Here is a 71,166-nt window from a genome sequence, read left to right as displayed (position 1 = left end):
CCCCACCCCACCCCAAGCCACTTCATATTTAGACTACCAATTAATCTACAGCAATATGCAGGACAGAACTATTTTGACTAGTTTCTATTTCGGTTGTGAGACTTACAGTGAAATCCTAAGCGGAGTTACATCTTTCTAAACCCATTGAAGTCAATACATATGGAAAGGGGCAACTCTGTTTAGGTGTAACTCTACACTATTATACTGCAGTCCAGTGCAGAGTTACACCCTTCTAAACCCATAGGCTTTGAAAAGTTGACTGTGCGTAGGATTGCACTGTTGCAGTATTCCTTAAAAAGAAAAATCATCCTGAAGCCAGGGGTGTGTGTCTGTTTTTTGTTTTCTTTTACATAGTATTTTTGCATTTAGAAGCATTTTGAATCATAGAGTTGGAAGGTACCACTAGGGTCATCTAGTCCAACCCACACAACTACCTCCCCCCCACACCTCCAGTGACCCCTACCCCATGCCCAGAAGATGGCCAAGGTGCCCTCCCTCTCATCATTTGCTTAAGGTCACAGAATCAGCATTGCTGACAGATGGTCATCTAACCTTTTCTTTAAAAACCTCCAGGGAAGGAGAGCTTACCAACTCCCAAGGAAGCCTGTTCCACTGAGGAACCGTCCTAACTGTTGGAAAATTCTTCCTAATACATCTAATGTATGTCAAATCCTCATTACTACTTGGCAGAATGATCCAGACAACCCATCCATCCTAGTCTGCGTGGGCTCTTAAGAGTCCATGTGTACAAACCTCCATATGTCTTTTTCTGCATCCTGGTGGTTCGCTGCTGAAGAACAGACTCTTGTCATCCTAACAAATGCTTTGTTTAGTGGTTTTTAATCTTTGTTGTGTTGTTGTAGGCAATTGTTCTGGCTGGTTAATGCTTTGCAGATGTCCACACTTCCTTGCGTTCTAGCCACCACATGGAAGGTATGTGAAACATGAGCCATACGGGAGGCCATCACCACAACTAGGAGGGGAGATGTTTGAAATTTCCATTACAGCTGCTCACACTGCTGACAGCACAAGCCGTTTTTCGCTGTAAATGTTCGGTGTTAACAAAACAACAAACAAGAAAACACTAATCACCAGTGGGAGCTCTCAGAGGATGCAAGTGAAGTTGTCTCCTACGTTGCCAGTAAGACTGACAATGAAACTTGCTAAAGTTGAATGGAAAGTGTCTTGCCTCTTCAACATTGCTGGCTACAGTGGAAACTAACATACCATATACTTCCCCTATGATGCACTGGTGGGTCTTCCTTCTTATTAACAGCTACCCTCGGTAGTATCTGCCAAAGTGTGTGCTCTTGGTCAGTGCTGGATTTACCTAGAGGCTTGGCAGGCTGAAGCCTACAGCCTCAAAATCTAGGGGGCCTCTGGCCAAGGGGTATTTTTTTTCCCAATCACTACAGTATTTAACAATAACATCTTATGTCCTTTAGAGGAGGAACTGTGAATTGCAAGATTTTAAACACCTGTCATCTTCCTCGACGTCACTGAATTTTGTTTAAAACACTCTTCCATCTTCCTCTAGCCATGAGGGTGGGCGATTGGGAGGGGCCTCACAAGTGAAATAGCCTAGGGCCTCTCTTCATCTAAAGCTGGCACTGCTCTTGGTAGCAGGACAGCCCTGCCCTAAGTCATAATCCCTCTAATCATGGCTAACAACACTGAATATCGCTAGGGCACATATGAAACCTTTACAGCATCCAGTAAGCAGTGTCTCCTATCTGCTATACCTGAAGCCCTTTTAGCCATGTGCAAACTCTCAGCCTAAAAGGCAAATGTGAATGACGATTGATATTCCATAAAATACATATTGTAATGATTTCTCAATAAAATATCAAATACTAACTTGTTTTTTTAGAATTCTCCAGTTAACTTTCACTAGCTGTTATGCAAAAAGACAGGAATTTTATGGAGGAAGATAAGACATGTTCCATGAAGCATCCATGCGCATGCTGTCAGGCAGATCTGTATATATGACAATTTGTCATAGCAATCTGATGTATCCTCTCATAGGGCTAAATTCTCCATTCTGATTCAGTGCTTATTCTGAGCACACAGGTTTATTGATGTTGGTGAATGTTCCACACATGGAACAAATATTAAATATGCAGCAGAGATCTGTGATGCAGACGAGAGGAAAGAATGTTGATTGACATCTTTTATTGGAGCCAGGCACTTGAGATGTGGCAAGTCGTAGGGAACCCTGTGAGTCTCAAAGTGGGATGTGGGGACTTTAAGTATTTGTTATGGGCAGGGTGAAACTTATTAAAAAACGGAGAGGTGAGGGTAGCATATGGGGGCAGAGGGGCAGATGGAGAATGACGCCTCCTCCTCCAGTTATGTCTGCTGCCTGCTATGGAACAAAGCTATCTTTGGTCTGCCCTTGTATGGACCAAACCTCTTGCCTCCCCTCCTCCAGTTCTCATGTTTCACCAAGGCAAGGGCAAGCCTGTCACTAATAAGTTGTGGAAAGTAACCAAGAGAGCATTTCCTTTTACCTACAGTATGGCTGCCACCACCCTTTTACACGCGTGTATAACAATACTTCTCTCTCTCTCTCTTTTTAAATAGTGAGCCTAGTTCTGAGAAGTAGTTTCATTCTCTTCCAAAGTTAATGCCAAAGACTCGATACAAAACGTATCAGTTGAAAAACAGCAGGTCTTACCTATTGGTGGACACAAGCTTGGCACGATTCTTTGCACCTTTGCTTTGTTTTCCGTCCTCATTCTTTCCAGGTTTTTTTTTTTTCTTCTGACATGTATAAAACATTTAAATGGGGCTGGCAAAAGAGCCAAGGCAAGATGGGGTGGGGGAAGAGAAGGATCACTTTGAGGTAAGCAAGAAAAATATTGAGCTCCTGGTCACATGACATGGTGACTGTCACTTGCTATGTATGGAAGTAATCAGGTGATTACTCTGGTAGGTGTGCAAACAAGATTCTACCTTTGTTGTAGGACTGCTTATGAAATACTCCTCATCTGAATTTCTTCCCAGATTCGGGCCACTTGGATTACCTCATCTTGTTTTCAAAAAACAGCCACAATGGCCATTATTTTTCCCATTTTTGATATTTGGACGTTGACTACTGAACATGCCCAGATTATATATATTTTTTTACCTGTCACCAGTGCATAGGCAAATGTGGGCACATTAATTAAAACAATAGAAACAAAGGAATCTTAATAAGATTAAAACCATGTTCTCCTGTGCATTGGCAATCTGTGTGTGTGGGGAGGTGCAAACTGAACACCAGAACCACTGACTACACCTTAACCTCTACACCACTCAGTCTCTGGACATTACATATTAAAAACTGGTTATATGGCAGCACTGATGAAGTATAACTGATTTTACAAAATCCATCCCACTTTACTAAGCCTAAACCTAGTTGTGTGAATACACCCCAATTTAGCAACTCTGTTTGCTTGTGGCTTCTGAACAATATTCCCAAATATAGTTAAGTATTTATATAACACTTGGGTGTTCAAGATGTTTCATATACATTACATCAGCAGTCCATACACAACCTTCAGCATTATTATCCTCATATAGCCAATGGTTTTCAATATGAGTTCAAGATGATTCATGTTTTTTGATAGAAACAAGGTGTAATGCTATCAACTATGAACAGACTAAAATTGAAACTGGATTTTGGAGTTCTTTGACATTGTCTGCTGTCTATTGATTAGGTAATTCCATCAAAACAGTAATTTCAAAAAGTAGCCCATGGTGGTAAAATTACAGGGCAAAGATAAATGTAGCCTTTTCAAACATAAGAGATTCCCTACTGAATATACAGTAATTTAATTACAAAAATACAGCTGATATCACTAGGCATGAAATCACCACTGGCCAGAAAACAGACTGATTAAATGTAGCAAGAAAATTAATTACTGATGCACTTGAGTGGTAGCCAACTTTAAATTCTAACCTTCAGTCCTTGGGGTGGAAGATGCTTGGTTTAGTATGGATCAGCTGCATAACTGTACCAGTGTGTTCCCCATGTATCTGTGGACACCTTTGACATTGTAATCCCATGTTCATGTCTACCCACATTTCTCAATATTAGCAAAATAGTTTATATGAACTGCTGTAGTAGTTAGGAGCATGAGCTGGAAAAAACTCCCATCCTTGCATAGCTGCAGGCAAGCCATTTTCTCTCGGACTCTGTCCCGCATCTAGAACATGGGCATAACAATACCTTACAAGGTCATCGCTGTGACAAAGTATGCGAAGTGCTAGAGTGCACCCTTTGTAGATTTTATGTACTTACAGTGGGACAGCTGTTGATGCTGGACAAAGTCTACTCACCATTATCCTTCCACAGCAATGCCTAAGGGCTTTTGATCTGATGAGCCACTGTGCGAGCACATAAGCCCATAAGACTTAGCAGTTGGGGACCAGGACTACTGACACAAGGCTACAACAACTGTTGGCTTTGGACTGGCGTTGGGGCCAGACTCTGGGGCCAACATTGAAGAGTGGCCATCTGTACTTCTGTGCTGGGTGGGGGGCACAACTCTCCTACTGTGATTTTAGGAGTGTTTGGGTGCAGAGAGGTTAGGTGGAACCCAATAGCACCTGTAACTTAGAGTCCTTAGAGTTGCAGAAGACAGACTGTTTTGTACGTTGGTGGTAGAAAGTACCATAAAGTCACAGCCCACATATGGTAACCTCATGGGGTTTTCAAGGCAAGAGATGTTCAGAGGTCATTTGCCATTGCCTACCTCTGAGTAGCAACTCTGGACTTTTTTGGTGGTCTCTCATCCAAATACTACCCTGCTTAGTTTCTGAGATCTGACAAGATTGGGCCATCTGGATCAGAGCTCAGCCATCTTAAGCAATAAATATACTAATTATTGTTACCATTTTATATCATAACAAGCTTGGCCTCTGAGGCTCAGTCATGACAAAAGACATGGTAATATTTCTTAATAATTGTAGATATCAGCTCTCAGTGGGCCTTAAAGGCTATGCTCAAGTAGTTCATCAAGTCTTGGAAGATGAATCCTCTTCTCAGCTGAAAAGAGTGGGGAAGTGTGTGCTTGTGTGAAAAGGAAGCACTGAATAGAGATGTTGAAAGAGACAGAGAGAAAAGGAGAAATTCTGCTGTGAGCTGGCTAAAGCCCGTTGGTGGTATAGGATCAGTCTGTCTGTCCATCTGTTCTGTGTTGGTGGATCTGCTGCCCTGTAGGAGGGCCTCTGAGCCTGCATCTGAGCTCTACCTATATATTTATCAATAAATCAAATACTATAAAAATACAACAAGCCTCCAGCCCTTTTTCCTCCAAAACAAACCAATCCAGGTAAGCGCCCACCACTAGCACTTCTCACCATGTGGGACAAGAGCCGGCATAGTGTAGTGGTTAAGAGCAGCAGGCTCTAATCTGGAGAACATGGTTTGATTCCCCAGTCCTCCACATGAGCGGCAGACTCTAATCTGGTGAACCAGGTTGGTTTCCCCACTCCTCCACATGAAGCCTGCTGGGTGACCTTGGGCCAGTCACAGTTCTCTACCTCACAAGGTGTCTGTTGTGGGGAGGGGAAGGGAAGGTGATTGTATGCTGCTTTGAGACTCCTTTCAATAGAGAAAGGTGAGGTATAAAAACCAACTCTTCTTCTACTCTTCTTCTTCATGTGAAACAATATGTTGATCTTTTTTTTTTTTAACATGAACAAGTTGGGAGGAAAATCAACATTACCTAAAAGGTATGTAAACAGAACTTGGCTGCAGTTAACAGTTATAGGGCATGACATATTTACAGAAGAGAAATATTTAGAAAGGCACAAATCACGTTCCCTCCAAAGGACAACAGAGCAGTAGCAGAACACTTTCACCCCGCCACATGAGTTGCAGCCAAGTTTGTGAATGTTGGCAAATACCAAAACACAGCCCAGAGCAAACAACCAATTGTTAAACATGACAGTCATGCTTGGGTGTGACCCCTGTGTTCAGCTGTTGAATGGAATATATGGTTTTATGGTTGACAAGGCAATGTCCAGATTTATATTTAAAACAGGAAGGCTCTAAATAAGAACACAACAGAAATACCATCAGCACAGACTACACCGTTTCTCTTCTGGACCATTATTATTATTTTTTTCAGGCAGATCCAGCTATCATTTAATTGGATCCTGATGTTCAAGCCCGAATTCCATTTTAGAAGCTTGAAACTAAAACATACTGAATAATTTGTTCTGCTGAGCCATCCATCCCAAATGTCACAGGGAAAAAAAATTAATCTCAGTCTAAAAGTAGCCTTCGGCGGGGGGGGGGGGGGGAGAGAAATGTTGTGTGTTTGCCAAAAAAACAAAGGACTGGTGGTTCATGCATGCGTTGTGGGCAACCTGCTTTTTTGATGACTTGCCCCTGAACATATACACTGATTCCATTTCAAAGGATCATGTGAAGCACACATGTTACCATAGATGGCTCAATTATACATACCATTATTATCTGCATGCATGAAGCCATCACAAATCGTTGCTGTGTCGGGTCTTTAAAAATATAACCTTTTAACTTTAACTACATTATTATAGCTCATCAGAAACTGTTTTTGGTATCCCCCCCCCTCCAGGTACGTCTCCCAAGGAGAGCAGGTGTGGTGTAGCCCTTAAAGTATAAGATGAAGATCCAGGTGATCCAGGATGGAATCCCCACTCTGCCATGCCTAACCAGAATCATAGAATCATAGAGTTGGCAGGGACCACTAGGGTCATCTAGTCCAACCCCCTGCACAATGCAGGACATTCACAACTATCTCCCCCCCGAACCCCCAGTAACCCCTACTACATGCCCAGAAGATGGCCAAGATGCCTTCCCTCTCATCATATGCCTAAGGTTTTTTTTTTATTGTTTCTTTTTATACAAATTTCAAATATATATTTCTTATTCTACATACATTGTTTGTATAACGTACTTTTCTCATTCCCTTCCATCCCTCCCATCCCCCTCCCTAACCCCACTCCTTCTCCTTATATTTTTTAGTCTCTTAACCCCAGCCACGGGCACAAAGTCTGGATCTTCCACCGAATGTCTTTTCTTCCTTCCATTGATATCCACTCTAAATAGGTCTTCCATCTACTCGTGATTTCCCTGCTCTTGTCTTCCCATGAAGTCTTCTGGCGCATCATCTCGACGATATCCGACTGTATAAATTCAAACAAATAGTTGTGCCAGATTTCTATAGTCCATTTACTTTTATCCTTCCAACCCAGAGCTATTACTGCTTTGCTTGCTAATAACATAGCCTTGAATATGGCCTGATCCCTCTTGTTTACCCCCGAGTTCCCTGTTGTGCTCATTAACATTAGGTTAAAATCTATGGTTAAAGATACTTTACATTTTCTCCTTATAATTTCTAGTATTTGTGTCCAAAAGACCCTAACCTCTGGGCATTCCCACCACATGTGGGAGAACCAACCCTTAGATTGTCTACAGTGCCAACACATGGGGCTTAGTCCTGGAAACATATTCGCTAATTGCGCTGGTGTTTTATACCATTTTGTAAAAAAATTGTTCCAATTCATTGAATTTTATCACTTTTATTTCCTCTAGTCCTTTCATAATTTTACCTGCTGTGTTTTCTGATATCTGACCTTCCTTACTCCAAGTTTTTTGTAAATATGTTATTGTCTTATCTTTATTTGAAATCATCTCCCTGTAGATTTTTCCTGACAATCCTTGTTTTGATTTTTGCATTTCTTTATATATTTCTTCCATTGGTTCCTCTGACCATATTTCCCCTTTTTCGTTAATCATTTTAACCCTTCTATAAAGGCCTGTTGTTTTTAGCCAATGTTACTTGCCTATCTCTTCTACTATCTCCTGTAAAGGTTTTAGGGTTCCTCCTCTGTACATAACTCCCAGTCTATAATATCCTTTTGACTTTAGGGTTTCCCACCATTTACTTTCTCTCATTTCAGTATGCATAGTCTCTAGCGGAGCCCATCTTGAAGTACTTCCTAGCCATAAAGGTTGCCATTTATTCCATACCTCTAGTGCTGTACGTCTGAGACCTATAGTTAATTTTAAATCTTTACTTAAGACTTTTGAGAAATGCCAAATCTTCCTATGTCACTGTTAATCTTATTTTCAAATCTAACCCATTTCTGGTCACTTTCTTCTCCTATCTCTAATAATGACTTTAATTGAAATGCGGCGTAGTAGCTATTCAAATCCGGAGTACCCCAACCCAATTCTGATCTAAGGCTATATACCAACCTTTTTTGAGTTCTACATTTTTTGCTATCGCATATCCCTCATCTGCCTAAGGTTATAGAATCAGCACTGCTGACAGATGGCCATCTAACCTCTTCTTAAAAACCTCCAGGAAAGGAACGCTCACCACCTCCCGAGGAAGCCTGTTCCACTGAGGAACCACTGTAACAGTTAGAAAAATCTTCCTAATGTCTAGACAGAAACTCTTTTGATTTAATTTCAACCCATTGTTTCTGGTACAACCTTCTGGGGTACATATTGCTGCAAGAAGTTGCAGCCAGTAGCTTCCTCACTGCTATTGTTGTACATGATAGGTTTCATGTCTTCTTAGAAATGCAAGAGATTGTCATGTAGAAAATGCTTAATGGGTTGGATCCAGCCTTTGTTTTTGTTAATACTACATTTGTAAGCTGCTTTTGGTCACCAGTGGAGAGAAAAGGGGTGTATAAATGAAGTAAATAAAATAAAATCATATTACTGAAAAGCAGCAGTAGAACCAAATTCTAACTCCCCCTTTTCTATTTTATTTCTCCTGTTAGTCTCCATTTCTGCACCAGTTTCTCTTTCCTTGTTTCAAATATTCCAGTTAAAAAAACAAATTCATTTCCCAACACCAACTTGGCATCTGTTGCATACAAATGGCATAGAATGTGCAGCTGTTATAATGATGCACATATGTATGTATAGCTAACTTACTTTTCTCCCTAGTAGCGATTCAAAGCAGCTGACCATGTCGTTTCCCCCCTCCTTCATTCTATCTTCACAACAACAGCCCTCTGAGGTAGATGGTGGTGAGAAAGGGAATGACAGGCCCAAGGTCACCCAACAAGCTTCCATGGCACAGCAGGGATTCAAACCTAGTCCCCCAGATCCTAGTCTGACTCGCTCACCACTGCATCAAATAAATGTATAATGCAACCATTACATATAAAAATGGTGTTAAAAGAAAGAAAACAAATAACCCGGCAAGCAACATGAGGTGACCCAAAACCAGTGACAAGGACAGCAAAAATCCAAAAGAAAATGAAGTGGTTATATCACTTTGTCTCTGTTGAAAAGGAACTGCAGGAATACATTTAGGTCAGATGATTTGAACACATGAAGCTGCCTTATACTGAATCAGGCCCTTGTTCCATCAGAGTCAGCACTGTCTACTCAGACCAGCAGCGGCTGTCCAGGCTCTCAGGCAGAGGTCTTTCACATCACCTACTTGCCTAGTTCCTTTAACTGGAGATGCTGGGGATTGAACCTGGGACCTTCTGCATGCCAAGCAGATGCTCTACCACTGAGCTACAGACCTTCCCCAATTACTGGACTAGTTACAAGAAATGACCCCCCCCCCCTTACAGCAATTGCACCATATATCTACTGCTGCTGCCACCAGCCCAACCAAAAGTCACCTCTCAGCAACTTTTACCCTTAATGTATTCACCTGAACACACTTCTAAGTCCTGTCAGAACCCGATAGTGTGTTTTGTAAAAACTGGAGAAGAAGAGGGGGAGCTCACTTCAGGGGAAAGTTCCCTTACTTAAAAAAAAAAAAAAACTTTGGGAGGAAGATTGGGACTGCCACAGATTGGGACACACACACTTTGAGACGGCATGTGACTACTTACAAAAAAAGAAAAGGAGACAGGGAAACATTAACATCTTCATCTCCAGCAATCTAAACAAATCTCTTTCCAAGCTGTGGCATCCTACTGAAAAAGAATTGATATTCTAACCCACACCTCCTCCAAAAGGGTTTTGCGAACAGTATGTGATGAATTAGCACAATCCTTTTCTTTTATTCTAGCAAGGATATGCAGACATGCTTTGAGTCTCGAAAAAACATTTGTCAAATACTTAAAATTGATTCAACTATATAATACCGCTAATAAATACAACAGATCAATGATGTAAAACTCTAAGCTTAAGGGAAGATCTGTCTTCAAATCTGAATGCTATTTGAGACTTACGTTACCTTAAAACTCAATGATAGACTAAAATGGAGATTTGCATTGGACAGAAGCAGCATTTCCACACATTACTGCACAAAGCGACAACGGTTTAGCCCTGATGATAGAAGCATTAGAAGGAAACAAAGTGGGATGAAATGTTTGAGATATCAATCCATTGCAAGAATGTGCAGGATGAGGTTAGAGTTACCAGAGGTCTCCAGCTGCAAACCAGCTGACCCGTTTGGCGCAACGGCCCTGCTGTTGAACAAACTCTGTTCCTTGAAACAGGACACGTGCCGGATTCTTCCTCTGAAAAACATGGAGCATAAACAACAGCATTGCTTAAGAGTTCATCTCCACTGGATTTCATGGAAAAACAAGAGACCACTACCCAAAATGTCAAGACAAGGTGAGGCTTCCAACACCTTGCTACTGCTGTTTGGCTTTGATCATAATTCCATGTGGCTTTAGCTCTTATCATGTTTTACACCTGTATAGAAACAGACATAGCTGCTACTAAAGCTACCTCTCCCAAGCAAGATTAATCCCACTTCGGGTACTTGCATTTGGGACAAAAAGGATTGCAATGTACATAAGACTAAAGACATTGTTCTGCCAGGGTCTGCCCAAAGTGGGAACCCCCAATATGGTAGAGTAATATTATGATACCATAATATATGGAGGATAGAAAGTGACCTCATCCTCCTGCTCACTGCTGGGCTACAGGGTTCCCTGTAGTACAAAGCTGCTGTACCTGGTATAACAAAGAGAACAAATAGTGATGCTCCCTGTTACCTATTTTAGGAACAAAAGTAAAGAGAGTTTCCTTGTATGTGTATGCATGGATGGATCATAGAATCAGAGTTGGAAGGGACCACCAGAGTCATCTAGCCCAACCCACTGCACAATGCAGGAAATTCACAACTACCTCCCACCCACACTCCCAGTGACCCCTACTCCATGCCCAGAAGATGGCCAAGATGCCCTCCTTCTCATCATCTGATTAAGGTCATAGAATCAGCATTGCTGACAGATGGCCATCTAATCTCTTCTTAAAAACCTCCAGGGAAGGAGAGCTTACCAGTTACCACCTCTCACCCAAAGGATGTGTGCCTTTGGGTGAGAAAGCAGCTTCATGCATTGAGTTGGATCCAACCGACTTTTCTGTCGGTGAAAAGGGAAGGATGTGGTTCCCTTCAACCACTCCAAATGCTAGGCTGGGGATAATCGGATCTTTTTTTTCTTTTTTAAAAAAGATTTTATTCGTTTTTAAGAGGGGTACAGAAAAAAGAAAAAAGGGAAGAGGCAAATGGGGAAGATTTTGCAGTTCATCTTGTATCCATGCCCGGCAAGGTCCGTCTACATAACAATAAAAACAGCAGAGAGGAAAAAACCCCAGTTATCATTGGTCGTTTAGAGATATTGGAGAGTGAAGGGTGGAAGGTGAAAAAAAAGGGGGTAAGGCATGGGGAATAGGGAAGTGGTGCGTGTGTTGTGGTCTCTCAACCCACATCTCGTTTTACGCCTGGCGGTACTTCATGTAAATCTACGCAGTTCATTACTAAGTTTTTGTTCTGAAATGTTGTCTGTCTATAAGAGAGCGTTTGGTCTGTCTCATAGTAAAAATCACAAATTCTTCCTGCTGTGACTAGGGTGGAGCCCCGGATGCGTCGTCCTTGTGGTTTGACGGTGGCCTAGACCAGTTCTCATCTGTATTCCTTGTAGAATGGTCTCCACTTTTGTTGGTGCTCTTCTAGTTGCGTTCCGTGAATTAGGTCGGTCAGTCTTGCCATCGTTGCGTATTACATCATTTTTGTGATCCATTCAGATATTTCTGGAGTGTCCTTGTTTTTCCAGTATCTTGCATATAGAACTCTCGCAGCAGTCACCACATATTGGAACACTTCTTTTTGCATGGTCTGTATCTGGGTCGGTACTGTTCCTAAGAGCATGAACTTCGGGTTTAGTTCGAAATCCACCTGAAGCATTTCCAGGATCTCTGTGTGTATTCTCTTCCAATGTTTCTGAGCCTTCTTGCAGGTCCACCATCGGTGGTAAAAGGTTCCTTCCAGCAATTCACTTGGTTGGATATGAACATTGTAAGTCTGTGGGTGCCAGATACCATTGGTAGAACATTTTATACCAGTTTTCTCAGACGTCTTGGGACTTTGAAAATTCGATGTCGGAGTTCCGCATCCTCTCCCATTCTTGCATTGGGATCATTTCTCCAAAGTTTTGCATCCATTTTATCATACATGTTTTGACTTGTTCTTCAGCGGTCTCCATGGCCAGCAGCATCTTGTAGATTTTGGAGAGCAGGTGATCTTGGGATTTGGGATCTTAATGGACAAGAGCCATGTGGGACAGAGGAGGCAGTGAGGAGGGGAACGTAATGAGATTAAACAGCCAAAAAAAAGCTGGTTGGATCTAACCCATTAAGAATTTTCTGTGTGGACAGCATTGTCATTTACAAGACAATCCGTCATGTGTGAAAAATCCTGCTCACATTTGACTTACTGCATGCATGCTGACTGGCTATAGCTCTCTCAGCAATATTTATTTATTCATTTGCTTCATTTATACCCCACTTTTCTCCCCAAAGCAGCTTGCATCATTCTCCTCACCTCCATTTCATCCTCACAACAACCCTGCGAGTAGATCAATCCAAGGGTGTGTGGCTGGCTCAAGCTCACCTAGCAATCTTCCATGACAGAGTGGGAATTCCAACCTGGGTCTCCCAGATCCTAGCCTCACACTCTAACCACTACACCACACTGGCTGTCATGATGGTGGTGGAAAGTGCCAATAAGTCGCAGCCAATTTATGGTGACCCTGTAGGGTTTTCAAGGCAAGAGAAGTTCAGAGGTGGTTTGCTATTACCTGTCTCTGTGTAGCAACCCTGGACTTCCTTGGTAGTCTCCCATCCCAGTACTAACCAGGGACAACCCTATTTCGCTTCCAAAATCTGATGAAATCAGGCTGTCTTGGGCACATATAAACATACTGGAAGATCACATATGATCAGTTTTATTTCCTTCTGAAAGGTGCAGCGTATTTTGCCAATATGACCCATCTATTATTTTCTAGCTGGCTTATTCCAGTACTGGCTTTGTTCTCCTCACAGAATTTCTGGTGTGGCACACAGAGATCTCTCCATCTCTATGTACAAAACAAATAGGGACAGAGGCAAAGCTGTTTTAAGTTTGTGGTGAAGGATTCTCCTTTGGTAGAGAAGAACTAGATCTGATGTTCATTTACAGAATCAAATGGGGGTTATCGCACTTTGTATTCCCAGCGATGTATTAAGAGTTGGGAAATGTTATAAAAAAACATCGCTTTAAAAGGGTTTTTGAATACCATGGCTTATAAATGGTTGGAAGACGTCTTCACAGCTAAAGGGGCCAAACAAAGTGCAAACAGTATTTTTTATAATGTTTTCAAACTCTTAATACATCGCTGGGAATACAAGTGCGGTAACAGCCAAATGTCTTGTTCTCCCTTTTTGGATCTGTCAAATATGGGCAAGTTAGCCAACATTCCATTACACAGAACTTCTACCAAAACTCCTTACAATGGTGTATGGCTATGCCAGATTTTGCAAAGTTCTCTTTTATTGGTTCTCCGGCCAAAGAAAGACAGAAGATGAAGAGTTGGTTTTTATATGCCGACTTTCTCAGTGTTCCAAAGAGCCACAGTGGGGCATGTCAAAGAGCGATATGTGGCTCCCAAACCACTGAATATCACTGCACTGGAGACTGGAAAAAAACATGTGACATCTGTAGATTAGAAGGCAAACAATAGGAAACAACAGGTACGCAATTCTTGCAGGGGAGAATGGAGAATTTTACCTGAAAATCCAGGTAACAAACTGAGGAGGAGGAGGGGAAGGAGAAGAATTGATTTTGATATCCCACTTTTTTCCTACAATGAAGGAGTCTCAAAGCTGCTTACAATCACCTTCCTTTTCTCTACCCACAACAGACACCTTCTGAGGTAGGTGGGGCTGAGAGAGTTCGGAGAAAACTGTGACTGGCCCAGTGTCACCCAGCAGGCTTTATGTGGAGGAGCAGGGAAACAAACCTGGTTCACCAGATTAGAGTCCACCACTCATGTTGAGGAGTGGGGAATCAAACCGCTCCTAACCACTACACCAAACTGGCTCTCATAAAATCATAGGGCTGGATTTTTTTAAAAGAATTAACAATCCTACATTACATTGCATGCTTTGGATAGGACTCTTTCCATGAATGTTGGAGGATGGGATACATAAGATTATACCATTTTGGGAAGTGGTGGTTGCACTAGCCTTGGACTTAATCCCATGAGTGCCTCAAGATTATACTAAGAGTGGGCAGTAGCAAATATTTTGTGATATTTGATCACATTAGCATTCATACGCTTAAGTAAATATCTTGAGGGCTAGTTCCATTCTCACAACACTCGCCTACCCTGACACTAATGTAAGCATTTCTTCAGAAAGGCTCGCAAGAAAAGTGAACCACAGAGAGTTTTAAACACATTTACGTGGGTGAATTAGTGCTTGTGTCTCACTCATAGGAATATGATTCATATACTTCCCTACAGATAAAAAGCTGAGGTTTGGTACATATGTAAACTGAAACACTCCGTTGCCCCCAAAGGCTTAAAATAGGGTGCATCCTATTCACAACATCCAATGAGAAGTCTACTGTGGCAAAGGCCAGCACTTGAACGCAGAACAAGCCCAGCCGTACAAGAGACAAAATTTGAAAGATAGAGTTTACTTTTGAGTTCTTTTTAACACCCTCAAGTTGGAACAGAAGAGATTTGCACAAAAAAGCCTGGTCAACGTCCTAAGCCAATGATAGAACTGATAGGATCTAGTAGTTCTCTAAATTACACTTTAACGATCAACATAGTGGGAAGAGAGAGAGATCAATGAACAGGGGCCATGATGAATGTTCAAAAAACAGGCTACATTTTCCATACCATGCAAAGCTGATGTTTCAATTCCTGGTTGAGAGGCTTCGGCGCTTCTCTTCCTCCTGACCCCTGAACTTTAAAAGACCCAAGTCATGACCACTTACATAAAACACTTACATAGGAGAACAGTATGACGTCATTGTAGCCAATCCTGAAAAAACATACTCTCAGTTATGTAAGAAGTGGCTGCACAGTCAAGGTGTAGCTCTGCAGTCTATACTTTCTCCGTTTAAAGAGAGTGAAAGTAGTAACATTAGAAAGCTTTCACAGAAAAAGTTAGAAGGGTAGGAGGTGGCAGATTCTCCTTCTCAGTCTGTTGACCTTTCAATTTGATGCCATGCATTATTTCACCACAATCCATTTTCAAATATTCACCAAAGTGCAGTTCAGGCAGGCACAAAAGCACACACCCTTATCAGATAACTACCATGTCGTTGAGAACTATTTTATCTATATTATCACATTAAGTCTACCATAAATACAATGGCATCACATAATAAATTTAATCAGAAAAATATTTTCTAAAAGCATTTAAGCGTATTGTTTTGACAGATGGTGCCAGAACTGATTCATATAAAAGTAAAATATTTGGAAGCCCATATTCAGCTAGCAAAGTAAATTTACTATTTTTGCTGCCAAACGAAACGTCATGCAATTTGCAAAGGAGTATTCCACAGAAGAAGCAAATGTACCATTTTGCTTCCAGATGAAACACATTTTTAAAAAAATACTGTATAATAAAGAGCCAGCTTTTTGACATGGTATATTATAGGGAGTAAAAAAACTTGGCAAATCTCCCAGACAAAAAGCAATCTACTGCATGCCACTGAATTTGCCCTTAAAAGAGTGATTTTCCCAATTGATGCTTAATGCTTTATCCTTTTCAATGTACAGTGAAAGGGAGAATTATAGTTCCCTTCCACCACTGTCTCAATGGAATAGTGTCAGCTCTTAAAACAACTCATAGAGTTGGTTCAAGTCTTGCTCACCTAAGTCAATCAATTAGTAATTATGGTCACACACATGCTGGTTGGGCTCATGTCCTACTCACTGGTGACAAGCAGGGAGCTGATCATTTGAATGCACCCAAATGAAGTTGGGTGTTTCCATTTGGATGATTACACAGCGTTCTTGAATGATTAGGTGGCTTTCTCACAGCAACCACATTCATTTGTCTTCTGCCGCTGCCACTAGTTTTATAAAGCACAAAGTTAAAAAAAAAAGGAGAGAAAAAACAAGTGTAAGAGACCTACTACTTTTGTGATCCTATGTGCCTTCAGTGACTGCCCAGAACCAGCTAAACTTGCAATCAGGTATTGTTTTTATTCCTTCTAGAACAGATGCCACTGATTGAGCAGGTGCAAAAAGCAAGCAATGTAATCTAGCTGATGCTGCTCATTTAAAGGATGCACCTGATTGCCCTGGTACAAAGAAGGCATGAATAGCAGTAATGCCATGCTTTATATGAGTTGGTAAATGTAATAATCTGAATAACCATGACCTGGAGGATACTGCCTCCTCTCTGGTGAATAAAATGATATAATTTTTGGACTGGGTAAAAGCAGTTGCAATCTGCAGCAAACAAGCAGGTGCCGATCTTTTCAGCATGGTGCTATAGTTGAGATTAACTTTGTCAAGGAATGTTATTCTGCTGCCTAAACTTCAGCAGACAATGAATTCTAAAACTGTTGCCTTTACAGTTTATCTCATCCACTGCTCTGAACTCTAAGTAAAATAAATGTTTCACATCCAGAGGACAACCAATTTAATTCCTGGCATCTCCAGTTTAATAAATCTCAAGCACTATGGTACAGACTCCTGTCTGAGACCTTGGAGAACAGTTGTCCATCAGAACAGATGCAATGGATCTAGGTGGACCTATGATTCCATACAAGGGTTGTATCAGATACACATTTTTCTCATCTCATAGCACATACAGAAGAGCCAGCCTTTATTTATTTATAAAAATCAAATATTGAAAATCTTGTCACATAGAATGAGCAAAACCTTCGCCACTGCTTACAAATTAGTATCACCCCTCCAGCCACACATTCACAATGAAAGAGTGAAGGGAAATATTTTTTGCAGCATGTTAATCTACTACAGAAGGTTGAATATAGAAGAATGGTTACCATATTATAAGGAGTATCCAATCAGCATGAAGCAGAGATAACCCACACCTTTCTTGACCGCTGATTCTGACAGCGGGGGTCAACAGTAGATCATATCACTAGCAATGAGTCCACTCCTGAGTAACTCAGTGTACTACAAGGAGTTCTCAGAATCAGTGGAACTGTCATGACCCCCTTGCCAAAATGGGAGAAACCTAAATTCCATATCAGTGATTCTCATTAATTGAAATACTTCTGGATTTCTACCAACAAAACAGTCAGGCTTATTAATGAAAAGCTGAAATTTGGTTTAAAGAAAAAAAGGATGAGAAAACTGACCTAAATGTAGCAATGTTGTTTCAAACTTTGAAAAATAAAATACGTCTTCTTTTAAGATCTCCCTATCCACTATTTGGAAACTGCTTCAGACGTTTTTGCCAGGAGTGAGGTACATCATATAGATTGGGATTAAATCTGCTGCCCTTCTCTTAGCGTGGTCATTTCCAATTTCCTGACAGCACTGGGGGCAGAAAGTATCTCAGCCTAAACGACCTACCAGAGTCAAAGTCTTTGTATGACCACGCAGAATGCTATTGGTCTCCTTTATCACCTCTGCTGATTTAGTAGCTGTAGTACTGCTCTCTGGCCATATGAACTGTGGCAGAGGAAAGCTTCCTCCTTAGGGAGGGGCCGTGGCTCAGTGGTAGAGCATCTGCTTGGCATGCAGAAGGTCCCAGGTTCAATCCCCGGCATCTCCAGTTAAAGGGACTAGGCAAGTGGGTGATGTGAAAGACCTCTGCCTGAGTCCCTGGAGAGCCGCTGCCGATCTGAGTAGACAATACTGACTTTGATGGACCAAGGATCTAATTCAGTAGAAGGCAGCTTCATGTCTGTTCATGTGTGACCCAGCTGTCACAATAGTGCACCAATATGGCACCTGGGTTCTGCTGTGCTAGATTCTCCACTCTGAAATTGCTGGTGCCTTAATACCACCCTGTTGTGGTGGTTGTAGCCTGGTTTTGCTGGGCTCCCTGGCATATGTGTCTGCAGGCTAGGTCAGCCAAGGATGGTGCTGTGCGGGGAGGGACTATGACCCAAAGGGGATGAGGAGGACAACCTAACAGTGTACTCCTATGCAGAGTTCCTCCAGTCTAAGCCCATTGAAATGAACATTGGAGTAACATTGTAGAGTTACTGCGCTGAAAAGGACTAACTTTCCTTAGGATTGCAGTGTAAGAGCACCACACTTTGGCTTCATAATACAGTAGGTCTTATCTGCTATATTTGCTTTATGAAGCAAATTATTGTGTTTCTTGGGGAGAAAGTGGATAGACCGTATAATTTCTCCCTTTCCTGAAATGCTTGAATGCTGTGATACTCAATGCAGTTTACTGGGAGTAATTTCAGGACAGACTGAAGTAGTAGTACTTCAGACAATGTGTATGAAATTCACTGCCACCAGAGACAATGATACTTAGATGGCATGTTAATAGAAGAGAGGTCCATCAGTGGCTATTCACCCTCATGGCTAAAGGGAGCCTCCATGTTTTGAAGCAATGTGTTTCTGATCACCAGCTGCTGGACAGCAACAGCAGAAGAGACTTTGGTCTCTTTCTGTCCTCTTTGCAGACCTCCCAGTGCTATCTGGTTGTCCATTGCAGAAAACTGGGTGGTGATGGATTGGATGGACCATTGGTCTGATCCAGCAGAGCTCTTCTTAACAGTAGCCATGGTATGAAAATGTCAGGAGGGTAGCCTACTCCTTCAGGCTCTCAGCTTGTAAGACGCTTCCCAGTTATTGGCCAGTCCAAACCCAAAATAAAGACTGTCCTCCCAAGTCAAAGCGGAGAGGCTAACAGCTTTTCAGCTAGATCCACCGTTGAAGCATTTGGACCCACTGAGTGCTAACTTCACTGTGACTCATTGCTTAATTCGAAAACGATCTGCCAGGGAGTAAGCTCCATGTATATGTTGGATAAGCATGTAGGATCGAGATATCCATTGCTGAAATCCAAGCACTTGGTTTAACTGCTTGCGGATTAAGGAGAGCTAGGCCGAGGAGAGTCAGAGCCATCAATATGAAATGAGAAGAACGAAGAGGACTTCATTCTGTGCCTTCTCTCAAGGTTCTCCCCCCACCCCAAATTTACCAGTATTTCAGGTATGAATACTGGCAGACTGTTATTACTATTTCTATTATTTTACATCAAAAGTCTGAGGTATCTCCACATGGTAGCATAGAAGTCTGTCATCTTTGCTTTCTGAACAAATTTCCCTCATTGTGTTAACAGCTGTGCCAAGGAGAGCTGCGAGTTCGAATCCCTTGTTCCTCGGACCCTCAAGCTGTTGCTCAGAATCTCTTTCTTAAGGGGGGCCTGCTTTTTTAAAAACCAAGAAACGCTCTTTTCAGTGCACCGATTCCCCCCCTTTTTTTCTCCTTAGTTCCAGGGTTAAAGGTAATCCCTAAATAAGGAAAAATAAGGTGGAGGCATGGAGAGTTATCATCTTTCCAAATCTGTAAAAAGGTGCGCCTTGGTGTCCCTTTGCAGAATGACAGAGCACTAAATTGGGACCATAAGAGAAAAGCAAGTCAGCACAGAGGTGGCAGAGGTGGATCGCTGAGCGCCAAGACCCCAGCCTGTGCTGGTCTCTCGAGGAAGGGCTGTGCTGGTCTCTGGAGGACAACCACAGCACATGCTTTGCGTGTGCACAGAGGCACTCTTTTCTTTCTGTGCAGTCCAGGTGACCCTCGCTCACCCTCCGAGGAAGCCAGAGCAGCACCCAGAGTTCCCTCTTCCTCCTGTTGTTCCCGGAACCAACCAGTGAGTCGGTTAGACTGATCCTGCCCCAAGGTGATCCAGCCAGCTTCCGGGCAGTGAAGCGAGCCTTTTTAGGCTGACACTAAAACCTTGAACTGGTTGGGTTTTCTCTCTCTCTCTCTCTCCTCTCTCCCTCCCTCCCTCCCTCCCTATTGCCAGTGTGAGAGTAAGCGCAGTGTGGTGGTTAAGAGTGGTGGTTTGGAGCTGTGGACTCTTCCCCACTCCTCCACATGACCAGCGGACGCTAATCTGGTGAACTCAATTTGTTTCCCCACTCCTACACACAAAGCCAGCTGGGTGACCTTGGGCAAGTCACAGCTCTGTTAGAGCTCTCTCAGCCCCACCTCCCTCTCAGGGTGTCTGTTGTGGGGAGGGGGAAGGAAGGTGATTGTAAGCCTGTTTGAGTCTCCCTTATGTGGTAGAGAAAGTCGACATATAAAAACCAACTCTTCTTCTTCTTGTTCTCCCACCCCCCACCCCCAATTATTTCTATCGCTCTCCTTCAGGAGCCCTGATAGTGGCCAATGCAATCCGCTGACTCCTCCACGGAAGGTAATGGGAAATGCACCAGACAAAGGAGTTTCTGAATAATTAGGAAAAAAAAGTTGAGAAGGAGCAAAACTGGGTTGCCGTCAAGGGTCCCTTTCTTTCCCCCTCCCTCTTTCCCTCCCTCCCTCTCCTTCTCCCAAGCAGTTGATGTGGTAATTAAGAATTTGGTGAGAGCCCCGGTCAGGTCACCTCGTTTCTCAGATCAGAAATTCTTTCAAGTGTCCTTCTGCGTCGCCAAAGATGACAACAGCGAATCAATAAGTGCTTGAAATGAAAGGGGGAGGCGGCCCGGCCCCCGAGGCTACAGATTTTCACACCGACAGCCTCTTCCCACCCTCCCCCTGAACTTGCAGCATTCCTCGGCAGCGCCTCCCTCCTCCTCCTCCTCCAAGAAGCAGAGCGGCTGCCCGTTGACACCTCTGCCCAGGAAGGAGGGCAGAGCTCCCCTTAGCAGAGCAGGCTTGTTGGAGGGGGGGGGGGTTGAGAAAGGCAACAGATCTCTACCCCAGAGCGCCTGCTCACTTTTGCCCACCGCGGAACAACAGATGTGCCAGGAGAGGTTGCAATGCCAGTTCCCCCTCCTTTTCCATTTTTTTTTTTAAATAAAAGGAGATTCAAAGGAAAAACAGAAATGAAAGATTCTTCTTAAAACCCTTTTCTTGCGTTTACGCGGATTGCTGCCTTGGCATTCCCTGAATGAGTCCCGACTCTCGAACATCTTTTTAACACGTCCTCCCCCTGTCACTCCCCCCCCTTTCAAATCCCCGGGACGTTTTAATGAGGTCATTCATTACTGAGTCAATGCAGACATTTATATATTCTTTTCGCTAAAGTAGTTAAGGGCTCGTTGGTTGGTAATGATGATAAACCACTGGAAGACACCAGGCGGTGTGAGTGGGTTTTAATTTATATGCAAATCCTTTTTTTTATTTTTTGGCTCTTTCGCCATTTTTGTACAGCTGTGTTGGAATCAAGGCGTCCAGATGAGCAACGTGGAAATCAGATCTGGCCGCACTTCAAGCAAAAAGGTAGAAAAGAACAGCCGACGTATCAATAATGGTGCGGGGGGGGGGCAGTTTAACACAGTTGTCTCTAGGGGCCAGCCTGATTTTTGGGGAAGGACAAGTGGAAAGGGACTGGAAGCACAACTCAGGAGTGGGGAAAAGTTAAAGGGACTCGCTTCTCACGGCCCTCACTAAAGATGACCAATCTGGGTTTATTTGTAAATTTGAGAAGTTGGGCTCTGAACATAAGAAAAGCTATACCGGATCAGACTAAGATCCATCAAGTCCAGCAGTATGTTCACACAGTGGCCAACCAGGTGCCTCTGAGAGCCCCCAAACAAGACGACTGCAGCAGCAGCATCCTGCCTGTGTTCCACAGCACCTAATATAATAGGCCTGTTCCTCTGATACCAGGGAGAATAGGCATGCATCATGACTAGTATCCATTTTAACTAGTAGCGATGAATACCCCTCTCCTCCATGAACATGTCCACCACTCCACCCCCCTCTTAAAGCCTTCCAAGTTGGCAGCCATCGCCACATCCTGGGGCAGGGAGTCCCACAATTTAACTATGCATTGTGTGTGAAGACATACTTCCTTTTATCTGTTTTGAATCTCTGGATACCCCTTTGCCTCTTTTGATGACCAGAGAACTTGCAACGCGATCAGTGATGGCATCTCAGCGACCCTCTGGGTGGTATCAGCGGTTGTCATCCAGAACCGGAGAGTGAACACCGCCGCCTCCCATTAGAACAGAAGAACAGCCGGCATCTTTCTTAGCAGCATTTAGTAATAGTATTGGTTGTTGCTGTTAATTGTCAACCTGGAAGAAATGAGATGAACCGCTTAGATCCAGGGGTCCGACTCCCTTAAAAGTGTCCTCCGGCTTGCAGCCTTACAGCGCAAGCCTAAACACGTAGATTGAGAAGTCAGTCTCGATGGATTTTAATGGGATTTATTCCCGAATGTGTTTAGGATTTCAGGCTTTTTGCCAATTGCCAAACTATTTTTAATGGGTTTTCCGAACTCAGAATAATTTTTTTCTGCCTCCGGAAACAGACATTTCTAAAAAGTGGCGATGGAATTCAGCTTACTTCTGTGGAAATGGCCTAGGGAGCAAGTCCCTTGAAATCTGTGTAATTTACTACCACGGAATAGGATACCACTTGATAGGATCAGACTACAGTGCTGCCGTTCGGGAAGTCACTCCCACTGAGATGAATGGGGTGCTTCAGACGGAACCTGTCAGGCGAGCGGGGCCGCACAGATCCGTTTAGAGCGAGCCGACCTTTTGCCACTGACTTCAGCAGGTCCGCTGGGAAGAGAATGCATGGCCTGCGTCCGATCCTAAAGAAGGTCGCCTTGATTCCATGACCTGCAGCGCAACCCTATGCAGAACTGTGTGTGTGTGTGTTAAGTGCCGTCAAGTCGCTTCCGACTCATGGCGACCCTATGAATCGATGGCCTCCAAAATGCCCTATCTTTGACACCCTTGCTCCGATCTTGCAAATTGAGGGCGGTGGCTTCCTTTATGCAGAACTACTCCAGTCTAAATGGGCTTGTGTTGGAATCGCGCTGCCCAGCATCGCGCTGGAAGCGACCTATTTGTGTTCAGCTCCTATTGAATCATAATCCAAGAACTTCTGAAGAAAAGAGGGACTCTTCAAGAAGTGAGGAACCCGTTGAGAGCTGCCAGCCTATTGCCGGCGTTGGGCGACTGATGTTTCCTTCAGCGTGATCAGGGATTGTCATGCAGCTGCCATTCTGAGATAGTTTGAATGGAGGTCCGGCGTCTACGCTGACTAAAAACCCTGCCTGCCCCGCTCCACTCGCTTTCGTTGGACTTACTCCCACGTAAAGCCTGCACACGATGGCAACCTCGCCCAGAGAAAGTCCGAGGACCTTGTGCCGCCACAGGGCCATCGGACCTGAAGGGAGAGCGAGGGATCCATCTCCATGCCCGGGATCCTGCAATTGCCCCTCCCGAGATGCATGGAAGCCAATGGAGTTTGTCCACTGAGGATGGCAGCCCGTGTTGTTGGTTTTTTTAAGGGGCTCCGTCCTCCACCGCAGCAATAGATCCTCCAACAGGTTCCGAATTCTCTGATCTGGAGGGCCGGGTTTGATTCCCCGCTCCTCCAGTTGAGCTGCGGACGCTGATCTGGTGAACTGGATTTGTTCCCCCACTCCTCCACACGAAGCCAGCTGGGTGACCTTGGGCTAGTCACACCTCTCTCAGCCCCACCTACCTCACAGGGTGTCTGTTGTGGGGAGGGGAAGGGAAGGTGATGGTAAGCCGGTTTGAGTCTCCCTTAAGTGGTAGAGAAAAACCAACTCTTCTTCTTCCTTCTTCCGGAAAAGCGCACTGTGATCCAGTAAAACGATGGATGGGGTGGGGAGAGAAAATGTTGAAAACAATCTAATCTCCCTGTGTCCCCAGTGGCCCAAACTGGTCGCGCCGCTGGCCCTCTCTCTCCTGTTTGTGTCCGCCGCCTGTTTAGAGTCCCTGTTGTGGCCGTCTGGCAGGGAAATGGGGATCTCACCAGGCGGAGGAGCGCCTTTACCTTGCCCGGGATTCGATTTCATTTATTGCCAGAGAGAAGAAAGTGGGCTGGGGAGGGCTGGGAGGGGGGGGGGAGAGAGAGAGAGAGAAATTGAAATCCGTGTATTAAAGCAGCTCCATCGCTTCCAGACACCCTAGAACCCCCCGTTTCGCGGCAGCATGTCTAATGTATTCCCCAGAGGTTCTGGGCATTAATTAGTTGTTTAATAGGAGTATGACTAAAAATGTAAAAGAAGGATTAGGAGCGTGAAACGTATGTCCAGCTCCTTCCACGCACTCGAGGAGGGAATGAAAATCACTCTGTATCTTATGTTTCTCCGCGAGCCATTTGCATTTCCCACCAGCTGCTCACTTCTGCTGCACCGGGTTTTTTTGTGGGGGGGGGGGAAGGGGAGGGGGTCCTGGAAGTGGCCGGCTCGACTTGCGATCCAGGCTACAGCCCCCTTGGCGGGAGCAAAGAGGAAGGAGGAGGAAGGCTGGGGGAGGGGAGCAGCAACTGTAGGCTGGCTGGCTGCAGCCCAGACAGAGACAGAAAGATGGGGGGGAGCGGAGGTCTGTGGAAGAGCCTCATTTAAAGTTTCTGGAACCCAGCGAGGGGGGGGGGGCTCTTTGCGTGGGGCTCTGGGCGGAGGCTGGCTGGGCTGGGCCGAGCTGGGGGGTAGGCGAGCCTCTCCCCGGCATTCTGGGGACGGGTTGAAAGCAAACGCGGTCACAACAGAGCGGCTCTGTTTACCTTTGCGATGGTACCAAGCGCGGTCCCTCCACGAATGAGCCGTAGGCAAACACGAATTTCTTTCGGGAGGCAAAAGGGTTGGTCGCACCTTCGCTCCATCTTTCCCTGTGTCTCTCTCGCACACACACGCACACACGCGCGCGCGCAAATGGCCAGTTGTGGGTTCGCCGGGGGTGGATTGTGAATTTTGCTTCCTCCTCGCTTTCTGGAACAAGAAGCCGAAGAGGTGGTTTTTATAGGCCGACTGCACTCTACCACTTAAGGGAGACTCAAACCGGCTTACAATCACCTTCCCCTCCACACAACAGACACCCTGTGAGGTAGGTGGGGCTGAGAGAGCTGTGACTAGCCCAGGGTCACCCAGCTGGCTTCGTGTGGAGGAGTGGGGAAGCCAATCCAGTTCACCAGATTAGCCTCCGCTGCTCATGAGGAGGAGTGGGGGATCCAACCCGGTTCTCCAGATCAGACTCCACCGCTCCAAACCACCGCTCTTAACTACTACACTGGCAGGGTTGCTAGATCGAATTTAACCAGGGCTTCGCAAGGAGAGGAACAGTGATTGTCTGGACGCGTTTTCAGACGTGCGAGGGTCTTTTTTTTCCCCTCCTGGTAAAATGTCAGTGAGTTCACCTGGAAGGTTGCACACTTAATGGTGCACACGCGCAGGTTTCCTGTAATAAAATGTCCTTAGCGTTGCAGCTGATTGTCGCCCATCCTCCAACCCCGAGAAGAAGCAGGCCGGTCCCACCCGAGGACAGCGCAAAGGTCAAAGGGATCTCGGAATGGAGTCCGTCTTTTGGGGTGACGGTTGGAGTTCTTGGCCATGTTCGGAAGCGGTTCCCAAAAGTCATTTTACCAGTTTAGTATGTGTTCACTCTCAACACAATTAGCAAAATAGATTAATGGATAATAATTATATATATATATATATATATATATATATATATATATATATATATATATATATATATATATATATATATATATATTCATATATATATTCATATATATATATATATAGGCCGATCCTAACCATGCGTGCTTGGAAGTGAGCCACATGTGTTTAGGATTCCACCCCTAGTTTAGAAGGGCTTCAAAATGGCCTCTGCCAATTTGCATCCCCAAAGTGTAAATGCATTTTCCCCTTCCGGGTAATGGAACTGTATCCAATATATCAGGATATTTCAAATATAATTTTGTTTTGTGTTTTTGTTGGTATACATTTTATTTGTAGTTTGCAGGTTTAAAAACGTTTTCTTAAAAAAAAAATCGGGGTTATATACAACCAAATCCGGTCTAAACTGGTGGCGAATCAGGCGTAAAGCTGGGGTTTTCAGCTCGCTTGTGTTATGAATAAGAAGGGCAAGCAGGGGATTGAAAGATTCGCCAGCGCTTGGGCCAGTTTCTGTATCTAGTATATCAAGGCGAACGGTTTTCAACCTATCGGCCAGTGCGTTTGGGAATAAAACGCACCTTTCCGTTCTGATACTTTCCCTTACTAATTCTATTTCTAAAAGGTACGGGGGGTGGGGGTGGGGGTGGGTAATAATCGTCGTAATAAATCGTCACGGTAAACGTGTAGAAAATACAACGATTTATTCCTAGCCGTCGAAAACACGCTGGGAAATATTAGGACTCCCTGAGAATTGAGATCCCAAACTCGGCAGCCCGGGCGTTTTTTAGGCCCCTCTGCAGAAGCAGCCCCCCAACGCCGTCTTGCCTGCCGAGAAACCTCCCCCCTCGCCCTCCCCCTCCCCAAACTCAAGCTCGTCATTTTTTAAAAAATGGGTTATCCGCGACCCCGCGTGAACCTGTGGGGCGCATCGACAGCAGGGGAAACTCGACCCTGCAAGGCGCTTCGGGGGGCTGGCGGGTCGCCGTGCGTTCCTGAAAAGTGGACCGAGACCGCCGTCCCGACCGTGCCCCGTTCCCCCTACCTCCCCACAGTCCCTGGTCCCAGCCGACTCGGAAGCGTGGCCTCGGGCCCTCGCCGCCTTTCCCTCGCCCTCTCCCGGGAGCGCTTCCCCGCGCCCACCTCCCCGCGGCTCCGGGTCGCTCCTGTCCCTGGCAGCCCCTTTGGTTTCATTCGTCCCCGCCGGCCGCGCACCGAGCTCCAGCCTCCGCTGCCCTCGAAGGCGCCGGGCTGCGCGGGGCCCTGGAGCACCTGAACCACCCCGCCGCCGTCCCCGGCGGCCCCTCGGCACTTGCCCTTTCCGCTTGGCCGCCCTTCGGAGCTCTCTCCTCTCCATCCCTCTCCGCCGCCGCCCTGCGTGTCTGCCTGTCCATCTCTCTGTCCCCCCCGGCACCCTGCCATCCGCGCACTTACCTGGAAGTCCCACTGATTGCAATAAAACTTCCAAGTAAGTAGGCTAGGATCGGGACCTTTCTCCCTGCCGCCTGTCTGCGGGTCTCTCTTTCTAGCTGCCCCCTCTCTGTCCGGCTGCCTGAATTCTGTCTCCCTTCCTCCATCCCTCCGATTCTCTCCTCCCGCCCCCCGCCACTTTCTAGCTCTTCTTAGTCGGGCGGGCTTGGCGAAGTCCGTCCTGCCTCAGTCTTTCCATCCATCCCTCCATCTGACTCTCCCTCCCCCCTCTATCTCTTCCTCTCGCCCCCTCTCTCAGTACATCTCCCCCTACCTCCTCTCTCTCTCTCTCTCCCCCCCCCCTTCCTTTCTAGCTCTTCTGAGTCCGGCTGGTTTGGCGAAGCCCATCCTGCCTCAGTCTTTCCTCCCCTTTCCATCCATCCATCCCTCCATCTGACTCTCCCTCCCCCCTCTATCTCTTCCTCTCCCCCCCCCTCTCTCAGTACATCTCCCCCTACCTCCTCTCTCTCTCCCCCCCTTCCTTTCTAGCTCTTCTGAGTCCGGCTGGTTTGGCGAAGCCCGTCCTGCCTCAGTCTTTCCTCCCCTTTCCATCCATCCATCCCTCCATCTGACTCTCCCTCCCCCCTCTATCTCTTCCTCTCCCCCCCTCTCTCAGTACATCTCCCCCTACCTCCTCTCTCTCTCCCCCCCCCCTCCTTTCTAGCTCTTCTGAGTCCGGCTGGTTTGGCGAAGCCCATCCCGCCTCAGTCTTTCCTCCCCTTTCCATCCCTCCCTCCATCTGACTCTCCCTCCCCCCTCTATCTCTTCCTCTCCCCCCTCTCTCAGTACATCTCCCCCTACCTCCTCTCTCTCTCCCCCCGCCCTTCCTTTCTAGCTCTTCTGAGTCCGGCTGGTTTGGCGAAGCCCGTCCTGCCTCAGTCTTTCCTCCCCTTTGCATCCCTCCATCCATCTGACTCTACCTCTCTCCCCCCCCCCCATCTCTCAGCACATCTCTCCCTCCCTCCCTCCGGTTCCGCTCCGCTTTGGCTCTGCTCGGCGGCGGAGGGGAGTTTGGTGGCATCTCCGCTGACGTCACGCGGCTCCCCAGCCCGGCGGCTCGCCAGGCGCGGAGAGCAGAGGGAGCCGCCGAGCCCGAGCCGCGCAGAGTCCGCCCCGGCCAGCTCCGCCGTCCCGCCGGCAGCCCGCCCCGACGGCCCGAAGGCCCGGCCTTTCTCCCGGGGCCCCGCCGCGCCCCGTCCCAGGCTGGCCCCGCCGGCGGCGCCGGGCCACTCCGAGGCTCCCCTGCAGCAGCCCGGGATTTGCTGAGGCCGCTCCCCGAGCCCAGCGACAGCTCCAGCCAGGCAGCCGGTAAGCAGAGCCCCCGAGGCCCGTCCGTGCCCTCGGGCCGGCGCTGTGAGACTATGCGAGTCGGCCGATTGGTTCCGCTGGGGGCGGCTGGCCCGGGCGGGGGATTGGTGGCGCGGGGGCCGGGGCCGCCGGCGGGGGGTCGGGCCAGAGGCGGCGGCCGGGGGGCAGGCGCCGCTCGTGGGGCCGGGGGCCGCTCCCTTCGCTCGCAGCCAGCTAGAGCCCCAGCCCCCACCCACTCACCCCAGTTTCGGCCGGAGCCCGCTTTCTGCCCCAGCCTTCTGGCCAAACTGGCCGGCGCGGGTCTTACTGGACGCGCCCAGACAGACAGACAGACAGACAGACAGACAGACAGACAGACAAAGAAAGAAAGAAAGAAAGAAAGAAAGAAAGAAAGAAAGAAAGAAAGAAAGAAAGAAAGAAAGAAAGAAGCCAGTTGCGGGCCCTCTTTGCCGTGGTGTGGCTGGCTTGTGCCGCCGGCTAGGATTTCTAGCCCCCATTTTAGACCTGAAAGTAGCAGCCCAGTGAAGGGACAACTTATCTCGATCCTAGAACTGCGGTCAGGGGAGCAAAATAAAGGTGCTCATTTTCCTCGCCGCTGTTCTTATGTTTCTCCTACTGCAATTACTACAATTACTCCTATTACAATCGGGGACGACTATTTAGAGCCGACAGTGCTCTAGCTGAGGAATTATTGTTGTTGTTGTTTATTATTACTGTTGTTGTTGTTGCTATTACTATCATCATCACCACATATGGTGTACTGATACTCACATACCCCTTCCTCCCAAAATTCGCCTTCTGATTGGCTTATGGCTTTAAAAAAACACCTTCATTTCTTCAAACGCGGCCTCAAGAGTGATTGTCTTTTCTTTTCCTCTTGGGAAAAAAAGAGATCCCTTTAAAGAGACATACATTTATGAGCGGAGTGAATGGGCCGGTTCTACATCTTGTGCAAAGGGAATGGGCCGGTTCTGCATTTGTCCTTCTCTTACCCAAAGGCAGCGGGGTGCGACGGAGGGGAAGGAACGGGCGAGCGCGGCCCGTCCAGGCCCGTCCCTGCCAAGCGCTCGAACCTCTCCCGGCATTAAAGTCACGCAAACAGGAGACAGTCGGATGCCTCCGGTTCGTGCCTTTCTGTATATTTTGCCTGCCCCGTTGCATTGCGAAGTACAGCCAGTCCTGGCCTTATCGCGCTTTTTAAAATCAAAACACTGAGCTTCAGCTAAGGGCAGTTGTAAAATGTTGGCTCCCCAGTCAAAGGCAAATTCCGCTTGTCTCACTTTCCACAAAGAAGAGAAAAATCCCATCTAAATCCCGGTTTCTGCGGCGCGCGCCTGTGTGAGCATGTGTTTATTTCAAAAATCCCTGTTTATTGCTTAAATACCGCGTGTGCGCTGCTTGCAAAATACATAAAAGAAATTTAAGGCCTTGAATTTCAGCGCGTTCTCCTTTTGGACAAAAAATCGATAAGGGACGTAGAAAGGTGTGCAGAGGATCCGACTTGATAAATAATCGGAATCTACTTGTAATCACGATCCCCCCCCCCGCAATGATTTGGCAAAACCTTCCATTGATTTGATCCATAGGGTTCCTTCCTTGTAAATCAGCGTAGTATTGACACCTAAAATAATATTCACAGGCCAGGTGAGGGTCATTTTCTATTAAACTTCTGCACGGCTCTGGTATATATTGGCCTGGGATTTCTTAGAGTTTTAAAAGAGTTGCTCTCTGTCTATGGATCCTTGAATGAACCGATTGAGCGCTGCCATTCATTTGCAGGGCAAAAATCGCCCCCTCTTCACACACACACCCATCCTAAAGTTACTTATTTTGAATCAGCGCCGCACTTGCTTCTCGCATAAACGCGGCCGGGACAGCTGCAGATCAATGCCGGGTAGTATAAGGAGTGTAAATACATATATAGGCACGCACGCACACATACACACATATAGGTTAGGAAACAGGGATTTAGGAAGCGGGCTTAATGGGAAGGCTGGCGTCCCAGACTTATGAGGATCGGTCTGCCTCACAGAATCCATTCAGGTCAGATTTTTTCGGAGAGAGGAGGGAGGGACCTGAATGGGGAAATGAAAGTTGTATGTCTCAATTTGTTAGATAAATTAGCCATCCAGGCAGGCGTTACGCCGGGGCGACCGGATTTGTCATGCGAGGCTTGTCTTGACAGAACCGGTTTAAGGACCATCAGAGGGGAATTAGGGGTTTCTTAATTGCCTTCCCAAACAGTTTCGCCACAGCTCATATACTAGGCCTCGTTACTGGGAACGGGCTTCACGCGGGGCCTCCGCCTCCTGCGCTCTCTCTGGCTCGGAATATAAACGGCCTGGAGAATCGCGGTTCTAGAGCAGTGCTCGAAAACCAGCATCTCCCTGACCTTGGCGACGTCCCGATCCTGAATACGTTTACTCGGACTGATGCAATGATTTCAGGGGAGTCTACATCCGTGTAGACGTGTTCAGGATCGGCCTGAGCGTGGGGGGGGGGGAATACTACAACTCCTGCTGATTGGATTTCCAAATAAGGTTGGAATGCAAATCGGGGTTGCAACGGAATTTACTTTGCATTTAATACTCCAGTCTCACTTACTACGGAGTAGGTCCCAATGAACGGAACTTGTTTCCGAGTAGGTGCATAACAAGGGGGATTGGAGCTTCGACTGCAAGGTAAACCCCATCGCCGTTCTCTGGGCTCTCTTTCCAGAAAGTGCGCCCCGGGTGTATCAAGGAAGAATTATTGATGGCGACCGGGATCTTTATTTGTTTATCGATGATTTCCTTCCCAAGATATTAGCGAGTTTCATACATGCGTTTATTTACCGGCTCCACAATGACTTGTAAGCAGAATGAGCACAGGGCAATCCTGAGTACCCCGTTGAAGGGGGGGAGGGTTGAGAAGGGGGGGCGAATTACCAAAACGATGATGACATGCAAATTTCCTACCCAAATTATCATAAGTAAACATTCGAAGCCTGGACTAATAAAATCCCATCTGTGTTACTTCATATCGAGTTACTAGAGAGCGCTCATAATGATTTTTGTAATATCTCCCCAACAGACATCTCAATCAGGAGCTAATCCCGTGATTTTTTTTTTAACTGCAGAATTACTAAAAAAAAAAAATCTGGAGCTACAGAAAGGGGCGCCGGGGAGCGCGCCGGAAGGCAGCGGTCGGGCTGTCCAGTCCAAGGTGGGGGGTTTGTAGGAAAGACCCCGGTTGACTAGCGGGCTAGACGGGCGATCGAGCGGATGCAAGCCGCCTTTCTTCGCTTCCCCGTACCGCGGGTCATCCGCAAAGTCCCCAAAGCGCTTTCCCCCCCTTTTTTTTTAGCAGACACCCCAGCCTCCGACTTCCTTCGCGCAAGGATCCCGGAGGGAGTCTCTGGACCACCTGTCCGCAAGGGCCGGCTTTCTCAGCCGCCTCCCGGGCTGGGCCTCTCGTGTCAGTTTCAAGTCGGGCGCAGGACTCCCGGTCCGATCAGCCTTGCCTTGTCTCTTACTGGAAAACAAAAAATACACTTAAGAATTTTAATCTAGTTTCTTGCACCGCCACACCTACGCTTGAAATATGGCCTGACCCCACCCCCACCCCTTGCTCTGGCAAGTCTTGGAAAGACGGCTCCTGACGACACATTTAAAGGGAAATAAGGATCTCACCAGGCGGAGGAGTGCCTTTAAAGTTTTTTTTTTGGGGGGGGGGAGAGAAAGGGTGACAGACCTTTACACCTTCCTTCCCCTGCAGTTTCAAAAGCCCAAGTCAGACACAGGAGCCCTGGAGCGAAAAAAACCACCCTGGATACTCGAGGCCATTTATGCATGGGAGGTTTTGCTTTGGATTTGCCGCTCTTTAGATGCACATTTTCCCCATCTAAATTCTCAAAACTCAAAAACAAGCCCCCATGCAGAGTTTTTAGCATGGGGAAAATGTGCATCTAGAGAGCGGGAAATCCAGGGCAAAACCTCCCGTGCATAAATGGCCTCGGACTGTCCAAAGGTTTCCGCAGCGAGGTGCGCCTAAACGCGTTCGTTTCAACCGGACCTCTGCATAGGATCCAGCTGCGCCGCTAAAACCTTGGCCGTCCCAGCCAAACCGTTTGCTCGGGAGTAAGTCCCACTGCTTCCAATGGGACTTGTTCCCCCGCAAGCGTGCTGCATGTAAGGCCGCGGCCTTACCGGCCTGCTCCTATACAGAGTGGGACTTGTTTTCCAGCGCCAGGAGTTAGGATTCAATCTAGAATACACAACACACGCACACCTTTTCCTGGGTTAAAAAGGCTAGGATCCTAAGTACACCCAGGTGGTATAAACCACTGGGGCATTTGCAGGTCTGATCGTCGGTTAGTTAAATTGTTTATTAGAACGAGTCTGGGGCGGGGAGACTCTTCATTCGAAGGCATTTTAATTAAACAGCCCTGCCGAAGCGATTTCCTCTCCCCCAGCCAAAGGCTAGAAGCTCCGATTTTTTTTTCAAAACTCCCCCCCCCCCCAAAAAAAATAACTTTTTCAAGTGTTTGTGGATGGAGACGGTTCTGGAAGTGAGAAATATCCCTGGAGGCACCAGCATTGGTCAAATTCCAGGCGTCAAATGTTGCACATGAATTTACATTAGGTTTGCACGGACAAGGGGGGGATATTTTATATTTTATGGTCTGGCGGAGCATCTTTTAAACGTAGCCGCTGCAGCGTCAGAATCACAGTGTAACAAGTGGGGGGGGAGGGGTCGTCAGCAATCGCAGTAATCTTTGTTTTAATATCCCCCCAAGCCTGATCTTCCAACCCAGTGAAATCGATTCCGATTTGTGGAGTAACGACATGGACGTAAACACGCTTCCCTTTCACTGGGAAGGTTTTGAAAGGGAAGGCGAGAGTGCGAAGCGAAGAAACCTCTTAATGGTGTTTGCTCTGAAGCAAGGCCCATCAATTGTGTTGGGGATCTCGCCCTTATTTGTTCAGTAGGACCCCGCACTGTTTTAAACATCGTTGGAAACGTCTTCCCACGAAGTCGTTTCCTTCCAAGGATGGGAATTAATCCGACACCACCACCCCCGACCCCCACTCAATGAAATTGTGATGCCGGGTGCCTTTTCATTCCTATGTCTTCTAAATGTCCATCCGTCTAATGTTTTGCAGATAACGGGCTATGGAGTCCAACTGTCGTAAACTTGTGTCGGCTTGCGTTCAGTTAGGTAAGAGAGCTCTTCCCCATCGATTTGCGCTTACCAGAACGGTTTGCATCGTCATGTCGATGTTAAAAAAAAATGCCCATTCAAGGACACGGAGGGGCGAGCGGTCGGAGAACCCCAAACAAAGCAACCCTTTCGCTGGCGGCCGGCTGACGGTTCTGGATTGCGCCCGAGGAGACCCGCCGCCGGCTTCCCCGCCAAGTCTTTGAGTGTTGCTGGCCCCCTTCCCATACGTGCGTTTAGTTTGTTTGTTAAAGAAGCAAACGCCCCGCACGGGTGGCCAAGCTAAAGCAAGCTTCCATACGATCGAGAAATCAAATCCTTGAAAAGGAGCGGCGCCAGATGGGTGTCAATCGAGGCATTCCGGCTTAAGGGGTTTGTGGCTCGGGCTCGCTTGACTCTACTTTCGCAGCACACGTTTAGAGGTCTTATTAGCCTCCATTTTTTGTTTATTTGAGGCGGAAGGGAGGGGGTTTCTCTGCCACCGAGAGCTGTAAAGCGGGTGGCAAACATTGACTTGGGGAATGAAGCCTGGGGAAAGACAAGGTGCTCAAACCCCGGGAGGACAAAATGGACCTGGCCACCAGTGGGGAACGGGCGCTTGCTCTCTGCTTCTCTCTCCCTGTTTTTCCTTTCCTCTCTCCCTGGCCACGTCTCCCCTCTCTCTGTCGGCCTCTCTTTTCCTTCCCCCCCGGAACAACGACCTTCTCTCTCTTTCTCTCTCTCTTTCTCAGGGGTACAGCCTTCCGCTGTCGAATGCCTTTTCTCCAAAGATTCTGATATTAAAAAAGGAGAATTCAATGATTCTCCGGAGAGCAGGAAAGAAGGGCCCAGCGGCAAGCTATTCAGCAGGCAACACGCCGGCGCCAATGGTGAGTCCCTCCGCCCCTTGCCGGGCAGCCTCCCAGCCAGGCTCGAACCCCCCCCACCTCCCCCCCCCATGTGTAGGGAGGCTCTGGTACAGCCCAGTTTTCATTGAGATCAACAGGGCCATCGCCACCCCACAGTGGATCCTGGAGGCAATCACAATCTCCGTGAATCGTTTAGATCTCGGCCATTGGGGAAGGGGGGGTCGGTTGCTTCTCCCCTGCCTTTCGGAACTTTCTTTTAGGCGGGTGCTGCATTCGCTGAGGTTGCCCGGTCTCCTCTCCTCCGCATCCTTCCTCCCTTTTCCTCGCGTTTGCTCGGAATCTACCTTATTGCGGTGCAACAGCGCCCTCTGGTGTTTAGGTTCACGAGAAGGGGGGGAGAGAGAAATCCAGAAGCAAGTAAATTCGCTCCGAGATTTTCGGTGTGAAGATCTAAATGCTGCTGAGCTTGTATCTTTCGCCCGGAATATTAAGCAGTATTGGCATAGAAACACTGTCTCATCTGCACGAACATAGTGTCACTGCGAGCCACAGTTTTCTAGTTGCCCACCCCCCAAATCAAAAGCTCCGCTGTTTCTTTGGAATGACATCTCTCCGGTCCTCCAGCTTAAAAGAAAAATGGGGTCGAAATACGTCCCTTCGGTTTCTAACTGCGGCCATTTATGCAGGGGAGGTTTTGCCTTGGGTTCGCCACGCAATAGATATGCATTTCCCCCGTCCTAATTCTCAAAACTCAACAATAAGCTCCCATTGCAGAGTTTTGAGAATTCGGATGGGGAAAATGTGCATCTAGAGAGCGGCAAATCCCAAGCAGAACTTTCCATTCATAAATGGCCTGTTGTGAGATCCAACGCAGAGCTATTCCAGTATAAAGGCACTGAAATCAATGTATTTAGAATGAAATAACTCTGCATAGGATTGCATCGTAAAAACACCCAGAAGGCCACGATGGCTCTGGAACCTGTTCAAAACTAGGATACCAGGTGAACTTTCTTGGCATGAGATGGTGTTTTAAAACGCCCGTCAAAATAACTGCCTGAAAGTTCTTATTTCAAGGTGGAGGCTGCGTTGCTTAACTAAAACAAATGCAATTACAGTTCAGTTAAAAAAGAAAAAAATGAAAGATATTTTTACACAATCGTTCCCAACTTGTTTAAAATGACAGGCGTCTGTAGCCCAGTCGCACAAAATGTTTGTTTCTAAGTAAGCCCTGCTAAGTTCAAAGCACTTCCTTCCTCCTCCACAAGAAAGAGGGTCCCCTCCCCCTGCCATGTTGGCATGAGTATATGTATATATTTAAAAAGCACTAATTGACTAGCTGAGCCCCAAACCTCCAAGAAGTAGCCTGGCCGACTTTGTTGGGGCTGTTCAAGAGACGATTGTTTGAAGCTGACCTCAGTTGGGAAACAAATCAGACTGGGCCTCAGTTCTTGTCTCATCCAAGGCCAACCTAATTTCTAAATTTTGAAGGAGAGATACGGGACGAATAACTAGTATTTATTAATAAGTGTTATTGTCACTTATTAATTAAAAATAATGACTGCATATGTTTTTAATAAGACAACCTCTATCGGACCAAAGTTAGCCACCAAAGCGCACCCTTAACCCCTAACAATTTTAGATTGTTATAGCATATACCCATCAGTTTCGATCAAAAGGCTCCACCCTGTAACGGTTCGTATTTGAAAGTGGGATTTATTCGAAAAGAGCAGTTTTAGCTGAAAAGAAGAAAAGTGGGCCAGATTCCGAAATCACGGGAACCCTTTAAAACTACTGCCAATAGGAGAACTGGCTGGCTAAGCCCTGCGACTACAGTCTAGAGAATAGTATTGAAATCAAGGGCCCTTGGGAGGGTGCCAAAGTCACCGCTTTGACCGAGAGGGTAAGGTAACAAAGCTGAGACTGTAACGCGCTGGTATTTGGGAGCAACTGGTGTGTGCCTGATCACAGTCTACAACGGGAAATCGGGCGTCCTTCTTCCGCCAGAACAGAATGATGAGTCTTTGCAAGCTGCTTGAAAGCTTCTTGTCAACTGTTAGTGGTTTTACTCGGGAGTAAACCCCATGTAATTCAATGGGCGCTTTCTTGGGAGAAGCTTCTTTAGGATGGCAGTCAAGGGGCGTTTTCACACATGTTGAATAATGCGCTTTCATTCCACTTGCAATGCGCTTTAAGTTTGCAAGTGGATTTTGCCGCTTCACAGAGTAAAATCCATCTGCAAAGTGCATTGAAAGTGCATTATTCAGCATGTGTGAAAACGCTCTAAGAAACACTTCGGAAGGAAGTCCCAGGAGAACCGGGTCAGGCGCTTCCTTGTGGGTCAGGGTGAGCCCTTTTACCTCCGACCAATTCACCTAGAGCAGCCAACTCCTGAGCCTGTTACTCACTCACTAAGGCTATCAGAACCCCCCCCCCCGCACGTGCGCGCCCGCACACTCTTCAGGTAGCAATATGCACTGAAAGAATGCGTATTGGGGGGATCTCCTTCTCTTCTGAAGTTAAAGTGCGCTAAGGGGCAACTAATCCGCCTTAAGCAATATGAGGATGTTCTCCCGGCAGCCAATCCATGGGACTTAACTCTAAGCGAGTGTTTCACTGTGTAAGTATTTTCTCATGCTCTGTGACCTTTCCACTCCACACCCCTCCCCCGTTGCTGCGCAATAAAGGGCTATTTTTCTAACTGGTCATTAGAAGGCAGGGGCTTCGGACCTACACGTTACATTTCCTGCCTTGCACAATCTCTCTTGGACCCCTTCCCCACCCCCCACTCTAATCAGAAGGGAAATTGCTGTCCACATATTTTATGAAACCGCGCAATCAGTAAAATCGCAGTCGTGGTATTTATTAGAAAGTGACAATAAGGCAAGAACGTGAAGCACCATTTGGCTACTTCTCAATACTTCACTGCTTTGGGGGTTCGAGTTATATGTATAATCGCGGAAAGGGGAGCCGTCGAACGACCAGACGGCTGTTTGGGGTACTGGATTGGAATGCGGGCCTCGGGTGCGACAGAGCTCCCCTCGGATAATCCGCAAGGGACCTATCGCAGCCTTGGCCTCAATGGTCAGTCTTGAATTCCGCTGCCAGCCAATCGGCGAAATTTGCAAAAGCATCTAGATCGAGGTAGCAGTGCCCTAAATAAGCAAAGGGGCACGATTCCTTTAAGGCGCGATCCCGCTAGATTTAAGCGCATCAAACTCTCACAAAATCTATCCCATTGACACGGGGCTTAATTTTTTTCTATGGCGGATCATCCTGCGCTTATTCTTTCGGAGCCGGGGTAAGACTGGGGCTCAAGAGGCCTAGACAAATAGTGGACACGATCCAGCGCTTCAAAATCCTCCAGTGAATTCAATGGGACAGACTGAAGCACGTGTTTAATCCCCGGTTACTCTCCCTTTGCAAGGGGGGGAGGTCCTACTTGCTTCCAATTTAAAGCGTTCCGTCGGAGCCGGAATACATTTAATCAGAGATTACTGTCACTGTTATAACAAGCTTTTACTCCCAAGTAACAACGCACAGGAGTCTCGCTCTAGGCTATAATGCACCGTCCCGCGATCGACTGAGCACGATTTTCTGACAAGGTAACCGGGGGACAAATCCCCCTGAAATGAATGGGAAATGGGAAAGCTCGCCTTACTCATAACTAGTTCAATGGGAGTTCCGCGCTGCCGGTTGCACGACCCCCATTCACTACAATGGGTGGGTTGTGTCCATTGATTTTGGTAGTAAATCCAACTGAAGCTAATCGAGAGGATTTGCGCCTTTCCGTGGCCTGGTTGTTGTTAAGGATCGAAGCACATAAATCCTATTCGGAGTAGATTTTCAGCCTAGACCTTTGCCTGTCTAAGGGATGTTTGTTTTCAGCCCATTTCTTGAAATATAGTCTGAAATTCCGCCATAACGCAACCGCAGGACTGGCTCAAGATACTGAAATGGAGATATTTGTTTGCCTTTTAATCAATATAAAACTCTTACGATGATTTAGGCTAATAAATTGTTGTTTTAAGGCAAATTAAAGTTAGGGCCTTCTCCAGCATCAGAAATATCAGGCATCTATACGTCTAATAGCCCTGCGTTTTTGTGTTTATGTGTGCCTGCGTGTGAGAGAGAGAGTTCGGATCATACCGAGCTGAATTTTATTGAAAACCAAGCTTTAAAAAGCGGATCAGCGCTTCACTTCGGCTGGTGAAAATGAGAGCAAAATGGGTATGTTCAGAAAACGTGAAGGCGTTCAATTCCTAAATTAGGATTCCTAATAAGAAAAATGAACCGGCTGGTTTCTTTCAGTATTGAGAGGAGGGCGTTGGGTGACTCCATGCATGATCCAATGAAACCGGGTCCGGGTTCCGCTTAGTTTAATTCCACCATCTCCGCTGAGATCCTAGAAGTCTTCCCAACCAAACGACTATTCAAATCCTGCCCAATAAGGCTGCGATCCTTTACTTGGTAAGGGGGGGGGTGTAAATCCCCAGCTATCTCGAAGGAAGCCCATTCCGAGTGAGCGGGCGATAGGGTGGGTTGTCTATCGGGTTAGGATCCAACCCACAATGCACGGGAGGTTTTGCCTTGGGTGCGCCGCTCTGTAGATGCACATTTTCCCCATATGAGTTCTCAAAACTGAAAAAAACAAAAAAACAAAAATAAAAAAAACATGCAGAGTTTTGAGAATTTCGATGGGGAAAATGTGCATCTACAGAGCAGCAAATCCAAGGCAAAACCTCCCGTGCATAAAATGGCCCCAGTTAACCTGCCTCGGACATTTCCCAGAAGCGACTTCCATCGAAGGCAGCGGGACCCGGACAAACGGAACACCTCGACAGAACGGTCCAAATGCCCAGCAGATGCTGACGTCCGATCTGTCCCATCTATGGTGTCTGTTTCTCTCCGCGCCTTTCACCGAAGGCGGTTTACAACGAAAAGGGTTTTTTAAAGGAATTAAACCGCCGGGCGGGAGGGCGGCTGTGAAGATCTTTTAAGTCCCTTGAATGAAGTCTCAGGGGCAGGCCGGAGCGTCTCTCCCAATCTCTCCCGCGGGACTCAGTGGGATCTGCAGTCCGAGCCTAGGCGTTATCTCTGCAATCCTAAAGGGAGGCACCCCGGAAGTAAAGCCGGTTGGACCTACTGGCAATTACTTCCAAGGAGTACTGCCTAGGACTGCCCAGCACACCAGGAGTCAAGATGTATGACTTAATTTGCTTAGGATGTTAATATACTTCCTTAAAGTATTCTTCAGGACTTTACCCGAACCTGGGTTCACCTTCCCAACCTATTTTCAATACAGCATGTGAAGTCATAATGTAGAAGTGTTTTTTAAGTATATGCAAATTCTACGCAGGATTATTCCTTAGCTCTGCATAGGATTGCACTGTTATTGTCCTAATTTCCATGCAAACCTATTTATACATTAATTCATTACTTAACCCCGCCCACACAGCCCAGAAGTGACAAGGTGATCCGATCCACCAAGACTGTGCTTACTTAAGGGTTAACCCCCATTGTTCTCAGGAGGACTTGTCTGGCATAAACAAAGATAGGATCATGCTGTGGAAGGAGTTGAATCAAAGCGATCTATCCAGCCTTAAGGACTTTAGAGACTTATATCATTTATGCATGGGAGATTTTGCCTTGGATTTGCCACTCGTTAGATGCATATTTCTCCCATCCATATTCTCAAAACTCAACAATAAGCCCCCATGCAGAGTTTTAAGAATTCACATGGGGAAAATGCATCTAGAGAGTGGTAAATCCAAGGCAAAAACCCCCATGCATAAATGGCCTTATTGGTTTTTAAAGTACGTGTTTCTTTCCTTATTTCTTTAGGTTATTTATAGTCCGCCTTTCTCACAGGGACACAAGGCGGATTTCACATAGCCAGTCAGTACAATCAACAATATGGGAACATTCACTAACCAGTGCATTAGGATTTAGAAGTCTGGAACCACCAGAAAGAAACAGAAGCATAGCATAAGTATTCACATGACACATTAAGTAGTGCAAACGTTATATAGTGGGATCCGACTTACAGTAAGGTATACACAGCAGTCTAGGCCACAGTCTCTAATCATTGGCCCAAGTACGTTTGTGAACCATTGAGAGCCAGCGTGGTGTAGTGGTTAAGAGTGGTGGTTTGGAGCAATGGAGTCTGATCTGGAGAACCCGGTTTGATTCCCCACTCCTCCACGAGCTAATCTGGTGAACTGGATTTGTTTCCCCACTCCAGCCTGGGTGACCTTGGGCTAGTCACACTCTCTCAGCCCCACCTACCTCAAAGGTGTCTGTTGTGGGGAGGGTAAGGGAAGGTGATTGTAAGACGGTTTGAGTCTCTCTTAAGTGGTAGAGAAAGTCGGCATATAAAAACTAACTCTTCTTTGTGCTGTGCAGCCATATTGCCTGCTCAGAAAAGCCCTCTTGAATAGTTCGGTTTTGCATCATTTGCGGAAAGCCAGGCCAGTGGGAGCTTTCCCCGGCCTCCTGGAACAGGCCATTCCACAAGGCGGGAGCCGCACAATGAAGAAAGCAGGCCTACCGGTAGTTGTTGATTTTGCCCATTTGCAGGTTGGCACTGCAGGAACCTCTGCTGACCAGAGTAAAGCTGTCCTAGCCGGGCACAGGGGGAGAGGTGGTCTGGCAAAAAGGGGGGACCAAGGCCATGAAGGGCTTTGTATGTGCTCCTAGATACACTTACTTAGGAGTAACTCCAATTTGAATCCAGTAGGATTACTTATGAGCAAACAGAACAAGCAGTAAGCCTTGAGCCTGCACTGGGGTGTTGAGGGGTGTTGAGGGGTGAAGGATGCAACCCTGCCTGGTCTAGCTTTGTTTTCCACTTGAATGCTCAAAAGTTGTGCATTTCCAGGGGCTCTGCCCATTTCCTTTATTTTCGATGTTCAGAGGTCCCTCGAGGCCATCTGTATGAGGCTCCGAATGATACAAATAATATTTTAAATGGGACTCAGGTTATTGAACATTTCACCGAATAAGTGTTTATATAAATCTGGTGGCAACAGGATGGAGTAATCCAGCCTCAAGAAACTTCTGGCTGGACCACCTTTTGTTGAATGGTAACTTGATTAACATTTGGATGGGAGACTAACAAGGAATACCAGAGCTGCTGTGGAGAGGAAGGCACTGGCAAACCACCTCTGTTAGTCTCTTGCCATGAAAACCCCAAAAGGGGTCGCCATAAGTCGGCTGCGACTTGAAGGCACTTTACACACACAAAACTTGATTAACATCGTTTTTTTAAAAAAAGCAAGCCAGTCTTGTTGTTACTCCACACTCCGTGGGCTAACAAAATGGGTGTGTACAGACAGCTATGTGGAGTGACAAGGTGGGTGGCATGGAGGGTGTGTGTGTACAGACCCGGTTGGCCGCATGCTGTTGGATGGCCCAGGGCTCATATGATCCGGTCCATCAGCAGCAAAACCACACGTGGAAAGGGAAGGAACTTCTCCAATCCTTCTCTCGGCTTAGATTTTCCCCAGAGGGGCTGTTTATCCGTTCCACCAATACGGAACATGCTTCTGCCGGGCCGGTGGATACCGGGACCATCAGGCGAAGCCAAATCCGCACCCGCTTAAATCGCATCTGGGAGAGCATCAATGGGAACGTTCAAAACTCGCAGGTCAGAAGGCCCACTGATCACTGATCCTAGAAGCTAAAATGACTAAACTGAGGCTGTCGTATTTTGGTAACGTCATGAGACGACAGGAGTCACTGGAAAAGACAGTCATGCTAGGAAAAGTTGAGGGCAGCAGGAAAAGAGGAAGACCCAACAAGAGATGGATTGACTCAATAAAGGAAGCCACGGCCTTCAATTTGCAGGATCTGACCAGGGCTGTCAAAGATAGGACATTTCGGAGGACTTTCATTCATAGGTTCGCCATGAGTCGGAAGCGACTTGACGGCACTTAACACACACACACTCACTTTGATCACGCCGAGCAAATCACTGAAACCACCAGTTTGACACAAGCGTAGCGGATGGAGTAATGAGTTTGGACTGGAGACCTGAGTTCAGATCCCGCGTCCATCATGTTCACGAGCTGTTTATTTTTCTCCCCGAGGGGGCTGTTGTAAGAATGGCCTTGCCGATCTAGCCAAGATCTGTCTTCGGCAGCGATTTAGCCGGTTCTCAATAGGTATCTCTTGTTTCCTTTCCCCATTGTTTTCCCCCACAAGGTTCCTCCACACCCACTCTTTAAGGTGTTATGGGGAAAGGGCTATGTCTCCCAGACTAGCCAGCCTGGCAGATTTTGCTTTGTAGATCCAATAAAATAACAGAACATTGTGTTCACTGAGAAATCCCACAGGCGATTATAATTATTATATTATAACCGGCGTGATTATTAGGGTAATTAATAGGGCAGTATTACTTATTAGGGTAACCCAGGGTAATGAATAATCAGTCCAGTTAAGGGTAACTATATGCGGGAGAACGTTTGAATCCAAGAGACTGGGATTTTTTAGTGTAATAGATCTCATGAGAGCAGCGACCATGAAGGAGAGTGTTAGAGCATCAGTGGCGGAGCATCTGCTTGACATGCAGAAGGTCCCAAGTTCATTCCCGGCATCTCCAGTTAAAGGGACTAGGCAAGTAGGTGATGTGAAAGACCCCTGCCTGAGACCCTGGAAAGCCGCTGAGTAGACAATGGCCATTTATGCCTGGGAGGTTTTGCCTTGGATTTTCCACTCTCTAGATGCACATTTTCCCCATATGAATTCTCAAAACTCAAAATAAGCCGCCATGCAGAGTTTTGAGAATTCAGATGGGGAAAATGTGCATCTAGAGAGCAGCAAGTCCAAGGCAAAACCTCCCATGCATAAGTGGCCATTACTGACTTCGATGAACCAAGGGTCTGAGTCAGTATACGGCAGCTTCATGCATTCATTTCAACCAAGGTAGAGGTAAACCGCGTTAAAAAAAATCCGATCTTGCATTGGTGCGTCTGAAGAAAGAATCTGATGCGGTCCAGGGCGGCTGCTCGCCTACCGAGTCAGGCCTTGCTGCCCAGTGACACGGGTGTCAATCTCCGCCTGCAGTCGTTCTGATTTGCAGTCACGCACGCACCCGGCCCTGGTCGCCGCCACCGGACCGTAATGTATGCGGTCCCTGCTAGATGGGCTGAGGAGGAGGAGGAGCACGGGGAGGTGGCGAAGAAAGCCTCAGTCGTGAGCGAGAATAACGTAACGGAACGATCTGATGGCTCCTTAATCCTATGTAAAAAGCTTTGTCGTCTTCCTAATATTGACTGAATGGGTAATTAATGGCTCTTCATCGAGGCGAATAACTGGTAATCCCAGCTAGGCGAAAGACAACAAGCCAAAGGTGTAAAAAAAAAAAAAAAAAAAAAGCAGGGGGGGAGACCTGCCCGTTAGGCTGAAGGCTCCGCCGAAGCACCCATCAAGTCATTTGCTGGAAGACGGGGCTTGTAATAGATCAGCTCTGGAGTGGGGAATAAGTAGTTACCTGCAGGAGGGATGGTAAACTCAGAAATGCCGTCAGCAGCTGCCTGCCTGTTTGGTGTAGTTAAGAGTGGTGGTTTGGAGCGGTGGACTCTAATCTGGAGAACCCGGTTTTATTCCCAACTCCTCTATATGAGCGGTTGATGCTAACCTGGTGAACCGGGTTGGTTTCCCCACTCCTACAGATGAAGGCTGCTGGGTGACCTTCCTTGTGCTAGTCGCAGTTCTCTCCGAATTCTCTCAGCCCCATTTACCTCACAGGGTGTCTGCTGTGGGGAAGCGAAGGTGGCTATAAGGCGGTTTGATTCTTCCTTAAGAATTCCCGCATATAAAAACCAACTCTCCTTGCTTCCTTCCTCTATTCAGAAATGTTTGAGTTCTTTCATTGGAGAAAGTCTGTGGCTCATTGCTTAGCCGGTCCCAGGTTCAACTCCCCAAATCTCCACCTTAAAGGATCAGGCAGTAAAAGATGTGAAGGTCCTCTTCCTGACAATCAAGGAAGGCTGCTACCAGTCAGGGTAGACAATACTGACTTTGATGGACCAGTGGTCTGACTCAGGATAAGGCAGGGCCATGTGTCCAACTCTGTCAAGGAATCTTCTCCAGGCAAGAAAATACTTTTTTTCCCCACGGAACTCTTTACAAACTTTTGTCCTTTAATATAGTTTAACCAGGTTAGTATACACCAGATAATTTGGTTTTCATAGACCTAAGAGGCGCTGCAGAGAAAATTGGTTGTTGTAGGCCATGTTAAGTGACTTTGAAAACTGAAAGGGAGTATTTCTTCCAGATTGACTAGTTATTCATATGCCTTGACCTGGATGGCCCAGTCTAGTCCGATCTCTTCAGATCTCGGAAGCTAAACCGAGTTGACCATTGTTAGTACTTGGATGGGAGACCACCAAGGAAGTCCATGGTTCCTACACGGAGGCAGGGAATTGCTAACCATCTCTGATTTCTCTTGCCTTCAAAAGCCCCATGGGGTCGCTATAAATCGGCTGCGACTTGAGGACATTTTTCCGCCACCAGTTAATTATCCGTGATCTTGGATTTTGGGAATGCCAACCACAGGCAGTTTTCCTAAAAATACGGTTATGTCTTTAAGTAGGAATCGTCTACAATCTAAAGCATTCTCCGAAAATCTCAATCTGAGGGACAATTGTCTCTAAACTGCTAGCAGCCCTACCATGTTTGAATCTAAGCCCGGCAGAAATTTAGCCACAACTTGGCACGCAGACCTTTTAGTGAAAAGTGGCCCCAAGACTGGGCATCTAGAACAAGCTCCATCTTGTATGGCCAGAGGCTCCGTTGGTCTGAAGCCCAGGGGGCCAAGAGAGGGCAAAAGCTGGCAGCATCTCTTCTTACAGAAGCTGGCAGCAACTCTTGCCTACTTAGATGTGCGATGGGTCTCAAATGTCTAGGCTGGATGGTGTGCATGTCACTATTGTGTATGGGCACTTTCACACATGCCAAATAATGCACTTTCAATCTACTTTGAAGTTGGATTCTACTGTGTGAAATGGCAAAATCCACTTGCAAACAGTCGTTAAAGTGCATTGAAAGTGGATTGGAATATGTATTTTCTTTCTAATGTTTTCCCTTACCCTCTTTTCTTTTCCTGTATTCCCATTTAATATTAGAAATCAATAAAAATATTTATTAAAAAAAGAAAGAAAGAAAGTGGATTGGAAGTGCATTATTCAGCATGTGTGAAAGAGCTATCAGTCTATTCTAATTAAAACCCACTGGGAGCTCTTTTCATCAAGTGAGGAAGGCCTGCTGGGTCCCCACTCCCCCCACAATCTAATAGGAAGGTCTCTGGTGCCAGTCCCAACTCAAGCAGAGGGAAGGTACGAAAGAGCACTGCGGTGGATTGTGACCCGCTCGTTTTTTTGGAGAAAGGCAGACTATAAAGGAGGACACCGCAGGCTGGTTTACACGAGGAAAGCCCACTCACGGGGATGTCGCCACCGCAGCCACCATTTGCCTCTGACGTCATTGCCCCAGACTTCAGACTCAAAAGGCTGGTGTCAGAGGGGCATCGCTGTATAAGTCTCCTGAAAACGGGGTGTTTGGACAATGCATGAATGATTAGGGACCTGTTAGGCTTCCTTCTGAGTAGGATGCAGCAGAACTCACTTGACATTCAGCACTGTGTTTTTTTCAGCTGTGTAAGCAGTGTACTTTTGATCTGACTAAAAAGGTGTGTTCGTCCTGATGCTCCCCAAACTCCAGTTTAGTTGACCCTGCTTCGGATTAGTATCTTCATCCAATGCTCAACAATAGTAGGATCTAAGGCACTAATGCAATCTACAGCATTCTCTCTTTGCTCCAGATATTCCATGTACCCCAGAAGAATTCCATTACTACCACCACCACCACCACCACCACTACTACTCTACTACTACTGCTATCACGACACCACCGAAGTAATTTTTCCAGGGCTGGATAGGAAGAGTAGGACATGGCACTTCTCTCCCTCCAGTCCTGCAAGTGTTAAGTAGCGACGTCTTAAGGTCGAAGGGTTTCCTTCTTGCAAGGAATGACAATCTGGGATTCTGAAAGCTAGACTCATATTTCTGGTGCAGATTCCTGGGAAAGTGAAGGGGCGCCTCTAAAAAGGGTCTGGTCTTAGCAGTTCTTTTTCTATCGCATCACTCAATCTGTTAAAGTGAAGTGTTGGGATTTACCTGGAGCTAAACCGGTTCACAGCCCAGCACCGCTGCTTAACTAGAGCCTACATCTGGGACCCATTTCTTTCTTGTCGAAATGTGTGCCCTACTATAGCGCCAGCCCCACTGCAAAACAATTCGCTGGCTCTGGGGTGCACATCAAGCTCGGTATTATCAGTTCAGGGTGGGTTTTTGTTGTTGTTGCTTTTATTTTGGTTTGGTTTTGTTTTTAAACACGAGAGATTGGCGTTCTATCTTTCTGCGATTTATTATGCTCACTTGGTTAGAAATGTGTATCACCGCTCGGTTATTCTCACTTAATATGGTTGCGACTTAACACTGATATGTGCCCGTTACAGAAATAGCGCTGAAAAAATGAGATTTATTTTCAAAAGTAATTCGGGTGCCAAGATATAGCTGTGCTTGAATGAAGGTGAAATACAGATCGCTTAACCGTCAGTAGGGGTGTCTGGGCCAGGGGGCACATTAGAAAGATGTGGGCTAAGCCCAGAGTGACAATGGAAGGGAAGGAAGGGGCGACGTTGAGTAGATACAGCAACAAGAGGGACAACAAATATATGGTGCGATTCTTAAATACCCATGGGCATGTGGGGCTGGGGGGGCAGCGATAGCTACAAAACGAGGGACAGTTAGCCGGATTTCCTGAGCTCAGGAGCTACTAGTACCCAAGTGGAGCCAGAAAAGATCGGCTTCCGACTCCCCTTTCCGCTCAAGAGTATTCGTTCAAGGATTCACTCCGTCAATCCCTCGTCAAGCGTTTTCAGGGCGCAGCGACTGAACGGCCAGACGGGTTGGAATGGGGGTAAACTCGTGAAGGGCGGGCCAGGCGGGGAGCCTCCTGCTTTGAGCCCAGGGTGGATGGGCAGATGAATCTAAAAGGGTCCCGTGCATATTTACACTGGAGTAAGTCCCATTGACTTCGTCCGTGCATATTTACACTGGAGTAAGTCCCACTGATGAATGTGGATCAGGAAAAATGGGCTGCTTTCACACATGTTGGATAATGTACTTTCATCGAACTTTAGTGATCAGTTGCAAACCATCCCTAAAGTGCGTTGGAAGTGCACTGAAAGTCCACCGAGCTTGCCCCTGAGCATGGCGGCTTTCACACACCTCAGATAAAGCACTTTCAATGCGCTTTAGCGACTATCTACAGGGAAATCCCCTTGCCCACGCTCGCTAAAGCACATTGAAAGTGTGTTGAAAGTGTTTTAGATAACTAGTGTGAAAGTAGCCATGCTCAGGCACAAGCCTCATGGACCGGCATGGGATTTGTTGGAGATCCACGGGACCATTCTTGTCAATTAAACTTACGCAGGAGAACTTCCAGCTAAATCTCTCCCTCCCACCCCCTAAAAAAGAGGGACAGCCCATGAGCGAAAACTGGAGCATGTCAGAGGCTCCAGACGATGAGTGTGCAAACCAGTTTAAAAATACAGCACAACCAGCTATTGCACAGGATCCCACAACTGGCAGTTATGACCGCTATTTCGCCTCCCAAGCCAAACGCTGCCGGCTTGGCCTGTGGATGGCCCGTTCTGCCCCAGCTTTGGATCAAAGGGAGCTGAGGTCTGGTTAGCCCCACTTCCAGGGTGGTACCCGTGTTCATCTCTGGCAACCCAAAAAGCAGAAGCCTTGTGGCTCTTCAAAGCAAGGCTTTGTCCCCATCTTAGCTCATAGACTGCAGACACAAATGCATCGAACCTGAGCTTAAGGTAGAATTAAATCCGGCTCGTCTTGAAGGTGCCACCGGGCTCCTGTTTATTGCGGCTGGGGCCACCCCACCCCCAGGGCGTGATGCACCCTTATCCCCCCCCCTTAGCCACACTGCTGGCCCTTCCCTTGCCAGACCCAGGCGACTGGCCCAGGCCAGGCATCTGCCGATCCTATCTCCAAATAGGCCACCAGACCCTTGGGCCGGTCCCCAAAGTCAGCAGAACAGTTAACTTACGTTTGAGCGGCCAGCCAGATATTTCAAAGCAAGCCAGCCCAAGATGTCTGGGATAGATACCCTGGGGGCGGGATGGGGGCAAACGGAGAGGCTCTGAATACACTAACGTGGAACCCTCGTCAAACATTCGGTGGGGAGATCGCCCCTACATTTTGCCTGCGTGTTCTACAACCCTGATCTCTCTCTTAGAATCATAGAATTGGACGGGATCACCAGCGGCATCTAGTCCAACCCTCTGCACAATGCAGGAAATTCCAAACTACCCCACCCCAGTGACCCATACTTCATGCCCAGAAGATGGCCAAGGTGCCCTCCCTCTCATGAGCTGCCTAAGATCATAGAATCAGCACTGCCGACAGATGGCCATCTAGCCTCTTCTTAAAACCCTCCAGGGAAGGAGAGCTCACCGCCTCCCAAGGAAGCCAGTTCCACTGAGGAACTGCTCTAACTGTTAGAAAATTCTTCCTAATGTCTAGATGGAAACTCTTTTGGTTTAATTTCAACCCGTTGGTTCTGGTCCGACCTTTTGGAGCAACAGAAAACAACTCGGCACCCTCCTCTATATGACAGCTCTTCAAGTACTCTTTACAACTGGGAACTGGGAAACCGGGGAGATCGGCCCCCGAAGGGACACCCAGGCTACAAACTTTTTTTTCCTTGTAGCGAGATGACCGGTTCACCGCGCCTTCCCAGAGGCTTCAAGCAGTAAGCGAGGCCCGGCGGCGCTCCTCTGTAGTTTACTTAGCGTCGTGGCTAATCCAGCCTTGACCCATTTTAAACAGCTTCGCTTGGAAGATCGCATTGATTGTGCTGGAGGAGGCTCGGCGGCCCGGCTCCCTCCAAATCAATGGGATTTGCTGCCTCACAACTCTGTTTAGGGCCGGCGGGTTGAAAAGGAGGAGAAACCGTTGTCTGCTTAACTGCGGGCTCAAAGGGCCCGCTCTCCTCTTCGCTGTCTCGCGCAACTTCTGCAGGCGAGGGTCATCCTGAGCTACAAGTTGAGCACGAAAGACTAAATGCAACAGATGAAAGACTCTTCTCAGTTCTAACCCCCCCCCCCAAAAATCTCCCTATTGTGGATTTTCTGGCATTTTTCTGGTCTGCCCGTTCTCCATCCCGGCAAAACGGGGCGGGGAAGGGCGGGGTACATATCAAACCACTAAAAATAAAAAGATATAGCAAAATATATCGAGCAAATAATCCGGGTGTGTGTTCAGGTTCGCTGTTAACAGGAATTCGTCTCTCCTTAACATTAGGGCCATTTATGCATGGGAGGTTGTGCCTTGGATTTGCCGCTCTCTAGGTGCACATTTTCCCTGTCCGAATTCTCAAAACTCTGCATGGGGCTTATTGTTGAGTTTTAAGAATCTGGGTGGAGAAAAGGCATCTAAAGAGTGGCAAATCCAAGGCAAAACCTCCCATGCCTAAAAGCATAAAACATAAATGTGTTTTCATACATTGTTGGATAACGCAACTCAATGCGCTAGAGCAATCCTTTGCCAAAGAATTTTCCTGAAACGGGAAAACCCAGCGGCAAAGGATTGCTGTAGCGCTTTGAGAGCGCATCACCCAACGGGTGCGAAAGCAGCCAGCCACTGTTCTGTAACAGAACCGAGATTAAAGTGCGGTCGCCAAGCGTCTTGTCTGTGCCTCTGGGATGTGCGCTGCTGATGCGCATCACAGCTCAAACCTACGCAGAGATTGAAATTAGGTGGCGGTAATTCCGCACAGTGTTGCTCTGTCAGGGAGCGTGAGTCGGGAAGGGAGAGTAGGTACCACGGATTCCTCAACCCAGGTACAGAGTTGTGATCTTGGGGAGGTACCCAGAGAATCCCCCCCCCCTCACGCTCAGGCGCACATTTCCTCCGCTTCTTTCCCTTCCTCGCCAAATTTGCTTGGGTTGCTAACTCCCCCTCCTTCTCCAGGCCGGCAGTGTGGCTGTTTTCCTCCCGTAACGGCGTCTGCGCAGGGCCCTGGGGGTTTACGTGGAGTGAGGACCTCCTGGTAGCCCCGGGAAGTCCGCAAGAAACCGGGAGATGCTTAGTAAACAAATTGTGCCGAAAGGCGGGGGTTCTTATTGACTTCCTTATAGGTCACCCGCTGCCTCTGCGGAGGCGGAAACTATTTATTTGACACAGACTTTATGATCTTGGGGGAATTCGAGGAAACTCAATCAGAAAACGGCTAGAATCGTGTGTGTGTGTGTGTGTGTGTTTTTTAAACCCTATTTAAAAGTCTTAAGGAAATTAAGAGATTTGACAGATTAAAATCCACTACAAATGCAGGAGCATTGTCTCCGTCGAAACGCTGTGGGGTCTGCGGAGCGAAGGGGAGAGAGAGAGCCTTTGCCAAATCTCAGGGATAAAGCCGCGTCACCAGATAATGAGCAGAATGTAAATTAATTTGACCTTCTTTACCAACAGACTGCTAAATGTAATATGTTGAGTTTAGCGATAAGGGACTGAAAGAGAGGTGGTCCCGGCAGCCCTTCGGACACACGGCCACCAGCCAGGGAGGAAAGGGGCGGTGGTGGGGGGTGAAGAGATGGGCTTGGGTTTAACGGGAGAATCTTCGGCTATGCGCTTTGCCGTCCCCCAACGGAGGCGTCGGGGTTGAGACGTTTTCTGGCGCATTCCCACAATCACATCGCTCAAAGTTAGTTGTTTCTTAGGAAAGCTGGAGTTTTACTATGGTGCGGGCGGTCGGGATCATTAAAGAAAAGACGGGTGGGGTGGGGGGGGAGAGATTTTCCAAGCCTTTCAGCACATGCTTCTATTCTGGAGTACAACGTGGAACTGGAAAGAAGGTAGCCTAATTGACAGCGGGAAGACAGCCTAAAATCTTGTGATGCTAGGCTAGACCTTGAGAAGAAAACAAAATGATACTTGGCACTGAGTCTTTATTTTATTTATTTTGAAATTTACCTGATGTATAGCCCGCCTCTCATACCGAAACTCAAAGCAGATTACACAGTTTAAATCAGTGCAATCTGATAGCGGGACATTTGATAAACAGTGTTCTGGGACTAGGATTGTAGCAATCTGTATGGACTGGTTCTAATCTGATACCTTCAGTTCGCTAGTGGCAAACAACAATTGCATGGTACTCTAGGTACTTAGGATCCTGGGTCGGTCCTCTGTCAGTAAAGCGTCTCTCTGTCTCTCTCTGGACCTCCTTGTCTGTCAGAAAGATCCCCGACATCTCCATTTTCAATGCCACTCTTTAAAAACTAAAGGCTCCCTTCCCCCCACCCCCCAAAGAATAACGGATTCCCCAAGGAAAGATTGGCCAGCAATCAGTATTCATATTCAAGTGCATTAATCGAAGATTAATATTCCTTTGTTCCTTTCAGAGAAAATACAAACTACAGATCGGGAAGGGTGTAGAATCATCAATCGATTCAAGTTCTTATTTGCGTCATAGCAAACCCATGACGTTATGAGTATAGGAAACATAATCCTGGGAGGGAAAAGGAACTGACGTTTTGCTTGCTGGTGGCACTTAAGTCAAAATCCATTCTCGAGCCTTTTTCTCAGAACTTCGCCCTGCCGATTCCAGCGCCTCTTGCTGCCCATTAAAACCTCAGTCCTGTGCCTTTACCGAAGGGTAAATTCCAACGAAATCCAAGGGACTTACTTTTCTTATCTAGCTCTACGTTTGCTTAATATTGCCGATGCAGAGATCTGCAGCGCAAAGCTTGCATGTCTACTCGGAAGTAAAGCCCGCCGCTTGCAATGGGGGGCGCTTCCAGGCAGAACAACAACTGTAGGTTATCGAGGCAAAGGTAGCATCTTGATCTTTGGCGTTGTTTGTAGGGATTTCCCAGATCTCTTGGACAAGGCTGAATAAACGTCGTAAATGATAACTAAGACGGCAAACCTTGTTTGTTGGGTTGTTTTTTAAAAAAATCCTTTTGGAGGAATCGCTCTTAACGAGAATAGGAGAAGCACTTTGAAATGTTAAATGGGAGAACGAAGACCTTAATGTTTGTTCCATTGCAATTGAAAATTTATGGGACAGGCAACATAATCCTGTACATTTTTTTCAGGAAGTCCCGACCTCAAGGGGAGTTGCTCCTAAGCAAATACGCCCGAATAATTAATTTGGGATTGGGATGTCAAAATCTGAACAGCAAACAGCACAGATTGGCGTGTCTGCGCTGTATACCCGTCTGTCAAGGCATCTGATTTATTTTAGACGCACAGACATTCACATTCTCAAATGCCTTCGATCGTTTTAAACGATCTCGGCAGCGGCAGCGAAGGTGGCGTGCTTCTTATGCGCTCTTTCGTTTTTGCCGAAGAGCCATTTAATCAGAGGCGGGGGAGGGTTGGGGGGGCACACCCCAAGTTGCATTTTCTCTAAAGGGCAATCTCTGGGGTTTCCCCTAGTTTTTATCTGCAGCCCGTCTCCCTTAAAGTTCAATTTCTCTTCCGTCTCGCTGCAATAAGGCTTCCAGGGTCCCGGCAACGATGCTCTTCGCGGCGTTCCTTCTCTCCGCTAAACAAACCCGCCCGCTTTTATTGCAGAAACCAGTCCGCACGGGCGGGAGGGGGTGTTTGATTTGGGGATTTCCTAGGGGTAACAGGGGCGCTATGGCCATTGTTTGAGGACAAATGTGGATGGCCATTTCTGCACCGGAGGTTTTGCCTTGGGTTTGCCGCTCTCTAGATGCACATTTCCCCATCCGAGTTCTCAAAACTCTGCATGGGGGCTTATTATTGAGTTTGGTGAATTTGGACGGGGAAAACGTGCCTCTAATGAGCGGCAAACCCAAGACAAAACCTCCCGTGCAAAAGGAAAGCGCGCTGCAAAATAAAAAAAAAATAAAAGAGCGCCCGGATCGTGTCTCCCCCCCCCCCCTGCCCCAATCCTCCCTTCCCTGTCACGAGACGCTCAGAAGCCCTGACTGGCCAAAAACCGACTTTCCCCTAGCCCTGCCCCGGCTCGCTGATAGGTTGGCCCGCTTTCTCGCCTCCGCCGGGGCGTCGCGCCTCCTGATTGGCCGGCGGCCGCGTCACTCCCGCCCGGAGCAGCGAGTCCAGGAGGCAGGGGAGGCTGGAGGGAGGGGAGAGCGAGGGGGGCGGCTGATATCCCTGCCCCGGGAAGGCCGCCGCTGGGTTTAAGGCGTTAGGCAAACGGGGCGGCCGCGGAGCTGCGCGCGTCCTCGGCTCGCCTGGGAGAGGACCGGGAAAGCGCCGCGCCTGGATCTACGCTCGCCCTGCGGGAGCCCCGCCGCCTCTCCATGCCTGGCCCGGGGGGCCTTGGGAATACACCGCCGGTCTGCCCGTCTGCTGCCCAGGCTCATGCGGGGGGCCCCGTCGGGAGCCGGGAGGGCGGCGGAGAGACCGCTTGGCCCTGAGCCTGCCTCGGGCGGCCGACGCCTCCTCCTGCTGCCTCGCCCGCGCTCGGAGTCCCCGGAGGGGCCGCCCCGACGAGCTCGGGCTGGCCCCCGCGCTGGGCTCCCCGATGAACTGCCTGAAAGAGCCGCTGAGCCTGGAGCGCCTGGGAGCCGGGGGCAAGCTGTGCTCCACCTCCCCTTCGTCGTCGTCCTCCTCCGCCTCTTCCTCCTCCTCCTCCTGCCACTACCACCACCAGCCGCCGGCCCTGGTCATGGCTTCGGCCCTGACCCCCGGACAGCCGCGGGCGTCGGCCTTGGAGTCTGCCAAGCACCGGCTGGAGGTGCACACCATCTCTGACACCTCCAGCCCCGAGGCCGCAGGTAAGCACCTCCGCCCGGCTCGACCTGTATCGCCTCCCCACCCCCCAACCCTTATTGCTTCCCGGATAAGGACTGGGAGCGTAAACCGGAGGGGTCCCGATCCTGAGAAGGAATGGGGACTCTTTCCCCCGTTTGACTGAATGCAAACGTCTGTTTCTGGAAGGAGGCGCCGGATCGCTCCTTGGGAAAGTCAAGCCTCCTCGCTTTTCTCCCGGGAACAAGGGCCATTTATGCACGGGAGGTTTTGCCTTGGATTTGCCCCTCTCTAGATGCACATTTTCCCCATCCGAATTCTCTAAACTCAAAAACAAGCCCCTATGCAGAGTTGTGAGAATTCGGATGGGGAAAATGTGCATCGCGAGAGTGGCAAATCCAAGGCAACCCCCCCCCCCTGCATAAATGGCCCTTAAGGTGTTTGCCGGGGTCAGAGTTCAGCCTGAAAGCAAGCTAACCTGACAGTTGTTACCGCGGCTCAGCCGAGCCATTTCGATAAAAGGACAGCCCAGATCAGCTACTTGGAAACCATGCACTTTGCATCTGGTGTAACTCTGTGGGATGATTCCAAAAATCCTCAGAACCCCAGATCGGAAGAAGTGACATGTATGGGACCGATTTAAACCCATTGGCTTCCGAGAGACCAACGCTGTTCTTACCTGTGCACTGAGCGCAGGGAGACTTCCAGGTGTGCAGAGAATTGGGCTGTTAAGGTTGCGCTCCGGCGCACGGTTCCCTGGGACTGTCCCAATTATTTGGGTGGGGCATACTTCCTTGTAAGCAGGCGAAGGGATCGGCTTCGGTCCAAGTACTACGGCTCAATCTAGGTGTGGATCGGTATGCTAGTTTCTCACTGAGACCAATCCCACCCCTGGCTACTCGGAAGTCCCTTGCGTTCGAGCCAAAGTGTTCAGGGGTGACCCTCTCTATGTATCTTTCAGAAAATACGCAGAGCGGGTCATTCATTACCGGGTCCGTTCAGCCACCTAAGAGATGGTGATCTGTATAAGTGAAAGGTGGTGCAACCGACCTATTTGGTGTCTTAATAATAACAGTGAAGTTTCTGGATGCTCTTGTGTAGAGCGCAGAGTTGGGCATGTCTAGATATGCCCGGATGAGGCAGTTTAGTAACAGTCCCAGTTGCTTGTCTTCATATGTATTTCTGATTATATTCTGGATGCAAGCAAAGCTTTGTGTGGTTTGGAAGCTGTGCGCGGAGGGCACATGCCTCTGCGCCGGTGCAAACCCTGGTCTGTGGTCTATTAGCGAAGACTGCAGGGCAGGGACTTGTCAGCGCGTCCAACCAACTATATATAAATATCTATTTCACTGTAATGGAAACGCATCTTTTGGAGGCATTAATATACACGCAGCAGAAGGCCCAGATCTGCAGCATGTTTTGGGACCCGACCATTTTCTGGAAAAGGCGTCAGTGACTTCCATATGTACAAAAAATCAGGTCTGGGATCCGGGGCTTTAATCTTATATCCTCTCTGGAGAAAGCCGATGTACATCTCCATGCTTCTCTCCAGTTACTCGGGAGTAAGAGCCATTAACTTTCTTTAGAAAGTGAGTTTCTCTCCCCCTGTCGTCGACTTGCCTATGATGCCAATGGGATTTCTGTTTTCATATGAACCCCAAACACCGGGTGGGCCCGGGACATCTATCCCACTGATTTCAAAGGAGCTTCTGGCTAGGATTTAGGAAGAGGCTTCATCCTCCCGCTCTTAAATTTACTGCTTTTGGAAGGGCGTCCCACTGGTTTAAATAAAGTGGGCTGACTCTGGCGTGAAACGCGCTCCGGATCGCAGCCTCCGGCCGCCTCCCCAACCCCTCCGGCTCAACTGACTTGTGGCTGTCCTGCGAGGTTGTCTGCGTGGACCGCGCTCCCCGACGCCCGCCCCCTCCCCTCCTCCGCCCGTTGATCCGGAGTCTCTTTCTTTTCGTCCGCAGAGAAAGACAAAAGCCAGCCGAGCAAGAACGACGACGCGGGGCCGGAGGATCCGTCCAAGAAGAAGCGGCAGCGGCGGCAGCGGACCCACTTCACCAGCCAGCAGCTGCAGGAGCTGGAGGCCACTTTCCAAAGGAACCGCTACCCGGACATGTCGACCCGCGAGGAGATCGCCGTCTGGACCAACCTCACCGAGGCCAGAGTCCGGGTAAGCCGGGAGCCGCGCTGGGGGGTGGAGGAGGAGGAGGAGGAGCGATCCCCGCTGGCAGCTCCTTTCGCTTTCCCCGGCTTGGCCTCCGCGGAGGCAGGCCGGGGCCCCGTCGAAGCGCTCGCTCTCGGTCCGGCCGGGGGAGCGTGCCAGCTCCTCCGCAAATGATGGATGGGCCTGGCCGGGCAGCGTGTTCCGAACTCCCTGCCAAGGGGACCCCGGATCCAGGCAGCCGGGCAAGCCCCGACGTGCGCGCCACGGCAGCGGCCCTCTCGACCCGGTCCCAGGCACCCGCCGCCGAGGGCCCGTCCCTGCACGCTTCGCCTCTCTCTCTCTTCCGCCCTCCCTCCGCCCCATGGGCATTTCACAACTACGGCGGTTGCCCCCCTCCCTTCCCCTCCATAGATTTATGGCTCTTTCTGGCTCTATCCCAGCGCAGAGAGTCAGCGGGGCCCTTTGAGCGGCGGAGCTTGCGATCTCGGCTTGAAGCCCCGGTTCCAAACCTGGGTCATTTATGCGCGGGAGGTTTTGTCTTGGATTTGCCCCTCTCTAGATGCACATTTTCCCCGTCCACATTCTCAAAACTCAACAATAAGCCTCCATGCAGAGTTCTCAGAATTCGGATGGGGAAAACGTGCATCTAGAGAGCAAAAAATCCAAGGCGAAACCTCCCATGCACGGGCATGTTTCTTTTGCTGAGAAATCCCTTGGAATGAACAGGCTGACTTTAGAGTAAGGCCGCGATCCTCGAAGTAGGGAACGACCGTGGGATTTATTTCCAAGTCAATCTGTTTTCGGCTGGATTGCAAACATCCTTAGGTTTGCAGTGTTTGCAGCTGGGGAAGGATGGAACTTTAGAGTAACCCTATTTAATGCCAAAAAGGCTGCCCCGGAGGGAGATGGAGGCCTTTCGCTCCAATCCTGCACATTTAACCTGGGAGAAAGTTTGAGTGAGGTGACTGGAGCTCGATGAAGTTTCTCTGATTGTAGTTTATTTTATTTTATTTTTACTTTCCAATTGGAAAACATGCTCTCCTTTTCAACTTTTCCTCCCTAAACCACCAATGTATGAAAGTCAGGTAGGAACCCAAAAAAAAAGGTCTGGGAGAACTATTTATGTGTAATCGGAAATAAATACCACCGAATTCAAGTATACTTCCAAGAAAATGTGCATGTAAATGGAAAATAATGAAACCCTACTACTGAAGCACATTTACTTGAAAGTAAGTTCCGCTGATACCACCAGCTTCTACTCCCAAGTAAACGCGTTTAAGACTGAGCTGAAAATGCACCTCGGTGGGAAAGAAAGGCAATATATATACATTAAAGTAAAACACGAAAGCATGCAGTTTCATCGGATTAAATCCCACCAACGCGGAAGGCATATGTTGCTTTTATTTGGTAAAATAGCTTTTGCTACAATAATCTGGAAGCAAAGCAAACAAGCCCCCGAGATTTTTAATTAAAAAATCCAGGAGTCGTAGATTTGGGGCTCAGCTGTTGAGTTGGAAATGCACAAAAAGTAATTAAAAAGGCCGAGGACTCAGGCCTCGTCTGCTATTACGTTTGGTCGAGAGTGGGCCGTGTGGGTCGTCAGCGACTGGCATTTTGGATTGCTGCCGATTTCGGCTTCTGTCCGCCCAAAGCTCAGGACGGAACCCGTTCCTACCTTGGAGTAGGCTTCCTTGAAATCCGTCGGGCCGGCTTGTGGGGAAGCGCCGCTTCATGCGAGCGGGAGGCGGTTCGCAGTCCAGGCCTCCGGGTGTTTGCTCCGAAGGCCGGCGGGGCTCGCCCCCAAGCAAAGGTTTCGAGGATCGCAGCCCCGGTTGTTGCAACTCCAGTTGTTTCGAGTCAGCTGGGGCCAAAGGAAAACAATGGAAGCTCGACAGCAGGTCCTTGGGCTGAACCTCTTTGGAGGCTCGCAAGAAAGGGAAAAAGGCGAAGGGGGGGGGGATACTCTCCCTGAACCGTGGCCTTAAAAACCAGGACTTGTGTGTGTGTGTGTGTGTGTGTGTGACAGAGAGGCCATTTATGCATGCAGGGTTTTGTCTTGGATTTGCCACTCTTTAGATGCACATTTTTCCCATCCAAATTCTCAAAACTCAACAATAAGCCCCCATGCAGAGTTTTTAGCATTCGGATGGGGGAAATGTGCATCTAGAGAGTGGCAAATCCAAGGCAAAACCTCCGGCATAAATGGCCAGAGAGACAGACAAGAAGCTCTCCTGCCCTGTCTTGACTCCTAACAGAAAAAGAAAATATCCTCTTTTTAAAAGGCTGAGGGTGGTGGGAAAGCGGAGGTGGAGATTTCAAGGTTTTCTTTCCTCGGTACATTTTTAAAACGGCCTGGCTGGGGGTGGGGTATCCTCCCCCCCCTCCAGTTTGATTGTAGCGAGCTGGGCTGTTTCTGGGGCTGTGGGCAACGCGGCGGCTTGAGTGCCCCCCCTCCGGAGGGAGGGGAGGGGGAAAGAGAGCTTTTGAAGGTGAAACACGGGCTGGGTAAACAAAAGGCGAGTCGGAATCCACATCCGAGCTTGGCAGGCGGGCGGCTGGCGGATCAGGCTGGGAGGGGGGGGGCTGGATGTGGATTGGGGAGAGAATCACCGGTCTCGGCCACCTCCTTAAAGGCCGCCTGGGCCAGAAGGGTGAGCGGAGGCGGCCCGGGAGGCCGGGGACCGAGCGACTGTTCGCGGCGACCGCGCCCCTTTAACAAGCCCTCGAGGTAAAGATTTATTAGGCTCCCCCACCCCCTTTCTCCTCTTATTCACAAAAAAGAGGGGATTTTCGCCTTTCCAAGAGAGAACAAAATGGCCAGGTTTCCTTGCGCCCCGTTCCTAAATAATACTGTTTCGCCTTTCAACGCTGTGGAGGGGAGGAGGGCCGGAAGGTTTTCTGCCAAGCATCTTGCAAAGGGGGGAGGGAATTAGCCTTGTGCTGGGGGGGGGGATCAAGCCCACCTCTTTTGTTCCCCACGTCCACGGGCAAAACGAAGGAGCAGGAACCCAATGGAGGGGTGGCTGGAAATAGAAAGGGAACAGGGCGTTTTTTTGGAGCTCTAGCAAAGGCGGTTATGCATGCTATATCCTTCGAGGGGTACGTGGTCACCCCTAGGTAAATCCCAAATCAGCCCCGCTCCTCGACCCTCTTAGACCATTTATGCACGGGAGGTTTTGACTTGGGTTTGCCCCTCTCTAGATGCACGTTTTCCCCATCCGAATTCTCAGAACTCTGCATGGGGGCTTATTGTTGAGTTTTGGGGATTCAGATGGGGAAAATGTGCATCTCTTGAGCAGCAAATCCGAGGCAAAACCTCCCCTGCATAACAGCGGAAGGAGAAATGAATTTGGGCCCTATTCTTAGACTCCCGCGTGATCCCAGCAGGGGGGTTCCTTCCAAACCCTGGGGATGCAAGCCAAGGGCCCCGGGGCCGCGCCGTCGAGGATCCTGCGTTTTTGCCCTTGGATTCACTGGGGAGGGGTCTGGGTGAGTGGGCGGGCGCAGGGCCCGCTGTCCGTTGGCCCCCCGAGTGACCGGATTTTCTCCTCCTCTTCCCCCCTCCCCCCTCGAAGGTTTGGTTCAAGAACCGTCGGGCCAAGTGGCGGAAGCGGGAGCGGAACCAGCAGGCGGAGCTGTGCAAGAACGGCTTCGGGCCCCAGTTCAACGGCCTGATGCAGCCCTACGACGACATGTACCCGGGCTACTCGTACAACAACTGGGCGGCCAAGGGCCTCACGTCGGCGTCGCTGTCCACCAAGAGCTTCCCCTTCCTGAACCCGCTGTCCTCGCAGAGCATGTTCTCGCCGCCCAACTCCATCTCCTCCATGAGCATGTCTTCCAGCATGGTGCCCTCGGCCGTCGCCGGCGTGCCGGGCTCCAGCCTCAACGGCCTCAACAACCTGAACAACCTGAGCAACCCCTCCCTCAACTCGGCCGTGCCCGCGCCCGCCTGCCCCTATGCCCCGCCGACCCCTCCCTACGTTTACCGGGACACGTGTAACTCCAGCCTGGCCAGCCTGAGACTCAAAGCCAAGCAGCACTCCAGTTTTGGCTACGCCAGCGTGCAGAACCCGGCCTCCAACCTGAGCGCCTGCCAGTACGCCATGGACCGGCCGGTGTGAGACCCTCACCCCCAACCTCTTCTCCCTTTAGACGCCGGCATCCCCCGCAACGATTCGGAAGGCCGCCTGACTGCCTCCATCCCAGGACTGGCCGCTGGGACCGACCCTCGACGGCCCCCATTGAGAAAAAACGCAACCCATTTGCGCGCCCGCGTTCACCACCGCAGCTGGGAATCCAAGAATCGCCCTCTGTCTCTGTCTCTCTCTAAACAAGGAATGGAAGGGGGCGGGGAGGACGAGGGGAAAGCACTGCAAAGACCCCCACCCCCTTTGTTTGGCAAAGGCTCTTCCCCTGCTCCTTTTCACTTAAAAAGAAAAAAAAAGAAGAAAAAGAAATATCTCCAACGGCTACAAGGACATATATTATAAATATATATAAAAGACGGACAAACGTTTGACTGGATATGATATGACATTTTAATGTTCCTATTAAGCTCGTTATTTTTTATGTTTTAGCATTGTTTTAACATTCAAAGGAAAAAAATGTCGGGAAAGGATGTATATATATATCGAAATGTCAAATTAATTTTATAAAAGCAAGTTGTTAGTAATATCTCCACAGTGTTTTTAAAAGACAAAAAAAGGTTAGGCTTTAAAATAAAGCATGTTACACAAGAGATTAGGGGGTTTCTTTTTCGTTGTTTTTTTTTCCGCTTGCGAGCAAGGGAATGTATATACTAAATGCGACACTGTATGTTTCTAACATATTATTATTATTAATTATTATTATTATTATTAAAGAAAGACCCATTGTGTGAATATCGGTTTTAGAATAGTAGCTCTGGTGGATGCAATGTTGACTCTGAAAACTACAAATGTAAAGCATACCCTGTGTATAACATTATTGTTTTTCCTTTTCAGCCGTCATTGGAAAAAAATGTGTTTTCTTTCATGGGAGTAAACTATACCGCATACTCGTTCGTTTGAATATATTTTTTTAACCCTAAAGTGAAATGGGGGGGGGGGACCATGCATGTCTATGGACTGAAACCTCTCCCAGTCAAAGTTTTTTCTGCCCTGTAGACCAGAGAAACAAAAGTCAGGCGCCACTAAAAAAAACAGGACTCCTTCGGCCTAAATCTCCCCTTTCGTCCAAAGGGGTTGCGGCTTTCTTGCGGCGGCGGGGGGGGGGGGGAGGCTTCCTTTGTTACTGCGCCCTTGGCTGACCGTCAGCATGGTTGTGGGCACGATCCATCCAAAGGGAAGCGCTCTAGTAGCCCGATCCTTTGCGCGTCTACTTGGAAGGATATCCCACAGACTTCGGTGGAGTTTACGACCTAGCTAGTAAATGTTTACAAGACGACGGTCGAAAGTCCTAGCAGACTTTCAACAGGCGCTTTTCCGTCGAAATCTTCCCTTCCCTTGAAATCCTCCAACTGCCCCACTGAAATCTACCCGATTGGAATCTACCAGATTTCCAAGCGCTTCACTCTGGTTGGCTAGTGAATAACAATACCAACAATAAAAAGCTCCTTCAAATAATGCTTCCTCTCCACCGTCTCCCTTACAAGAAAGCCTCCCGAGGTGCGTGTGGCGGGTGTAGGAGAGCTTTCCCCCCCCCCCCCACTGCTCAGCAGAAAGCCAGAAACAGGGACCGGCCACTGTCGAGCCCTGCCCAGCACCGGGGGTCGGGGAAGGGCCGTCGGACAATCTGTAGCCGAGCGAGAAGGTCGCGCTCTTTGTGTTTGGCACGCCGGGATATTGAGCCATTCATTCTCCGACGGCTTGTTCCTGAAACGATGCCGGATTATAGTTTTGCGTGTCTGCGAGAGGACGGAACAAATCAAGATGAATTGCCGCTCCAGCCCTCGGAGCCGAAGGATTGGGTGGGGGGAGGGAGAGGGGGGGCAGGCGCACTGGCAGGCTGGTGGAGCTCGGAAACTGGAAAGTCCCCTGCAGCCTCTCTCTCTGTCCCTCCCTACCTTGGGCGTGCATGTGTGTTTGACTGGGCTGTAACTTTACCGATAGACAACTGTGCCTTTGTTCGCTCCCTCCCGCTTGCCACTGAAAAGGAGATGCCCGATCATGTCTCCTGCGGAGGAGCGCCCGTCGTGGCATATATTGACTTTTCTTCTCGGCCGTCCCCCCTGCTCCCCTTTTGTTTGGGAAGAGCGGCAGCCTCGATCCTGCAAAGACCCGCAGGTCCCTCTGATGGAGACGGGGGGGGGGGCAAACGAATGCTAGAGGGGGACGCCCGGAAGGCCTTGGGCAGGGTTGCCTTCCCTGGACCGCGATCCTAAGCACGCCCTTCCACGAAAGCCCTTCCAATGAAATCCAGTGGGGGCACGGGGGTGCAGAGCTGCTTAGTATCTGCTTTGAAGCGGTGGAGAATATGTCCCTCGACAACCTGGTGGGAGATGGTCCAGGTGGATCTCCCAGCATTTTAAGTAGGGGGTGTCCCCCATGGACCCCCTTCCAAACAGGGGCGTTCTATTCCCTCTCCCCGAATTTGGGCCAGCGGGAACTCCCTGGAGACCGGAAGGAACCTTCCCCTCTTCCTTTTTTGTTGTTGGAGATGTGGGGTACTTTATGTCAGACTCCGCCTGCCCCATAGCCAGGCGTTCTGACCGGTCGCCACCCCTATAGCCCCACAACGCCGGGAGCGGGCGGTATTTATGACTGGTAATTGTTGCTATTAAAGATCATACTGCCAACTGTTCTCGGACCTCGCCCATATTTTAGATAACCCGCCGTGACCCCCTTCTCTTTGGAGCTTAAACCCTCCTGTGTATCCAGAAGTCTTTGATCCTGACGCCCTACGTGTTGATTTCTGGTCGAGGGCCTCGATCTTCGCCTCACAAGAACTGCCAGTCTTTTTCGGAAGCGAATTCCATTGAACTCAGGGGAGGGTGCGGTTGTGTGAGCGGCGTGGCCAGAACCCCCCCCCCCCCAGTCCTGTTTTACTTCCATGTGCCAGGCAGAGAAAAACGTCTTTGCTCTTCGGCAGTCTATCCCACCCCTTCCAAAACCCCGTCATAAATCCCTCCGACTTTCCCAAAAGCATCTTACCATCCTTAGCTGGGCCTGATATTTTTTAAATTAATAATATCATTCCTGCCTTGTCCCTGCAAGCGCTGGCCAAGCCGGAGAGAAATGTCTTCTTTTCCCCCCTCCGGGGGGAGGGGGGCGCATCCTCTCCGGAGCAAAACAGACACGCGGTTTCCAGCAGGTAGTAAATCACACGCGTGGCTTTGGGCGGGGGCAACTTCTCCACTCCTTCTTGAGCCGCAGTGGGGAGAATGTAAAAGGGTTTTGCTGGCGGGGGGGGGGGCGAGAAAGATCAGACGCGTTGCAAAGTTGCGGGTCTTCAGCAAAAGGCTATCAATTCACCCGGCCGAGCTGCGGCTGGCTGCTCTCTGGGGGGGCTCCGCTCCAAAGGCCGGCGAGCTCCTAATGGCCGACCCCAGGCGGGCGAACAAACGGGGCTGTCTGGCCGCCAATCCACATCGCAATCCACAAAGAGGCCCGGCTCCTGCCTCCCCGGCCGGTCGGCAAGGAGTCCCGCGCCGGCCGGGCCGCCTCCTTGTTTCCCTGGCGTGCGCGCCGAGGTGGGCGGGTGGGAGGCGGGGAGGGCTCCGGGCTTGCGGCGCTGGGGACGGCGGAGCAGCTGCCCGGGAACCGGAGCTGCTGCTGGGAGAGTCGGACGGATATAGGCGCGCCATCGATGGGCTTCGGGAGCGCCGTCCGGCTGAACTGGGCACGTAAGTCAGCGGCCCGAGACTGGGTGGAATGCCGGAGGGAAGCCGTGTTGGGGGTCTCCGAAGGAAGAGGGGCCTTTTCCTTATCAAGAAAGAAAGAAAGAAAGAAAGAAAGAAAGAAAGAAAGAAAGAAAGAAAGAAAGAAAGAAAGAAAGAAAGAAAGAAAGAAAGAAAGAAAGAAAGAAAGAAAGCGCACAGTACACGAAGCTGAAATAATTATGCAGCAAATCTGCAATCTCACCTCAATTTACCCGGGAATGAGCCCCACTGTATTCAGTGTACCTACTGCCGGGGAAACATCGATCGATAGTGTTGTATGTGCATCAGGGAAATGCAGGGAATTTTATCTCCTTGTACCCGGTTCTGGTTATTGCGTTTGTGAACCAAGAGTATTACTTGGATTCACCCTCCCCTCCCCCCCAACACACAATTTCAGGGTTTTATTTTAAAGCCGCAGTCCTGCATCCTGAACTCAGTTAAGAGCTGCATCGACAAATTGCTGAAGTATCCAACTCGATGAAATAGCAGGAGGATTTTTTTAAAAAGCAGGAGTAGTGGAAAAGAGCGAAATTTGGATTTGATCCGGGCTGAGTTGGATACGGTGGCGACAACGCATGACCGAGGAATGTCACAAAGAGAGGGGGAAGGAGGAAGAGGAAGTCATTCTGTTTGATTTTTAATATCGATTAAGCATTTAAACCACAGCTCCGCTCCCCCCCCCCTTTATGTGGATCACCAGACACCCCGGAAAGGGTTTCCAATGTTTGTGTTACTTTATATCAGTGAACCCTGCTCCCAAGGTTTCCAAATTTCGGACTCCGTATAAACTTTGAGTTCCTTCGACGTTTATTCTTTTATTTGGGGGAAAAGGTGCCTATTTTCTGTGATGAGTTCTAGTCCAACTGCTTGCCCATTGAGAACCGTGTGTGCCTTGCACACGATGTCTAGACCCGCATACACGGGGATTTGATTTAAAGGGCAGGTAGGCCTGAGGAAAGATTTCTTTCCTCGGACACGCAAAACAACCCTGTGAAGCCGAGTTTAATCCGATTTTCGCTGACGAGTGTGCAAGCTGATTTAGTGGCCTCTCCATTCCCAGTAAGACCCAAACATTTTAGGGGCGTATAATTTACCTTGCTAAATGCCTGGTTTGGTATGCAGATTATACAGATGTAGTTTTCTGCTCCTGGTGGACCGGAGCAGTCCGTAATCCATGAAGGAGGGAGGATTTACACCTTTCGAGATCCGTGTTAAGACTGAACTAATTGATTGTTAACCCACTTTCTCTTTCTCTCCCCCCCCCCAAATCAAAACCGTCTGCGCTGAATTCCCGCCTCAACACACCTCCCGTGCTCAAATGTGTTAAAGCGCCAGGATCCTCTGCTGGCTCCCACCCCGAACAATGGGACGCTGGAAACGAAGACCCCTTTCAGATCTGAGACATGGATTGGTTTACATGCAGCTACTGGGATTTATCTGAATCAGAACCTTACATCGCAATATGGTAGTCCTTTTGAACTGAGCCAGGTTTGGTTGCGGAGTAGACAGACACAGAATCTAGTCTCCCGAAAGGAGACAGATGTCTGCTTAGCACATTTTCGCTTGTTTGCCACAAAGCTAGCAAAAGCAAAGGTTTGAATGGCGTCATAGAATCATAGAGTTGGAAGGGACCACCAGGGTCATCTAGTCCAACCCCCTGCACAATGCAGGAAATTCACAACTACCTCCCCCCCACACACCCCCAGTTACCCCTACTCCATGCCCAGAAGATGGCCAAGATGCCCTCCTTCTCATGAACTGCCTAAGGTCATAGCATCAGCATTGCTGACAGATGGCCATCTAGCCTCTGTCGAGTTCAATCGGGTCGCCAGACTTCTGTTTCTTAGCAATCCTAAACAGGTCTACTCAGAATCTTACTCAGGTCCATTCGGTGGGACTTACTCCCAGGAAAGCATTCTTCGGGTTGCACTAAGAAACCCAAGAACTTCGATTGATATGAGTTATGGCAAAGCAGCATCTAACAGCTTTGTAAAGAACCCAAAATTAGCCAAGGTAAATACATTGTGCCATTACAATCAATGCCCCACGGCAATTCATGTTTGCACTTTCTACATCTCACAATGTGATCCTAAACAGAGATAAACTCCTCAAAGCACATAAGGCAATGGTCTTAGAAGGGTGTAACTCTCCTTAGGACTGGGCTGTGAGCAGTCCTGTGAGCATTATCTGGATATGCCTCTACTAGACCAAAGCACCTAGATGGGGCACCTTCGAACAGGACTACTGGTCAATGAATCCTATTACTTTCTATGGAATTTCCTTCCAGGTAAGAAAGCATGCATACATGGAGAGCAGTTCCACTGAAATCAATGGAACTTCCAGGTTTCCACCTGGGATGCCAGACTAGAAATTTTGTCTGTTTGCCTGGGCCGAAATGGCATTGCCACCTTGATCGCATCAGCATTATTCCAGCCTGGCCCGTGAACAAACAGGCAGCTTTCCCCTTGCGAATCAATGGAAGGTTGGGGGTATTTGATTAAAAATGTGATCAAAGTGTGACACGAGATAATCTATGTGTCTACAAAACAAACACACACACAAAGACATGGGTATACTGCACTCCTTGACAACAATGAGTTACTACTAGCAGAGTTTAGCGTGGCCAACCTGAAACCAGCAGAGTGTTGCAGTGGTTAGAGTGTCGGACTAAGAACTGACAGAGTCAGGTTTGAATCCCCACATTGCCCTGGAAGTCTGCGGGGTGACTTTGCCCAGTCTTGTCTACCCTGCAGGGTTGTTGTGAGGATAAAATGGATCAGCCAGATGCTCAGCTTAAGTTCCAGGGATTCAGTCTGGGACTGGGAGTACGCATGAACTGAATCCAGAAAGCATCCACTGCTCTTAAAGACACCTACTAGCAGCAAAGCTTCTGCTGAGGAAAACTTCCACAGGACATGAACAACCCACTCCTAAGTAAACATTTACTTGCAGATAAGCCCTCTGCATGGAACGTAGGCTTAGGGTCCCAGCCTTATTAGGGTGTGGTGTAAGGTTTAGTGCTGAGGCTAAGAGCAGGTGAACTCCACTTGGAACACCTGTAGTTGGTCTATTGTCTACTCTGACCAGCAGCAGCTCTCCAGTATCTCTTTCACATCACCAATGATCTCATCCTTCCAACTGGAGATAGGAGAGATTGAACCTGGGGTCCCTTCTGCCACTGAGCCATGGTCCCTAAGAGTTGGTTCCTTCATCCCATAAAGCTTATTGGGTACTCTTAGACCAAGTTTCTCCTTCAACCTAACCTTCTTTTCAGGGTAGGAAGCCAGAAAGGCCTTGGAGACCCTTGGAGGAAAGGCGAGAGAAAAATCTAATTACAATATGAGTAGTGTTCACTTTTACTTGGAGCAGAAATCCTGAAAAACCACGGTGGCCCTTCTCTGGGCCTAATGTCTTTCCTCTATTTGCGCCTGTAAATTTTCCTCTGGGTTCCATTCCCTCCCAAATTAATTTCCCCATCTGCCCCCCACACCCTTTGCCCCCTTCTCTCCTTCCAGTGCTTTCTGACAATCACCTCTGTACTCAGATGCCTTCTCTCCTCCAAAACAACTGAACTGCCAAAGAGCAGCCTAACCTGCTTTCCCTGGTCACATCTCCACTGGACATGTACATCTGTCAGGGCTTCCCCTAAAGAATGCTGGGAGTTGTAGTTTGGTGAGGTCGTGATCTGGGTGGCCCTGGCCGGCCTGATCTCGAAGCTAAACAGGGTCGGCTCTGGTAAACATTGGGAGGGAAGACAACCAGGCAAGGCCAGGGTTGCTCCGCAGAGGCTGGCAACTGCAAGCCTCCTCGGAATGTCACTTGCCTTGAAAACCCCACGAGGGCTCGCCATAAATCAGCTGCGACTTTAGGACACTTTCCACCAATTTGGTGAGGCATCCGAGAGTTTTCTGCTCCCATTTCTCTAGATCCGCATCACAGAACTAGAGGCAAAAGGACATTATTATTCAATCAGCGCAAGCCTAGTGTGGAGTTAACTTTCATCTGCCTCACTTTCCCTCCATTTTGTCTTGGTGGAAATTTTGATGGGTTGGGACCCGTCTGTTTCGGGGGTGCCACCCCCTGGAGGAAAAGTGTCATGTCCCTTGAATTAATGGGACGCTATTCACCAGGAGATGTTATTGACCTCCACTGACATTAAAAGCTTCAACCGCTATTAAAGAGGCAGGGTGTTTTTTTTCCCTCCGCGGCTGCAGGCAACCCCATGTCTGCTCTCTACAGCGCTTGGTTCGGAGGAGGAGGAGGAGGAGAGTTTGTTTTTATACCTCGATTTTCTCTGCCTTTTTAAGGAGACTCAATTGCTTACAATTGCCTTCCCTTTCCCACAACAGACATCCTGTGAGGTAGGTGGGATTGAGAGAGCTCTAAAAGAGCTGTGACTAGCCCAAGGTCACCCAGCAGGCTTCCTGTGTAGGAGTGGGGAAACCAAATCCAGTTCACCAGATTAGCCTCCCCGCTCATGTGGAGCGGGAATCAAACCCGGTTCTCCAGATTAGAGTCCGTAGCTCTTAACCAGGACACAGCGCTGGCATTAGTAGCTAGGCTAGGGTTGGGGACTCCCAGGTATGTTTACTCAGAAGAAAGGCCTTTTGTCTTCAGTAGGGCTTATTCCCAAGTAAGTGGCCATAGGTTTCAGCACGAGGGTCTTAGGCTCAAAGTGGGGGATTCTTACATAATGTGTCTGACCTGAATTGGTTTCGATCCGGGCTGCTGCAGTCCCTGGTATCGCCGAGTAAGGAGCAGAGACTTATTTAGTTATGTCTTGGAAGCTGCTGGTGTGGGTTTCTAGCCCTCCCAAAGGGAAGGGGGGCGGGAGAGAGAGGGCCTTTGCGAGCGGCGTGTTTATCCGGCGGGGCTTGTCAGCAGCTGCAGATTCATCACGGGCAGGCATCAAAACAACCAGCCCCCTTTGCCCCAGAGCGGAGAGGCCCTTTCGTCCCCATCTCCCCACCGCCCAGCAGGCGCCTCTGCCTCTCCCCCACCGCAATTTCGAGGGACAGACATTCTCAGCCCCACTCGTGGTCCCGTCCAACTCATCCTGTCCGATTCAAGAAGATGTACAGGGATGTCCAAAAGGGCGTTACACCCCCTAAGCCCATTGGCTTCAATGGACGTAGAAGGGCTTAACTGTCTTTAGGAGGGCATTGTAAGTCCGCGGTCCTCTATGGTGATGGTTTGTTTTTTTCAAAGCCTGGAAGCCGATGCAACTGATACCCTGGGGATCCCCCCACCCCCAGTAAAGTCACAACTGACTTACGGCGAACCCCTCGGGGTTTCGAGTAAAGGAGGTGGTTTGCCCTTGCCTGCCTCCGTGTCCTTCTTCGTTGGAGATCTCCCATCCAAATACTTGCCAGTATTGGCAAGTATACGACCCTGCTTAGCTTCTGAGCTCTGGCCTGAGGGGGCTAGCCTCCCGCTGATCCAGGTCAGCGCTCCCGCGGATCCTACCCGCCTAGAATGTGAAGCTGGCAGAACGAACAGACAACCAACTCCCTTAACCTTGAGTGTTTTTGGTCGAAACTGCTTTATGGATTGGAACAGAGATACTTATAAGGGCCCAAAAGAAACAGAACTCCCGTGGCACCTTGAAGACGAGCAGCCTTTTCTACCAGCATTTGGTTGATTAGACCAAGTATCACTTTGAAGACGGCCGGTGGGTAACCAGCCGTCAAGTCGCAGCCGAGTAAGACAAGTCAAGAGGGGTTTTTGCCATTGCTTTCCTCTGCACAGAAACCCTGGACTCCCTCGGGGGTCTCCCATCCCAATGTGGTGTAGTGGTTAAGAGCGATGGACTCTGATCTGGAGAACTGGGTTTGATTCCCCACTCCACACAAGTGGCGGAGGCTAATCTGGTGAACCGGGTTGGTTTCCTTACTCTTCCACATGAAGCCAGCTGGGTGACCTTGGACTAGTCACAGCTCTCTTAGCCCCATCTACCTCACAGGGTGTGTGTTGTGGGGAGGGGAAGGGAAGGGAAGGTGATTGTTAGCCGGTTTGATTATTCGGTAAGTGGTAGAGAAAGTCGGCATATAAAAACCAACTTCTTCTTCTACTACTACTACTAACGAGGGAGGGCCCTGCTTAGTTTCTGACACCCAACAAGGTCGGGCTAACATGGGCCACCCAGGTCAGGCCACACTTCGAACACTAGCAACATTGATTTCAGCATCAAGCTTGAGAGAGGGGCGGCTTCTTCAGAAGCAAGAAATACACAACCGTCGGGTCTGGATCGCCACGTGCGGATCCTCCCTCTGCTGTCGTCCATAAAAACGTACAAGGCATGAAAACAAACAAAAACGGTCGGTGTGGGGGCCCTGAAATCTGTGGCAGGACCCACCTGGATTTAGCAAAACCAGAGGACCCCCCCCCCCCATACAGGGTGCAGAACTAGCGAGTGGGCTCTGGGTTTTTTTCCTGATCAGCCTTGAATATCACACAGCACGCCCTGCATTTCAGGGCCTTCTGACTCCACTGTCCTCTCTTTTTCATGCCTCCTACAGAAAAGCGACGACCCACACATTGCAGATGAAGAAGCCGCGTCGAAAACCCGGGAGTTTACCACGAAACCCAAACGTGTTAAGCCTTTCCAACGCCACGCGGATCCCCTTTCTTTGTGCTGCGACAGACGGACCCGGCTCCCCCTCTGGGATTATTA

At 48.5% G+C, this 71,166-nt stretch overlaps 1 protein-coding gene across 3 annotated transcripts; it reads left to right on the top strand.

Annotated features, from left to right (window-relative positions):
* Positions 1 to 28,571: 28,571 nt before the first annotated feature.
* On the top strand, positions 28,572 to 60,763 carry PITX2 (paired like homeodomain 2). 3 transcript variants are annotated; one of them, XM_056855259.1, is made up of 5 exons: positions 28,572 to 28,585; positions 33,730 to 33,785; positions 34,517 to 34,654; positions 56,433 to 56,638; positions 60,208 to 60,763. In XM_056855259.1, exons 2-5 carry the CDS (start codon positions 33,740 to 33,742, stop codon positions 60,754 to 60,756), a joined length of 939 nt encoding a protein of 312 aa, XP_056711237.1. In that variant the 5' UTR covers positions 28,572 to 28,585; positions 33,730 to 33,739; the 3' UTR covers positions 60,757 to 60,763. The 3 variants fall into 3 exon arrangements, with proteins under 3 accessions (XP_056711237.1, XP_056711239.1, XP_056711236.1); XM_056855261.1 differs by lacking the exon at positions 34,517 to 34,654; XM_056855258.1 differs by lacking the exons at positions 28,572 to 28,585; positions 33,730 to 33,785; positions 34,517 to 34,654 and adding an exon at positions 54,200 to 54,485.
* The last annotated feature ends 10,403 nt before the right edge of the window (positions 60,764 to 71,166 follow it).

Source organism: Euleptes europaea, chromosome 9 (assembly GCF_029931775.1).
Source record: "Euleptes europaea isolate rEulEur1 chromosome 9, rEulEur1.hap1, whole genome shotgun sequence".
Lineage (NCBI taxonomy): Eukaryota > Metazoa > Chordata > Lepidosauria > Squamata > Sphaerodactylidae > Euleptes > Euleptes europaea.
The sequence above is the reverse complement of the archived record's forward strand: the minus strand, read 5'-3'. Positions and strand labels throughout refer to the sequence as shown.

Excerpts from the sequence above, each read along its gene's own strand:
- PITX2 (XM_056855258.1), top strand. The coding sequence starts at position 54,233 with ATGAACTGCCTGAAAGAGCCGCTGAGCCTGGAGCGCCTGGGAGCCGGG. Across the intron at positions 54,486-56,432 it reads CTCCAGCCCCGAGGCCGCAG|AGAAAGACAAAAGCCAGCCG; the intron begins GTAAGCACCTCC and ends TTTCGTCCGCAG. Across the intron at positions 56,639-60,207 it reads TCACCGAGGCCAGAGTCCGG|GTTTGGTTCAAGAACCGTCG; the intron begins GTAAGCCGGGAG and ends CCCCCCTCGAAG.